The sequence below is a fragment of the Ipomoea nil genome, unplaced genomic scaffold (genome assembly GCF_001879475.1).
Source record: "Ipomoea nil cultivar Tokyo-kokei standard unplaced genomic scaffold, Asagao_1.1 scaffold3321, whole genome shotgun sequence".
In the NCBI taxonomy this organism is placed as follows: Eukaryota; Viridiplantae; Streptophyta; class Magnoliopsida; order Solanales; family Convolvulaceae; genus Ipomoea; species Ipomoea nil.
Genome location: NW_017619749.1, coordinates 3,476,736 through 3,547,173, shown reverse-complemented (window position 1 = coordinate 3,547,173; position 70,438 = coordinate 3,476,736). Strand labels below are relative to the sequence as shown.

Below are 70,438 nucleotides of genomic sequence, written 5' to 3'. Positions count from 1 at the left end.
GTAGCTTTGTCGGGCCGGGATGTGAGGGGCCCTTGGGATTCAACTTTTTGGAAGAATGAGTAAAGATGTAACGGTGGTGGATCCACGCGGGGAGGGGGCAATGAGGACTGTAGCCTTTAATTAATATTCATTGTCTTAATACACATACATCAAGTCATAATTAATTAACCATGTATAACGTTCAAACGTATTATGAACGTTGTGCTATCACACTTCAAAAAAGAAATTGGTCGTTTATCATATTAAATTAGCTGTAATTAGTCAATAATGACATTTAATTTTGTTTTAAAAAATTAATAATGATATGTACTTGAAAAGACACGTGTCAATCTTAATAATATGATTTTTTTTAACAAATGTATAATTTGATAAAATTTAAGGAGTTTATAAAATATTTTCTTGCGTACTAATATCACTCTTAAATATCTATTATGATCATCAAAATATTTGAATACTATGTGTGAATTATTTGTTGATCTATACATTGATATACATATTTGATCAATAAGTACTCATGATCAAATATAATCCCGATTATCAATTATTAATTGTTATACTATTATATTTGTCAGAACTCTGAAAGGTATAGATAATAACGAACACAAATATATATTTCCTTGCATAGTAACTAATACCCTATATCGAAGAAGGATGCTGCTTTTGGTCAATAATTAATCAAGTAAGGGTCTAAACCTAACATAATGAAAATAAGTATTTAAACAATAAATTAACTAAGAGTTAACATTAGGAAATGATATTAGTAAAGAAAAATAGGATTTTAAAATTTTAAGAATTGAAAATTAATCAGGAGTAATAATTGGGAAATAAATAAATAAATATTGTTATTCTGAGCTAGCTAGCGTAGACCCACTCACAATGAGACATCATCGTTCCAACCGTGCAGTGGATAGATTGTCTTCACCAGACTTTTCAAACCCATAAACCGTCAAAAAAGTGATATATATATTAAGAAGCACGCGATGAACCTCACATGAAGTATCAAAGAAACTCCCATGCACGTCACCCTCGATCTCTTTATATTCAATTCCAGTCGCCCACCGCAACACCAAACAAACAAACACAAATGGAAATCACTAGACCCAGACCGCGGCCGCCTAAGGAGCTGATCTGCCGGAAACACCCCAACCACGGCCAGTCTCCGGGAGTTTGCTCCGTTTGCCTCATGGAAAAACTCTCTCAGCTCTACACAGCCAGCGTTTCAGGTAGCAACACCACCACCGGGGTAGCCTCTTCCTGCTCTTCTTCGTCTCTGTCTCCTCTCTCGTCTTCCTCCGAGGTTTCGTCGTGCTCGTCGCCGTCCCACCGCCGCGTTCAAGATATACGCGGCGACAAAAACAACGGTCTGATGATGAAGAGTAGGTCGGTGGCTTTCATAACAAGAAGGCGGCGAGTGGATCAAGACGACGGGAAGGGGAAAGCGGCCGGGTTCTGGTCAAAATTGCTCCGGCGGCGCAAGAACGACAGAGTAAATGAACGGCTTATGCATTCCAAGACTACGCGGGAGGGAGTTGCCGTGATTTGAGCTGAGATAGATTCATGTAAACCTCGGAGATCTCAAAATTATTCTTTTTATTTTCTGCTACTCCGTACGTTTTACTTTTATTCATTTAATTTTGTTGAGAAAGACCATAGCTTTATGTTGATTATTATTATTTTTGTTTATATAACCTTTAATTTTTCCATCAGATCTGTATGATATTCAGATCAGATGAGCGGGTTACGTTGTATTATAACGTAATAAGATCGAAATCTAAATCGGAATGAACTCGTCCGGTTCATATGTACTTATTAGCTTGAATAGCTTCTTTAATTTGTATATGAATATTATGGATTTTATGATAATGATCAATTCTTGTTAATTGCTTGTTGTGTTCATGTCGAATTGGATTGTGAAAGGAAAAAAAAAATTATGATTTTGTTATTTCTTATTCTTAAACTTTAAGTACGAAAATCATGGGTACCAATTCTGATTCTTTGGTTCAATTATTCCTAGATCTCACCTATGACATCGGACAGCAAATTCTTGATACTAGCTAGCTTATCATTGAGACTCATCATATCTGTAATATGCACATGATTTCTGTACTTGTTATTACAAGTTGAATTTGAAAGTACATACAAATGGAATGTGGAATGGTATCAATACTATTCATTAATATTAAGGTTAGGATAAATTAAAGATTCTTGGTTTCTATACTCAATAATTTATAATAGATGTTGAATAATTCAAAATCAAGCACTACAAAAAAAAAAAAAAAAAATTATTGTACTAATGGAATAAATCAATCAAATTAGTAAGTATTTAATTTACCAGCAAATTTTAGTTAGTACGTTGTTTTTGAGCATGCATTTAAGTGTTTTCTTGTAGTAAAATTATTATTTGACTCTATTGTGCATGTATATAGTAGGTGAATCAGGTGCAAACCTGAAAACTCTAAAATGCACCACTCAAAGTTGCGAAGTGTTTGCATTTTATGGTACTTACAAGTACAACTCATCAAAAATATAGTTCAAAAATGAAAATTCTAAAAGTGCATAACACAAACAATAAATGAGTAAATTATGATACTTAGAAATGCAGCTCAAAAGTAAACTTCAGAAAATATAAAACTATGCAATAATAAAACTCTATTTATGTAAAATATAACGAGTAATCAAAAGTGCAATACAAACCTTTTAAAAATACACAATATAATCGTTATAAGTGCACACACCGGCACTTTCACACATAGATGTGAGTTTTTATTTGATCTGTTACCTAGATATATAATTTAATTATTAATTTAGACTTTTGTATTATATTTAAGTTGAAACATAATACTTATTTATTTATTTATTTAGTATTAGAATTAGACATATCCGAAAGGTCAGGAGAAGTGACATGGAAATGGAATTGGTAACAACTTGCAGACCGAGGGGCCAGGATTCACGTTAGTGGTTTTATTTTGTATTATGGTTAAAAGATGTTTGTGATATTTGGTTGTACTTGTCATATTTTATTTTTATTAATTTGGAATTAAATTACTATTCTGTTGTCTTATTAAGCAACATTAAGGGCTATACATTGCATGCTATTTTTTATACGACGCAGTGTGTTGGATTAGTTAGGATTAGGCAATTAAAACATTTTTGTTTGGCATATAATATTCTTTTAATTTATCCAAATAGCAACAAGTAGTTGTAGCTAAGCTTAAATTGAAGGGCTGCTAGGCTGTTGTGGATCATACATTTATGCAATTTCACCTAAAGCAAATATATAAATGACCCTACAAATAAACCTATGGCCGGTCTAAGTAACTTTAATCATTAAGGCCATGTCCCATATAAATAATTAATAATTATTTTTATATATATAAGTGTTGGGACTACCTTATTTTAGAACGGAATTATTTACGTTTGAAGTGTGAATTGTTCCAATTATTTGACTATAATTCATCTTAGCAATTTTTTAAGAGTAATTGAATCGTTTTTTGAAATACAACCTACGTATGTTTTATTTCAAAATTTTGTTAGTTATCGATTTAGATCTCATTACCAACCATCATTAATTGGGTTACGTTGTTGTGGGCATCAAATTAGAGTTTGATTTAGTAGTAAAGCAAACTCCTTTAATTTTCTATAATTCCAATATATGTGGGTATAAATTGGACATTCCCTTCCATTATAAAATTGAAATAGTAGAAAGCTTTATAGGCTTATAGCCCAGCTACAGGCCATTTATTATGACCTATTGGCGGTAAGTGGAGCTTCCTTTCTTTTAGTATATAAGATTTTGAGTGGTTTAGGTGGTTAGTAATATTTGTATTGTTAAGTGAAAGGATGTGAATTTAATACTCTTTGATAACACTTAAAATTATACTATTTTACTCCATATCACTTTGTTTAAGCCGTTGGATCAAGACTTTTTCAATAAAATGAGCCTAAAGCTATGTCCTCATCAAACTATAGTTAGATGTCCTCGAAAGCGGTCATTTAATATTTCTTATAGAAAGATTTGAGGCAAAGTTTTCCATGACAGGTGGAATAGTACTAATTGTGTCCAACGGCTAAGTTTCCCAGCAACTTCTTGTAGAGGATAAAGTTCAAAAACATCGGCATGCAGAGACCCTAAACAAATTGAGCGCACAAATTAAAAGTTGTCTGACGTTTCACGCATCAATCAACGTGCAAACATTTGAAAAATGTTAGCCTAACAAAATTTAATTATAATTTCTTTTCGGTTGAATAATCAATAATGGTTCTTATTTTAAAGATTATTTAGGAATCACGTTTCAATGTGGAGCTTCACCATACTTACTGACCAACAAAATAATTTTAAAACGTTGCTGGTTGCGATAATTAAAGTTAAATATTTTAAACTTACTATTATATGGTCTAATGACATGAAGTGACTTTTCCAAATAGGAGGTCATGAGTTTAATTCGTGGTACTAAAAAAAAAAAGTTAAATATTTTGAAATTTATAATTATTTAATATCAAAATTTTAAATTGCGATATAGCCTCTAAAAAAATTGCGATATAGTTTTAATTAATTTTTGCAAGTTCAAAAAATGTCCGCTACCTATTAGCAGTTGCCTAAATTTCTGTTACGCCTCCATATGTTAAACCTTTTTGGACTTGCCGACTTGATATAATCAAGTTGCATCAAAGTTTATACAAATGCGTACACATGTATATAATTAAATGTTATTTTATATATAATTTTTTACAAATTAAATATAGTGAACTAGTGAAGTATTATAGTTCATTTTAATATTGGATTTGACATAAGCCTCTTCTAGTTTTTTTTTTTTTTTTTTTTTTTTTTTAAGAGATAAAAATTAAATGAAGAATGTTATTGAGGCATGGGAGCTGAGGGGAGGAGAGACTGGAGAGTTGAAACAACATTTGATCGATTGTCAAAGAAAACCATTACGCCTTTTCAACATTAAACGCTACAAGAGCACAAGCTAGCATTATACATTGCTTGTAGTCTTTGATTATTGAATTGAAATTACAAAAAGAAGAAAATTAAAATTCAAATAAACTAACAAGACGCATGCATGCATATATGCATCCTGCGTGCCTTATTATATTGCTTCCATATTCCATAATAACAGCTTTAGTTTGATTTATGGAACAGTAACACCTGCAAATCAAACCCATCAACACAACATTAATAAAAGAAAAATATATTTTTAAAAAATGAACCGCCTCAATCAAGTTTGTCAAACTGTTATCTTGGTAATAACCATAACTAGGGTTTCAATAAGTTCGGTTTATTAACCTTCTTAATTTGAACTGGACAGATATGGACTACTTAGACTTTTTTGTTACGGTGTAAAAAGAAATTGGTAATGATATTCAGTATAAATTAAAATTCCAAAAGAGAGGATGGAGTAGTGGACTTACTGCCACATTTGGTGCCATGATGAATAGCCAGCCCACAAGTCTGTGCAACATAAATCACCTTATTAACGTCAACCAAAAGCGCAGTAATAGGCGTAACATAGGAACATGCGCAGTCGATTGTTGTAGCTTTGACCGCTAGGCAACATGCCGCCGACGGCGCCGTTTGTGGAGTGCCCTTGGCTACGTAGCTAGCGCAGTTGTGGAGTGCCCTTGAATTTGTTGGTCGCAGGCGGCGTCGGCCATGGCACACTGCCGCTTGCCGCCGCATATAACTGCCAGCGCAGCCACCACCATCAGGATGGCTATTTTGTTCTTGTTAATCACCGCCATATCTCGATCTATCTCTGTCTCTAGCTAGGATCGGAGAAGCCTGCTGACATATTTATAGTCGGATTAACCATGATAATTAATGTCAATTATGATGTTATTAGTGGGATAGTACAGTTATCACTGGATTAAACTATATAGTATACGATATGATGAGTTGTCATTCACCGTGAAATTAGATCAGAGGATCTCTCCCTAATTTTCAATCCAATAATAATGAAGATCACGTGCTTATTTTTTTTCAGAGGTAGTAATTAGGGATTTAATGCATCTAAACGTACTTACAATGAATTAATTAGATCACGTGATCATGCTAATTGTGGTTTAATTTAGCTTCTAAAAGATTCATTTTAAAAGGGCGCAACATTATTGGAAGTAATTAAAGCTATGGAAATTTGGGCATTATGGCCTTATGGATCTTCCTCTAAAACATGAGACACTCGATTGTAGAATAGGATAGAGCTAGTTAGGGTGATAGATCACAGTTCTTTGTGGTCATAAAATCAATGTTGAGGAAGTGCGAGAGCATATTTGGAAACTGTTACAATTAAAGGTATCTTAAGGAGTGAACGAATCTATATCAATATATATATAAAAGTAAAATCCTCCTATGTAATTTTTCCGCTCAAACTTTTATAGTCAAATTAATGAAATGTTTTATTGGTCAAATTAATAAAACTTATTTGGTAAGCAAATGTAAAATGGAAATTTATAAAAGCTATTAATTGGTAATATTATGCAATACCAATATACCATTGTGAAATCCAATCAATATAAATTGAAAAAAGGAAATTGATATTATTAATTGATTGAAAATATAAAAGGATTCTAATGAAAAAAAGGAAACAGAAATTAGGCAAATTGATTGAAAATATAAAAAGAAATTAATTCTCACATTCTCTATCTCTACCTATAAATACAATGGATTAGTGACTAGAAAAATTATAACTCTTCTTTTTTGTACTGGGGTGAGTTCTGTATTGTGTCTTTCATTTTTCAATGGCATAATTCTTAATTTCTGTTCTTATTTCTTTTCTACATCTTTTGCAAATATTGCAGGATACAAATATAGAGACAATTGAAATGGTTCTGAGCAACTATTTACATGCATTAAGGAGAGGTGTGCCCACATTGTAGAAGGTACGTACAATAACTGGATAAACTATTATGATGTTAAGCATTGACAATTACAACGAATTTATAAATTTACATGTAATATGCATTATTATTATATAATAGTTGACACTACATTTATTTTTTTAAATTATTTCTCTTTTATTTTTTTCTATATTTATTTTAATAATAATATAATTGTCTAATTGTTGTAGCAGGAAGTCACAACGAAATTGTTGGTAGTCAACTTCATCCTACACTCATTTGGAATATAATCAATGTTGGAGTGCTCCGTGTTGTTCATCTTCCAGAGGCAAGAGGTTCTGAAACAATAAATTCTATAGAGTGTGTAGTCCATGATAAAGAGTTTTTTTTTTTTTTTTTTTTTTTTTTTTTTTTTGGTACTATGATCTTAATATTAATAGTTTGTATTTCAAAACTTTTAGTTTATGCATATGGTTGTTTTACAACATTTTCTTTTTACACTACAAATTCATGGTACTTTTCTACATATGCATATTTTTTGAAAGAATGTGATTCAAATAATGATGGATATGTTAATAGCTCTAAAGATTGTATAGTTATTCCAACATTTAACTTCACTTATAATTTTATATTTTGTTATTGTTATGTAATAGGCATTTCTCACTTCTCAATTAGATCGAATATGCTTCTGGTTTTGAGAATTTTGGGTAATATTTACATTAATTTACTACTACTCTGCACTATTCTTTGAAATTTTCGAAATAGAATCACACGGACTTTTATGAATCATTTACGAAATAGAATCAAATTTACGGATGTGGTTACATTTTTGCTAATTTTTTGTTAAGAGTTTTTCAATTTGTATAATTTAACAATTTAATCATTTTTAATTTATATATAACTTAATAAAGCTTATTCTGTAACCAAGTATTTTGTAATATTTACGGTGTGTATATATATATATATATATGTGTGTGTGTGCGCGTGTGTGGCCTCACGATCAAAATAAATTATAAAATAATTTATGTATAAAATTTTTCGCTCCTTATAATAAAATAATTCAATAAAGGTTTATATATAAGAAAATAACCAGTAATATTTACCTTTTAAGTATAATTTATCAATTTAATTACTTTTTATTTGATAAAGATTATTTTCTAACCAAACAATTGGTAATATTTACGATTTATTGAACCAACCTTCATATTTCCGGTCAAATGAGTACACAAGATGAAATATGTTCATTGCGCGAAATCATAATATTAATTGAGTTGCCAAATTGTATATTGCATAAGAATTATTCATACCATAATATGAATTGTAACCAATTTAATAAATCAAAATATTAACAAGTATGTATGGTAATATTATTTAATATGAACGTAATACCATAATCTATATAAAAGTAAAATTCTCTTACATCATTTTCACGTCCAAACTTGTGTACTAAATTAATTAAATATTTTATATTTTTCAGTCAAATAATTAATAAATCTTATTTGGTAAGCATATGTTTAATGTAAATTAATTAAAATATATTAATTGATAATATTGCATAATTATGGTATTGTAAATGTATTAATTGCTAATCAATTTATAGTAACGTGAATATTATGTATGAGAATAACATATGAAACACGGATTTGGAAAACGAAAGTGAAATTATGCAAATTGAAAAAGGAAACGTATATTATTAATGGACTGAAAATTATAAAAATCCCTAATTGACTGAATAGAAAAGGAAATGGAAAATGAAACTTATATTATTAATTTATAATTCTCACATTCTCTACCTATAAATACAATCCATTGGTGACAAAAAAAAAAATGGAGAGATGTTTTTTTTAAACCAGAAGTTTCAGTTGCTATGTTTTTTCGTATACAAATTTATAATTATAAATTTATATTAATAAATAATTATTAAGACAAGTATAATTTATTTTATATTATGGACACATTATTTTTAATAATTTTGATTTAATAATATTATACCTTAATTATAAAAATTATACCTAATAATCTTAGTATTAAATGTCATACAATAATTACCATAAACAATGTTTAATAATTGACAAATTCTATTAGGCGAAAAAAATTACTATTATAAAATCTTTTGTAATATGGACACATTATTTTTAATTATTTCGATTTAATAATATTATATATTATTTATAAAAATTCGAAGTAATACATTTAATACTATTGAATATTGATTGACTAAAAATTATCTTAATTATTAAGGTAATTAATAGATATTTATCTTTAAAAAATTCAAATAAATGAATTATACATAGTAGTATGGAATCAATTAGTAGGACAATTATATTATGTAATCTAATTAATAATTTACTTTTTAAAATTATATCCTCTTTTCAATAATTATATATATATACTTAATGTATAATATTATTGGCATAAAATAAATTATACTTACATTAATATATAATTAATTTTTAATATTAATGGTAATTATTCTAATAATTTTCTTTCCTTCTTTCGTGTAATTATTATGATAATTTTATGGTAATGTGTTTAAATATTGGAGGAGAACAAATATTAGAATTAATATAATTAATGAAATTATTATGGTAATTGTCACAATATTTATTAATTATAATTAATATAACTATTGAAACTAAGAAATATAAGATTTCTTTCCTAAAAATATTTGTGACAATTTCATTAAATTATAATTAATAAAATATGAAATATAATTAAAGAAATGAAAGTATAAAATTAACAAAACATGAATATTTATAATTTTACATACAATTATACACTATAATAATCCCTTTCAAAAAATACACTATAATAATCATACAACATTTAAATGCTACATTTTAAATTTCTAAATGTAATTTTTTAATTATAAATCTATCAATATAAATTATAATTATTGAAATTATAATATAGAACTTTTCTATATACATATTAATAAATATTATGTGTATATACAATGTATTATACAATCATATAAGGAAATGCGTTCGATTAGAGTTTAAATTTATTCATACAAAATTTAGAATTTACATTTTTTTTTATTAATTTCTAAGTACAATTCTCTTAGTATTCATATTTTTAGAATTATAATATATATGAAATACAATTAGGAATAAATAAATTTAATTATGTGAATTTTTCGATAAATTTATCTAAATATGTACGTGATTAGAGATTATATTAGCCATACAAAATTTAAATTTAAATTTTGTATGTTATGAAAATAGATACTTGACCAAATATATAAAAGTCCAACTATATTATTATATTGTACATTATAATATATTTTCATTGTTTTCTATTTTTAATTTTAAATTCATAAAATAAAAAAAAATCCGTGCAACGCACGGGTAAGACACAATCGTTATACCCTGCACCACAGCGCGCGCAGCACTGTGCGTCCCCCGCCTCCCAAAACGACGTTGTTTTGGGAGGCGCGAAAGGGGGTTGACGTGATTATGTGTATTTTTTTATATCATTATGTGTATTTATTTATACAATTATGTGTATTTTTTTTTATACAGTTAGGTATTGCATCAGGGCGCACAATGCAATGCGCGCCCTGGTGCATGATATAAATTGCCGGTAAAACACTATATTTTTAAAAATACAATTTGATAAATATCATAAATTAATTAGTACAATATCATTTCTGTTTATAATAATTAAAGAAAAAATAAAAAATTCAAATATGTGAACCAATAATTTCAAAATAAAATTAATACATAGTTACAAATAAATATAGCATTATTAGATGTACTTTAATTTTTATTTTTCTTAATGAAATGACTTTTCTTTATCAATTTTTTTATGGGAAACTAAGGGAGTGTGTGGCCCGCTGGAAAATATTTTTAAAATAAAAACACTTACTAATAAAAAATAATTTTAAAATATGTTTTAACACCTCATAACATGTGTAAATATTATATTTTTTAAAAATACAATTTAAAAAATATCATAAATTAATTAGTATAGTATCATTTTTGTTTATAATAATTAAAGAAAAAATAAATAATTTAAATATGTGAACCAATGATTTCAAAATGAAATTAATATACAGTTACAAATAAATATAGCATGATTATATTTAATTTAGTTAGTTTTAATTTCCTTAATGAAATGGCTTTTCTTTATCCATAGTGTTTGGATTGGTGAAGAATCTATAATCTATAATCTATAATATAATTAAAAACAAAATTCTATTTACTTGATTTCCCGCTCAAACAATAGTAAATAGTAAAGGTAAATTAAAAAATGAACAGAAATATTTCACAATAATTCTCTACATCATCATCAATTAAAAATGGAACAAAAATTAGGTAAATTGAAAAATAAATGAATATTAATAATTGACTGAAAATTAAAAATGAAAAAAGAAACAGAAATTAGGTTAATTGGAAAAGGAAATGAATATTAATAATTGACTGAAAATAAAAAATGATCCATAATTGACTAAAATTGAAAAGAAAATTGTCAGATTATTGCATTTTAATTTTTCACAATAATATTACATAGTAGAATAAATCAAATCACAATTATATCATAAATCTTTCACAATTTTAAGCAATGGAATAGAAATTAAAAATGGAACGGAAATATTTCAATAATAATATTCTACATCATCAAGTAAAAGTAAATAAAAAATGAAAAGGAAATATTTCAATAATAATATTCTACACCATCAATAGTAAATACATATTTTAAACAACAGTAAAGGTAAACTAAAAATGGAACGGAAATATTTAAATAAAAATATTCTACATCATCAATTAAAAATGGTTCGGATAGGTAAAAATATCACTGCATCTGATATTCTAATTGACTAATTGACTGAGAATAAAAAAGAATAATTGTCTAAAAATGAATATGATATTACTAATTGACTGAAATTATAAAAGGAAATTAATATTAATAATTGACTACAAATAAAAAATGATCCATAATTGAAATGAAAAAATAAATTGACAATTCATTGCATTTTCATTAAAAAATGGAATAGAAATTAAAAATTGGACGGAAATATTTCAATAATAATATTCTATATCATCAATAGTAAATGCATATTTTAAACAATAGTAAAAGTAAATTAAAAATACAAAGAAAATATTTCATTAAAAATATTCTACATCATCAATTAAAACTGGAACATAAATTAGGTAAAAATATCAATGCATCTAATATTCTAATTGACTAATTGACTAAAAATAAAAAAGAATAATTGGCTGAAAATGAATTTGATATTACTAATTGACTGAAAATATAAAAGGATTACTAATTGATTGAAATTCTACCATTATATATTTTTACCCGAGTCACCCATCCTTTTGGACTAAAGGTGTTAGCTCTAGACGAAGATAGACAAGATTGTGTTGTAACTACCAATGTTGTCTACAAAGAGGTTTCAATAGTATGTAAATACAATTTGTGATATTATGTTTGTTTAAATGGCAAAATTGCTATATATCTAGACAAAAAAATATATTTTCCATACAAATAAATTAGGATATCAATTCATTTTTATAAATGAGTTGCTAGAGAACGAGTACATTTGACTAATTTATAAAAGTACTGAACAATTATAAATAAAATCTCCAAAGTTACAACACTGCATGCGTACATCTACATATTAGCTACTAATTTGAGCAATTAATAACATAAAAACACATAAATGATCCAAACCATACTTTCAATTGCACTATATAATATTTGATGTTCTAATTTAAATAATTATATATCGATCCAAATATTCTTAATATATTACAACAAATCCATTCCGTGCATCGCACGGGCGCAAATACCAGTATATTATACAAGTAATTTTATTTACAAATTATATTGGGGAGAACTTATAGTAAGTAGTACAACATAACTAGATTATTTATCATGGTCAAGTTACTCATGTATTCTTTTGTTGGAATATGGGTTTTAGAACATTGAGTTGGAAAGCATGACACATGTTCAACATGTGCATTACAATCCATCAATGATAATAGTAAAAAAGGTTTATGATGTTAATCGACATTAGTGTCGATTGTATTGCGTGCAAATAAAAGTAATTTAAAGAATACTCTTAAGTTTGTACCAAGTAATATAGCGACCTATTTTGTGTATTAAAAAAAAACAAAAAAAAAAACTCTTTTGATTCACTTTTAGTTAGATTATATTATGCACAATCGAAATCGATGATGTAGCTAACAATACCTTTAAAACTGAAGCGGGCTTTTATATTGGCCCAAACAAAGAAATAAAAATAATGGTGCTTTACTTTGGGTGGGTAGCTTGAATAATGGTAAATTATTATGTTGACCATAATAAGTATATTTTTTATATATTAAAAATACATTATTCATACCAAGTGGCTTGTGGTTTATTGGTATTGAGTTGTTTTTTTAAGTGGGAGGTGAAAAGTTTGAGCCTTAATTAAGGCAAATAGTGTGTATATGTAAGGTATCTCCTTTCTTTAAAAAAAAAATACATTATTCATGTATTGAATATAAAATATTATATTTTAATAATGTATTTTTCTTAAATACAACGTATATTTTTTATACATTAAAAATATATTATTTATATATTGAATGCACATTATTTAATAATATAGTCTACATACCTGTATATAGATTGATGAATAATCAAGAATATTAAGCCTCCAAAAAAAAAATAAAAAAAGTACACACACAACTAACTTTTGGCTTTACTTGGATTTATGAAATTAAAGGTTTAAACATCATCATTAAAGTTGAACATGTCGCATTAGAGAAACTCACTTCAGCCAATAGAATTGCCATAGAATTCAGTGTATAATTTTTCAAATACAATGAGTGAGCTGTCAAAAAAAAAAAAAAACAGTTAGCATTTCCAATGACAAATATAATAACACAATCCATCTAAACTGTAATTTGTTGTACACCTTTTGGTAGAAACTACATGTGACCGAGGCTAATGATGTGGTGTTTTTTTATGAAATTTTTACCAAGTAAACTTAAGTCAGAGACAAACTGGTTTGATAACTATAAGATTTAAAATTTAATTTATTATGAAAATTATTTATTAATTTTTGTAATTTGAGTATGTCAATAATGGATAATTTAAATTAATTTATCTCATTATAATTTTTTGTCTAAAATTATAAGACGAGTTTATATAAGTGTTGACTTTAAAAAAACAAAAAAATCAAAGGTGACAAACAGATTTTTTGCCATTTCAATTCAAAACATGTCATTAAGTCGACCACCGACGGACTCGTTCTAAAGGCGATGGTCACGTGATTTGAACTTTTCAATTCAATGCCGTGAACTTGTTTATCTTCCTTTGTTTATTCAACTGACTTGCTTAAGTTCATTCAAAACATAAAAACAACAACAACAACAACAGTACAATAATACTAATAATAATTTTGTGTGCACCCAGGGTGCTCCATATCCAAAGTCAATGATCGAATTATTGACATTTGGATAAGGATGAATGCGTCCCTTCCACTCAATCATACCTCTAAATTAAAATTATTATTATTATTATTATTATTATTATTATTATTATTATTCCCAAATATTATTATTATTATTATTATTGTTGTTGTTGTTGGCGTCGTCGTCTTGTTATCCTGTGTTGAGTAATTAAAATGTGAAAGAACATAAGCACTTTATTATATTTAATTATTGCATTTTTTTAAAAGCAAAAATCAAAGTATATTAATGAGGTAAAATCACATCTTGAATACAAGTAAGGGGTTCAAGTTCCAAACTCTTGAGTCGGATCGGAAACCTACCTCCTTAACAAGAGAGTGAGCCGTAAAGCTCGCTAAGCGCTTAACATAACTAATATTAATATTATAGAAACTGCTAATGGAACTATAAAATTTGTGTTGAATATATGTTATGGGTTTAATTGTTGTATATTATTAATGAATTCAGAAATCTTGAGATATTTTGACTTAGCTCAGGGCATGAGCTAATCCAAAAGAACAAGTAAGCTTGAAAGAAGTTTGGTCAAGACATTGAAGCCCAATGGACAAAGAAAGCCATTTTTTGGTTGGTAGGGGCAGCAAAAATTGGACCACCCGAGTGTCCTAATTTGCTAAGAATAAATTTGAATAGAGTTGTGATTACATTATATATATGCTCATAGCATAATCTCTACATATATAATGTAACCAGTTAAGAATTACAAGTTTAATTATAGTACAATTAAAAGATAAAAGAGAACATTTCACTATTTTATAAATTAATGCCTCGTTTCCATAACTTACAAAATAACATAACTTTAAGAAATAACACTCCTGTTCCCAAAGCAACTTATAACATAATATCCATCCATGTGCAATTGTGCCATTCTTGATGCCAACATTACATCTGCCTTGTTCATAAAGTAAGTACTCGGATCCCTCGCTCATTGCCAAATTTTATACTCATACTAAAATTATCATTATCATCATGTTATTAATACATTTAAATACACATCGACTATATGACAATGATCTTGTAATTTAGTGGCGCGGAATTGCTTTCTCAAATTAGAGATCATGAATTTGAGTTCCAGTAGGATAGTATTAACTCTTTACACTTTAGTAGATTAATAAAATAGTATGAACAGATAATGCATTGTAACAAAGTCAATATATAATAATAAAAAATCTGAAATATCTAATAATAATATTAATTTGACCCTCAATCCTAGCTACATAATAGTATATTTATGTTGGTGACTAATAGAAAGGTATCCGGAGAAAATGAAATTTTAATTCAACCATAAAATTTGACATTGAATTTTTTATGTTGACATATATGACGAGGAAAATTAACATCCATTATATTACGTACATTGGGTTAAGTGCGCTCATGTGTAATTATTTGTAAATTGATGTACAGAAGAGTTAAATTGTATTAGAAAAATTTTGTGTGACGGAGTTGACTGATAGGATGTTAACAATAATCAACCATGTAATCTCGTGATACGAGAATCATGCTATATCCATTCGGCTATCTCATTTTTTTGGGATAAATACATTTTCATTTTAAATGCATGAATTATAAGTATACTACAAACGAACACATAATATACTAAAAAATAAACGTATATCAAAGCTACGTATTATTATGTATACCTTGGTGTACCGTATAAGCATTGCCTTAATTACTATCCATTGAAATAATACGTGATGACTTGCTCCCACACTATCGCTAGTAAGACTCGATTATTGATCTCTTATGAAAAATTTCACCTTTGCAACTAGTTAAGCTGCTCATACCGAACAACATTATGCCATTTCTAATTTCATGGCCTATATAACTTTTGCCCTTTTATTTATTTTTATTTTTGTTTTCATATTTATTTTCACTTGGTTTTTGGATATTTGTCTTACTCTCAACTCTGCACAGCTGGTCTTCCTTGTCAATTTGTCATTAGCTATTGTACTTTTTGGATCATTTTAACATCTCTATACTCTAATTCAACCCTTCCTCCTCTAATCACGTTGAGAACATAGATAACAACTTGAAGCCTATGTTTATTTTTAATAATGCTTTAGTAAACTATACAATAACACTATATTAATAAACAACTTTTCATATCATGCACTCACTTTAATACAGGTCAACTTTTTGTTTTAAACAATCAAATATATATAGAGAAGGAATGATCATATGAGAATACATGTCTAATTCATGAGTTGATACAATTAAGGAAAAATATACACTAATATTTTTGTAATTACAACAATACATATTTGGAAACGATTGATAATAATGTATGTGTACTTTTAGTTATTTGTAAATGCACTATCACATATTTTTAAATTATTCTTGTCATAATTATGAAAACGATTTTTTCCATTTCGCTTAATTTCCAGCATTTGATTAATACATATAGGCTGCATAGAATTATGTTTGCTTGTGAAATTTTCAACATAAATTTAATATTTTTGGCTCGCTTTATTAATAGATTATTATCAAATGAAATCATTTTTTAATTGTAAATGAATAATTAAAAGTAAAAATTGTTGCATCATTATTTTATACTTTAATTTATTCATCGTTAACAGGTGTGATGTCCTTGTTGAGGATGTTGAATCCTTGATCTCCACTATGTAACAATGACGATGGATGCCGGAAATATTGTACTATCTTCCTACAGTTTATTGGAAACGGTATCTGTAAGACATCATCTTCCACATCACATGATTCTAATCCTATCATTCTATATTTAAATTATTTAATTATATATGCCAAGCACTTTGTGCTTAGATGGCATATAGTGACGACCTCTCTAATATGGAATATTGAAGTTATATTATTTTATATAATATACATTCAATACACGAATAATGCACTTTTAGTATATTAAAAATATACTTTTTGTTATAATTTACACAATAATTTTCCGATTAATTTGCCAATTTGGTAATTTATTGACGACTGATTAAATTTGGATTCTTTGTTCGAGTAATTCCATTATTATTAAAAAAAAAAAAAAATCGCATTCTATGAATTTAGACACAAACAAGAACACGTCATCTGTTTTTTTTTTTTTTTTTTTTTTTTTTTTTTTTTAACACGTCATCTAACTACGTACTTAGGCCCTTATGAGTGTTAGGCGGCACCTTGATTCTTAATTCATCAACTATAAGGATTTGCTCGTCACAGTTAATTCACACTTAGTATTCCTAACCATTTATGTGCATTACATTAAAGTTTATATTTAAAATTAAAATATAATTTATAATTTTTAGCAGGTAAACAAATATATATTAATTGAATAAGTTATACATAACTAGAGTAATGTTAATAAGTTAATATCATCCTAAACTGTCAACATAAATGTCAAATTAATATTTTAGTCTTATTTATTTCTCTTTTGCAATGTTAATTAATAGTGTTATAATAGCACAATGTCATTTTTGCTTTAAGAGAGTTAACAAACAGAGCTTTTGGTAAACTAATTGTGTTCAATAAGTATTCTTTTATTAAGGTAAACTAACATAAATAAATAAATTATAATGCTCGTTTAATAACGAATACAACCTGATCATTTGTAGCTCGTTTGCTAAGAGCTCATGAACAAGCTCGTTTAATGTTCGTTTAATAATGTTTATGATTTTATGAACAAACTCGTTTAGTGTTCGTTTAATAATGTTCATTAACAAGCTCGTATAGTGTTCTTTTAATAATGTTCATGAACAATCTCGTTTAGTGTTCGTTTAATGTTCACAAACATACTTGTTCAGTGTTCGTTTCAGATTGTTTACAAACAAATTAAACTCATTAAGTACAATTTATTTTATTTTATTTAGTTTTAATATATTAATATATTACATTAGTACTTTAGTTTAGGCGTTAAACACACACACACACACACACACACACACACACACATATATATATATATATATATATATATATATATATATAATTTTACATATATTTTTTCATATTGTCATATCCTACTAGAGCAAACCCAGTTGATAATTCTTATTCACATTCAATTTAGGTTTTGGTTTTGCCTTGCCGTTTTGATAAATCCACGCAATTATCGCAAGCCCGCATTGTTTATCTGTCGCAAATCCACCTATAATGGTGCTTTGAGAATTAAGCACCCACAAAGTGCTGATTATGCACAGGTTGTGCTCATTCCGGAAGGAGCTTTGATAATTAGGACGAAAGGAGTAAATTTTTTTTTAAAAAAAAAAAATATTGTTCACGAATAAATTATGATCATGAACACATATAAGTATTTATTTATTTAGCGTTTATGAACATGTTCACAAACATTAACGAACACTAATAAATGCTTAACAAATCGTCACGAACATGATTTTCAAAATCTTAACAATCGAACACTAACACTCCAAAAATATTAACAAACGAATAATAACCACCTATATTCGTTCATGCTTGATTCGTTAATAGCCTTATTTTTGCCCAAATATCTATTAGCACACTAAATAGGAAAAAAAAATCAAGGATGTAAAAGAGTTTTAGATTATTTCAAAACTATAATTACAATACAATTAGCTACCCATAAAAAAAAATTTATCCAATAACAAGATTAAAAATAAATATCTTTAATTTAATCATAACAAATAATCACATAAAATAAAATTGATAAATAATAAGAAATAATTCATGAATAATATTGTTAAAGCAGTCAATTAATTATTAATTATTGGAGCAAAAAAAAAAAAGGAGATGATGAAGTCAAAGTAATAATAAAAATATAAAGGTTCTGTTTGGTAAAATAGTTAGCCTATCAATTAATATTAGCTTGTTTGATCGCTATTAGTTGTTTGACTCGGTTAGAGTATTTGATTAATTAAATTTATTATTATTATTATTATTTTTTTGTAATAGATTGTTATTTCAAAATACTAAAATTCAAATTAACTTTTTGAGCAAATCATTTTCTATGTAATCAGTTATCTCCTAACAACTAATTTACCAAATATATTTATACAATCTGACAATCTGCTATCAACTAGTCAAATCACTAATCACTAACCTAGTCAGCTAACAATTATATACCAAATACCCCATAATCAGATCAAAGAGAACTAGAGATCCATGCTTCATCGTGCTTCTATGAAACATGGACTACTCTATGTTGACGTACATCTAGAGTGATTAATACTAAAAAAAAAAAAAAGAGTAAATACCAGTGGACATCCTCCGACTTTGGTGGCACTGTCACTTTTAGTCCTCAACTTTTAAATCAACCATTCATAGTCCTTTTACTTTTTGTTTCTAGCCATTTATGGTCCTTCCGTTAAACTTGGCCATCTAATGCCACTTTTTAAAGGATAATTGAGTCCTTTCATAATTAATTCTAAAGGGAAAAATCATTGTTTGACTATTATGATGATGAAATTAAACATAGTAATTAATAAATTAATTATGAAAGGACTCAATTACCCTTTAGAAAAGGGCATTATATGACCAATTTTAACGAAAGGACCATAGATGGTTAAAAACAAAAAGTAAAAGGACTAGAAGTGGTTGATTTAAAAATTAAGGACTGAAAGTGGCAGTGCCACCAAAGTCAAAGGACGTTTGCTGGTATTTACTCAAAAAAAAAAATAACGGACTCAATTTTATAAAAGTTACAAGCATTAAATTTGTGCTCCGTAATATTTATAAAATTAATCTCGCTAATTTTGTCCCTATTTTTAATTTTAACCAATAAGGGTCCAGTTGGAAAGCAGGAAAATGACTTTTGGAAAATGACTTATTTTTCAGAAAACATTTTCCTTTTCGGTGTTTGGCTGCACAACGAAAAACTGTCTTTGTATATTTGGTTCATTTTTCAGAAAATGAATAGGAAAATGACCAGAATTGTATACTTCAATTATTTTTATTTCTTCACTATTTTTTACTTTTTATATTATTTGATAAGTTCATTTTTTTATTTTATTTTATGCTCTGTTGTGTTCTTCTCCCCTAAAATTTTATGCTCTGCTGTGTTCTTCCCTGCCTTGCAATTCAGAAAAACAGAGTAATTCAGTCAAAACAAATAAGCACATGAACCCAAAACACCCACCTCCATTTCTACAAAAATCAGAGGAATTGATTTCACAAATCAAAAAAATAGTGAGAGAAAAAAAATATCACAAACATCTCCCTAGTTCATTATTGGTTTCCTTCCGCAGCCGGAAACCAGCTGCGAGTGGTTTCCGACTGCGGAAACCAGATCTCTGGTTTGCGCATCGAAAATCAGTGATGAGGAAGCCTCTAAGCGGTGGAGCTTTTTTGGTGATGGATTTATTGCTGGAGTTTGTTTTTGTGTTGAGGAGGCTGAAGCTCGTGGCTTGGAGATTGCAGGTTCCGTGTACGTATGATGAAGATGGAAAATGACTTCCTAAAAAAAAAAAGGAAAGTCATTTTCCGGAAAAGTGGAGTGATTTTCTATTGACTTTGAGTTATTTTCCTTTGACTTCTCTTTTCCTAATCTAGCCAAACACCAGAAATTCAAAAATCATTTTCTAAGTTTCCAAAAACACCCTAAGTTTATTAAATCAAGAATTACGGAGTAGTATTTATCCATATAACCATATTTTTTATCCGTATAATCAGGGGAGTCGGGCTATACTTACAAAATTTAACCGCATGTAAATAGATAAAATATGACGGGGTAAACGCGATCAAAGGCGACCAATGACAGAAAACGCCACGCAGAGTTTTGACGCACCCGAATGCTAACAAAACGCACAGCTAAACATCGGCATAGCGTATCACAGCAAAGCAAGAATCGAATCAGCCGACCCCTCTTTCTCCCGCTCACGGGACTTATATATACACACAGAGAGATAAAAGGTGGGAATTCTTCTTGTTTTTTTGTTGCATTGTTTTCGGGGTTGGTTGGTTCTTGGTTTGTTTTTTTCTTAGAGGGAGGAAACAGTGTTGGTGGTGGTGACGGCGGCGGCGATGCAGAGAAGGAAGTGGAGGACGGTGTTGGCAGTGCGGCAACTGCTCAAGTTCGCCATAGGCGTAATAGCTCTCCTGGCTCTGCTTTCCGTACACGTTCAACTGATATTCCCTCCTTCCGCAGTCATCAAGTTGCCTGATAAGCTCCCTATGGTATCTCTCTCCCTTTCTTCAAGTGAACATTTCTAGCATATTTCTCCAATCTGTTTCTTGTTACGGATTGATCTCATCTTTTCCAAATTGCAGTTTTCTTGGCGTGTTCTTGTCATTTATAGTGATTCTGTATATGACTCTTTTGGTTTGGTTCTCGAAACTTATTGGTCATCGTGACGTTACTTTATTTTGTCTTCAAGTACATCTCGAAGAACATCGATGATCCTTTTAGTCGTTTCCCAAAAGAATTTTCGGAGTATTAATTATGGTGTATGAAAGTTGGTGTAATTCTTGAGTGAAAGTTTGAAGCTTTATTCTTCTTTAATCTTTACTGGGGAGGGATTAATTTTTATTTTTTTTAAATAAAAATTTGAAGTGTCAATTAAGATTTGGTTCTGATCTGGGTTGTTTTACTATTGCAGCCATATGAGCTCGGGTACCAACGACTGAGCAGAGAGGGAAACTGGATGCATGAACCTTCTCTCCCTGCTCGCAAGGTTTCATTCTTCTCAGATTGAAAGCTATTTTTGTTTTTCAGTTTCAATTGAAAGAATTATATGTATTTTCTGTTTGGAGTTTCTGGATTTCATTATCATAGATTTGCTTTTACTTGGTGTGTACTTGTAGGTATTGAACATTTTGGACAGTAATTGTTGATACCAAGTAGTTATGCATCTTTCATGTTTTCACTCCTTTAGATTTGACAGTTGGAAGGTGAAAGATGGAGTTCAGATGTGGACAAGTTATGGAAACCGCCGCCTAATAGAGACTATGTACCATGTGTTTCACCAACCTCGTTTTACACACGTAAGAAGCTTTCAGTTTGCCAGGCAAATATTTTCACAACTCCATTTTTTCCCCACTTAAAGATTTGATTTTTCCATTTGCTTATCCTTCATAGTGCAATTTGATATCCAGCTCCTACACAGTCTCGAGGCTACCTTCTGGTCCATGCAAATGGTGGACTTAATCAGATGAGGGCTGGGGTTTGTATTCTTTTCTCTGTGATTTATTTTGCATTAGAGTTATTCAATACAATTCCAAGATGAGATAGCTCGCATTTGTGGGTCAAATTCAAAATTTTTGTTGAAGTAGATAACGAGTTTTTGAAGTATCCATGAGTGGCTCATGAAGGAAACGCTATTTGTTGCTTGCAGATTTGTGATATGGTTGCTGTTGCTCGTATTATAAACGCTACTCTTGTGATGCCAGAGCTTGATAAACGCTCATTCTGGCAGGATTCTAGGTATATTGTGTGCCTTGAAAAAAACATTTCTATTCCGTTTCTTCTTGTTTTTCTTTGTTTTGCTTCTTATTATTGTTCCTTGTAGTTTGAGTCTATCTACCTGCATTTTACGTTCGTCTTTGAACACTTGTACATATTACATGCAGTAATTTCACCGATGTCTTTGATGGGGATCATTTTGTTAAGTCGTTGGCAGATGATATAACGGTTGTGAGCAAGCTACCTAAGGAATTGGCAACTGCAACTAGGGCAGTTAAGCATTTCAGAAGCTGGTCTGGTGTGGATTATTATGAGCAAGAGATAGCCAGCATGTGGGCAGACTATCAGGTCATTCGAGCAGCAAAGTCTGATTCACGATTGGCTAATAATAATCTGCCTCCCGATATCCAAAAACTGCGGTGCAGAGCTTGTTATCAAGCCCTCCGCTTTTCACCCCGAATAGAAGCAATGGGAAAGGTTATTATTTTTTTTTGAATTCAATCCTTATTTCTATCGAATGTATATTGTTGTTTTGTGATCATTTTTTTGACGGTCACTCTGCAGATTCTGGTTGATAGGATGAGATCCTACGGTCCATATATTGCATTGCATTTGCGATATGAGAAAGACATGCTTGCCTTCAGTGGATGCACGCATGATTTATCCCCACAAGAAGCCGAGGAGTTAAAGGACATCAGGTATATGATATTTAGGAACATAAGTTTACATTCATGGATGAATTGTTTTATTCATGTTTCTGATTTGCAGGGAGAACACTACCTGGTGGAAAGTGAAAGACATTGACCCTGTAGACCAGAGAGCCAAAGGCTATTGCCCCTTAACGCCAGAAGAGGTTGGGATGTTCCTTTCTGGTTTAGGATTCCCATCGAGCACTCCAATATACATCGCTGCTGGAGAGATTTATGGGGGTGAATCCCGCATGGCCAACCTATTCTCCCGCTATCCCCTAATCATGAGCAAGGTATAGCTATCTCCAATCCGATATTGCTTTTCTCTAAGGAATTATGAAAGGCATCTTTGGTCGAAAATTGTGTTGTTATCTTACAGGAAAAGTTAGCGTCTGCTAAGGAGCTGAAACCATTTATAAAACACGCGTCTCAGATGGCTGCACTTGACTATATCGTGTCAATTGAGAGCGACATATTTGTGCCTTCATACTCGGGAAACATGGCAAGAGCAGTTGAGGGTCACCGTCGGTTCCTAGGACACAGGAAGACAATCTCTCCTGATAGGTAACATCATTTAACCATTATTGCTGATATTGTCTATACTCACTCCATTACCAGAACTAACTTAAATACTAGTTTTCCCTTAACTTACTCAGGAAAGCTCTTGTTCGTCTTTTTGACAAAGTTCGGATGGGGAGAATGAAAGAAGGGAACAATCTGTCTAACCGCATTGTTGAAATCCACAAAAGACGGTATGCTATATTATATTATATATATGGGGATGGAAGATTTGTTATTCCATGAATCTTGAATTGCAGCAAATGTTGATCATATATATGTTCTTGTGTTGCTCGCTCAGGCAGGGGTCGCCCAGGAAGAGGAAGGGGCCTATATCAGGAACCAGGGGAATGGATAGGTTTCGCTCAGAAGAAGCATTTTATGTAAATCCTTTACCAGACTGTTTATGCCAGGAGTTTACACATACAAACCATTCTCAATAGATTCTTCATAGATCATCACATTTGTGCATAGAAATTAGAAATTCATTCTTTTATTTCTGGAGGGAAGGAAAAAATAGTTGGCACCAATGACATTTTGTTTTATTTTATTTTTGGGTGACGAAGAAAATCTGCAATTACTATTCGAGAGTGTGCACTGGATAAATTCCTCTTGTAACCTTAACTGACAAATGGTCAAAGAAGATAAATCAGTTTAGATTGTCCATAACTAACTGGCTGAAATTAAGAATGTCAACAAATCATTCCAATTAAAAGTCGAACTTCAAATTTGGTGGTTAAACAATGAAAAGTTAAAGACATGATAATGCTATTGTAATAGCATTAATGCATCAAATCTCATGAGAATACATCCATAGTTTAGAATGAGCTTTGAGCAAGTGACAAGTTAGACTGAAAAAATATTGATAAAAATTAAATTCACAATTCTTTTAGTACAATAATTATGTTCCACTTATTATATACAGATAACTACTAAGTAGTATGATTTTAACAAAGAAAAAGAAAGAAGATTGCGACTGGACCCCGCAGCAGCATCTCTATATTTTGATTGGATAGCAGTATAACACCATATCATGAACGCATTACCTCATTCACTATCTTCTCGACTTCTCTCCACAAATTTTCCAGAGAGAGAGAGAGAGAGATTGCAGAAGTAAAATGGGAGTGGTGTCCTTCGTCCCGACCATCCCATCTTTGGTTCTTCCTCCTTCTAAAACTACCCCCAGACACTCCATTGCACCTGTAAGTTTTAATTTCATTTCCATTAACAAGTATATAATACCATTAAGAAGATTGATGGTGGCGAATTTTGGATATGAATATGCTCATTGTTCAATGTTCATTTGCGTCTTTCAAACGGAATAAGGAATGAAATTTCCATATTGTAGAGTATGATTGAGAAGACTTTTGGAGTTTTGGTTACTTGGCAATTATTCTAATGGTGATAACGGAGTAATGTAATCAACAATGAAACTTTCAGGGCACAATCTGCTGTAAGCTCGACATCAGTGGTAGCCATGGGGATTCCATCCGTAGACGCGATTTTCTTCATTGCCTTGGTGCTACCGTAAGCTTGGTGAGACACTGACGCCCTATCTGCTGTTAATCTGTTTGTTTTGTGAATGTGCATAAACTCTTATGAGAAAATCATAACTGCAACTTAGTGAGAACTGAGAACCCTAGCTAAATGAGTCTGTTATATTGTATGAATGAGGCTTATGATAATGAGTTTCTGTCAGTTTTACTTCTATTTAGGATCTCATAGGAAGATCCAGTTCATTCATTGAAGTGGCTAATGCTGCTGATTTGATACAACGCAGACAGCGCTCAGAGTTTCAATGTAAGATTTTCATTAACAATTTTACGATGATTGGACTAGGTTTAACTTCTATGTATTCTCTTTTTTCACCGTTTATTTCCAACAGCAACTATCAAGGATATCCTCTTCACTGCTATAGAGGTAAATCTCGTTTAACATTGTGAACATGCAAGCCTACTTCTCCATTCCAATTCCAATATGTAGTGTAACATGTTCTCATTCTCTAGTGTATATGTTTCAGGGAAATCAGGAGCTCATCCCATCCTTGCTGACTCTGGCTCTTAATGATGCTTTTACTTATGATAAGGTTAGAGATTATCACTTCATATTTAATATGTAAAAGTGGTAAAAGTTGATCTAATTTAAAGGAAATTTGCAGCCTACAAAATCCGGAGGTCCCAATGGATCAATTCGCTTCAGGTACTTTTTAAAGTAATATTTATTAGGAGAAATCTTTTATTCCTCTTTGGACCAGAGTAAGAAACTGTGCGCATAAGATTTCTTTCATTTTAGGCTGAAGCAATGCACATATAATGCAAAAAGCTGGAGCAAACAATGATATGCATGATGAGGCTTTTTCAATTATGTTATCTGGACTCTGCTATAGTAAAAATATATTTAAGCCACAATTTTTACCTAATGGACACCATCATGCTTGAGATATAATGGATGGAGATCCTTTGATATATGAAACATTGTCCAAAATTATTAATCTGATATGGCTGTAGTGTTAAGTCATGAAATTTTTCTCTTGAAGAAGCTGTTTATGTCGCATAAACTCCATGTTCATACACTGCCTTCATTTTTTAATTCTTCTTTCCTGTCTGTGTTCTTCCTACATGAAGCTCAGAGATCAGCAGACCAGAAAATAAGGGGCTTTCCGCAGCTCTAAATTTGTTAGAGGAGGCAAAGAAGGACATTGATGCAAAGTCCAAGGGTGGGCCGATCTCATATGCAGATCTAATCCAATTTGGAGGTAAGACTTTGTTACATTTTGTGCCCTGAATTATATATTTTAACTGGACCAGTTTCTGTTAATAAATCCGAGACTGATAGTACCTTGAGAAGATCCACGGCTGCTGAATATAGTCAGAAAGCATGCAACGTAATCACATTTATATGTTCTGAGGATGGAAGGTTTCTAACTCATCAATATGAACTATGTTGTTGGATTTCCTGCTTCATGCACTTTTAAGACACTTTCTAACCCTCTGAATTACATCCTTTTAATTTGTTTTTCTTACTTTTGGTCTCTAAAAGAAAACCTTGTTGCATCAGCATCCATTCATTAGTTTCTCCAATTACATACTGAAATCAGGGAATCAGCTAATACAAAATAAGTACAAATTTGGCTCTGAGAATTTACAGCACTGGGATTATAACGCATTGTCAACTACTGAGACACCCTTCAATCTAAGGAATCAAAAATCCTTTTTCAGCAATTTATAACACAATAAGAAAGGAGTATCTTCAGATTTATGAGGACAAAACTAGTTTGACAAAACTACTGTGTAAAGTTTGTGACTTTGTTCTGTAATTTGGTGCAGCACAAAGTGCGGTTAAAAAAACCTTTCTTAATGCTGCAATTCGGAAATGCGGTGGGAATGCTGAGAAAGGGGCTCTTTTATACAGGGCATATGGCTCAACTGGACAGGTTAACATGAAGCCATTTCAAGCATTCTAGAAAGCCCAAGTTTCACTCCCATTGAAAGCTTGAGGCAAACTAAAAAGACGTATTTCCATCAATAAGCTTATTTTTCTATATGATTAATTGTATTTGAACAGCGTTCTGTTTATTTGGACAGTGGGGCCTGTTTGATAGGCAATTTGGAAGGTCTGATTCCACAGAACCTGACCCAGAGGGAAGGGTCCCTCAGTGGGGAATTGCTAGTATTCAGGAAATGAAAGATAAGTTCAAAACAGTTGGCTCTGGCTTTGGCCCCCGCCAGGTAAGTCAATGCATTCTTTACATTTGAATGTTTTTGGAATTGAAAATGGCGATATTACTGTTTTTAATAACTGACATTGCCGGTCATGTTTTGAATTTCTTGCCCAGCTAGCAGTAATGTCTGCATTCCTGGGGCCTGATCAGGTTGAAACTGAGGCAAAATTGGCTTCAGACCCAGAGGTCCTCCCATGGATTCAGAAGTACCAAAGGAGTCGAGAAACCGTATCCGAAACTGATTATGAGGCAAGTGTCACAACTTTTTTTTTTTTAATTGCATTTCTATAACAACTTATACTTCATAGATTCTGATTGTTCTTGACAAAAACAAAGGGATTGTTAAAAAGCTTATGGTGGGCTGTAAGAAGTTGCAGCATTGTATAGCTAACACAAAATTCTTCACCTGACAAAGACATATTGGTTTTCAGGTTGACTTGATTACTGCTCTTACAAAATTAAGTTCCCTGGGCCAAGAGATCAATTACGAGGCATATACATATCCTGTCAAAAAGATTGATGTGACCAAACTCAAATTGTAGTAAGTAGAGTGCATGAGGTTTTTTTGCTATCATGATATATGTTCAACTGCTGCAAATACTGCATAAGTTTTGCAAATGTTGTAGAGCAAGGAACTGCATCAGAGCACAGATTGAATTTATCGAAATGGCATTTTTTCATATTGTACTGTTCACATCTCGCAACGATCAGTTCATTCCGTTGAGACATCAAATTTCTTAAAAGTTCATGGGAAAACTTTTGTTCCTTTACCCTTTTGAAATTTAAAGTGGATTGTAGTAATCCAGGTTGGTCGGATTATTGACTTAGTAATCACAATGTTCTAAATTTGATTCCGTAGTTCATTGATATTTTTGATCTGAATCAGTCAACTATTAGTAATTTAGACTAACATGCATACTTTCAAATAGCAAAAAAAAAAAAAAAAAAAAAAAAAAGTACACTACTCAATAATTCGATATGAGCAAATACCAATTTTGGTCCCACGAGTATTAACAAAATGATAGTTTTAGTCAACATGTTTAATTTATACCAATTTTCATCTACGATTATTGTTTTAGTACTAATTTTTATTCACGACTATTATTTTAGTGTCAAAATTTATCACGCTGGTCGTCCCTTTATTTAAGACATGCCGAAATATGAAATTATTAAGGGTATTTTTAGCCTTTTTCAAATTATGAACCCAATTTGAACATGAATAAATGGATTTAAGTCCTAAGATGGATCTCAAATATTCTCAATTCACAGTTCTCCTCCCCAAATTAAAGTAGGATGAGGAGGAGACCTGCAAATTAATCTATTTTATTAATGCTCAAATTGGGACCTAAATTTGAAATGACGAAAATATTCTTAGAGATTTTAAATTCGGCATATTTTAAATGTACAATTAACTGTCGTGATGAATTTTGACACTAAAAAAATAATCATAAATGAAAATTGTTAAGAAATTAAATATATTAATTAAAATTGTCATTTTATTAATATTTATGGGACGAAAATTCAATACGAGAGAACCGTTACATTTGTATGAGTGTAGACCAAAAGCCTGTTAAAATTACGATTACCAAAATGGAAAGAATCGTGAATCGTATGATTGGTCAAACAAGACAGCCCATGGAATGTTGCATAGCAGTATAGCACTCCGTACATGTGAATCCAATTACTCATTAATCCTCGAGAAATCCTATCAGCCAATGAGAAAGCGAGTATAGAGACTCCAGGATCGAGATCCTTCAACAGTATTGTACCTCAGCCGTATACCATTATCTAAAGAAACACAAAAACTCTACTCTCAACCGTTGATTTGATAGTTTGATAGAAACACGGAAAAAGCTAAACTGGTCGAAAAATTTCCCCCAGATTTCACCTACCCCTAACGATATAAATATCCTATACCACCCACCCCACCCCCACCACACCACAAAAGCGAAAGCCGCCTTGTCATTCATTCTTCGCCGATAGATTCCATCTCTTCTAGTACTTGACCCAAGTTTCATCGCAGTGGTAATTTCTCTCTTCTTCTCTTAATAATTCCCATATTTCTTGTTTCTTCATTCGATTACTTTTTGTGTCAATTGTATCAGTAGTTTCTCAGTTGAGTTTCGGATATTTGAAAATTTCCTGCTAGGGTTTTGATTTGAGATTGGGATGTAAATGTTCTTTATTTTAATTAACGATTCTCAACTGGTGTTCGTTTCGAATTGGGAGGAAAACGAAGGAATTTGAGTAATTTGGTTGGGGAAATGGGATTTTCTAAAAGAAAATAATTGTTATATAAACCCTAGCTTCGTGGATTTATGGAGTCAATTCATGTGTATATACTTGTTGAGTTTTGGTTTTCTTATTTAAAATTTGTGCAATTCAGATGGCCCGTACCAAGCAAACTGCTCGCAAGTCAACCGGAGGCAAGGCTCCGAGGAAGCAACTTGCCACCAAGGTAAGGTTTCATTTTTCTCCGGCGTGAATTTTTTGCATGCCTGCCCTAATTTCAATTTCACTGAAAATTTTGTGTTAAATCTTTTACAGGCTGCCCGAAAGTCCGCCCCAACTACTGGGGGAGTGAAGAAGCCTCACCGATACAGGCCTGGAACCGTTGCTCTTCGTGAAATCCGCAAATACCAGAAGAGCACTGAGCTCCTTATCAGGAAGCTGCCATTCCAGAGGCTTGTCCGTGAAATTGCCCAGGATTTCAAGACTGATCTGCGTTTCCAGAGCCACGCTGTGTTGGCATTGCAGGAGGCGGCCGAGGCTTACCTTGTTGGGCTGTTTGAGGACACTAACCTGTGCGCCATTCATGCCAAGCGTGTCACCATCATGCCCAAGGACATTCAGCTCGCCAGGAGAATCAGAGGGGAGAGAGCTTAGATCTCTTTTATACTTTCCCTTAAAATGTAAAATTGTTTAGCTAGAAGCCTAGAAACAAATATTTTCTTGATTTATAGAAACCATGACTTTCTTGTTGCTTCAGTAATGCAAGTGCTTTATTTCCGATCCTGCGTTTGCGAAATCATTCTATCTTCTAATTGCTTCTTTTTATTCTTCGATGGTATTATGATTGATACTCCGTATATGTATGCATCAGTGAATCATGAATCATGATTTGTTCTTGTGGGGAGTTTATTACTAGTCTTTGCCCAATCAAACATTTAACAAAGCGATCAAGCATGTAAATTGAAAATTGTTTTGGTTTTTGATCTCTTCTGCAACTTCGCCTTAACCAGTTTGGTTGGCGTGAGTGGCCATGTACTCTCGTTCCTTAAAGAGAGAGGGCCAATATTTTGCTTCTTAATTGGACCAGGAACAAGAGGACAAACACTTTGCTCCTTAATTAGTCCAGTATAGACAGGATAAGCACTTTGCTCCTTAATCGTCTCTTAAAGAGAGAGAGCCAATACTTTGCTTCTTAATTGGCTCAGGAACGAGAGGACAAGCACTCTGCTCCTTTGCTTCTTAATTGGCCCAGGAACGAGAGGACAAGCACTCTGCTCCTTTGCTTCTTAATTGGCCCAGGAACGAGAGGACAAGCACTCTGCTCCTTAATTAGTCCAGGACCGATTGCTCCTTAATTAGACCGAGTATGATACAGACTAAAATGCTTGATTTACCATGTAAATAAAACTTTAAGAAGCGCATAAAGATAAATACCAAATGATTTAAGTATTTGTATTTAATTAATAAGCAGTTCATTCTCAATGACTGGAGAACCCCTTAAAACAAAAAACCATAACATGGGAAACAAAAACAAACTTCTTCTCCAAATTAAAACAATCAAGGAGAAGTGAAACGCTAATGTGAAGGAATCCACCCTCAGTGTTGTTCTTCTTCTTTCTTGGGGTTTTCCTTGATCTCATCAGTTCCATCATCCTATAACACAACCAAGGCATCAAATCTTTAGTATTCGACGACATTTCAAAGTAATGAATGTGTATTTGAGCAGGAAGAAAATTATTATTGGACTACCTACCTGCATATCAGATGTCCATAGAGTGAGATTGTCACGGAGAAGTTGCATGATCAAAGTGCTATCCTTGTATGACTCCTCTCCCAGGGTGTCCAACTCAGCAATTGCTTCATCAAAGGCCTATAGCATGGATGGAAAAGATATAAACAATCATCACAATATCAAACAAAACCATGCAAATAAAACCCAGAAATCCTTACCTGTTTTGCAAGATTACAAGCACGGTCAGGAGAGTTCAAAATCTCATAATAAAACACAGAGAAGTTAAGAGCCAGCCCGAGACGGATTGGGTGTGTAGGTGCAAGTTCAGCATTCGCAATGTCCTACAAACAATCAAACAAACTATTATAAGAAATTCTATTAGGTTATCAAAATTCAAATACCTGATAATGGTGGTATCAGGTAAGATGAAATACGATTTTATTTTTGAATTCTGTTTTGATAAAACAAATTCACTACATATTGATTGTTAAGACATGCAAAAGTAGGAACATTTAGATATACACTCATCCCCTTTTGGTATTGGCATTATATAGAGGCCGATATGAGATAATGGCCTTCCAATTCCAACTTCAAATAATATATCAAGTACTTTGAAACCAGAAAAGCCAGAGTAGATTGAAGTTCAGTAAAGAAAACATGAACTATCACCCCAGGGATTTGTTATGCCAAGCATATTATTGGAGACTTGGATCAAAATGCTTAACAAGTCAGCAACTTTTTAACAGGTACAAATCGCATGCCCAAAATCATTTGAAATCCGTAATTGTTACGATCTAATTCAAGAGCTTATTGGAGTCCATTTTACTATCAATAAAGATTTTATTGAAACATTCTACTTACAACATAACAATTGATGAGAAAAAAAATTCAAACTTTATACGCGTAATAAAGTAAAATCTTCAATGCATAGTGAATTGGTAACTTCAGATAAATGATGGGTGTATAAATATGTTAACAGAGATTTAACACGGCTACAGTATTCAGATCAATAAATCTTTGTAAATTGTAATTCCAAAATCAGCATATTGAGGAGGGCAAAAGAAGAAGGAAAGTAAAAAAACCTGAGCGGCTTTGTAGGCAGTGAGAGTGCTCTCGGCAGCCTCCTTACGCTCGGCGCTGGTCTTGAACTCAGCGAGGTAGCGGTGGTAGTCGCCCTTCATCTTGAGATAGAAGACCTTGGAGTCACCGGCGCCGGCGGAGGGGATGAGCTTTGTTTCCAGGAGCTTAAGGATGCCATCGCAGATCTTGGAGAGCTCATTCTCGATCTTGGATCTGTAGTCGCGGATAGCGTTGACGTGGTCCTCGTTTCCCCTGGACTCCTCCTTCTGCTCGATGGAGGAGATGATTCTCCAGGAAGCCCGGCGAGCACCTATGACGTTCTTGTAGGCAACGGAGAGGAGGTTGCGCTCCTCCACGGTGAGCTCCTCGGAATCTCCGAGGGAGGAAGACACCTTCTCCATGAACTCCACCATTTCCTCGTACCTCTCGGCCTGCTCCGCCAGCTTGGCCATGTACACGTTCTCTTCACGCGCCATCTTCTTCTTCTTCTTTTTGTGTAAGAATCACGGATCCCTCCCTCCCTGGGTGAAGAAACTAGAGAGATCTGGTATGAATGGAAGGAAATGCAAGCAAAGCTAATAAGTTATGTAGAGACCCAAAAAAAACTTAAAGAAATGAAGAGAGAGTAGAAGGGGGCCAGCGCCAGCGATGGTTTTCAGCTTTTTGATTTTTCAAACGAGAGGAGGAGAGACGTCTTCGGATACCATTTTCTAGGGGTTGATTTCTCTCGCTGATTCTCCACCCTTGGATTTCCGACATCTTCAATGTTACGACAACCTTTGATATTTTTGTATTTTTTTTTCAAGAAATACTTACTAGTTTATTTTTAGATTCTTTTTTGTGTGACCCAATTATAAGATAATCTAGTTAACCAATAATTAAAATAATAAGTCCAAAATTTCAATTCAAGATTTGTTTGGAAAAATCTCAATCAAGTTAATTAAACTATTGATTTTTTTTCTTTTAAAACAAATTATTGGCTTAATAATTACTAGATTTCAAATTTAACTTATAAAATGACTAATTAATATTTTTAGTTTAAAGATGACAATTACAAATAATTTAAGATTGTTTATCTCATTGTAATCTGTTATCGATTGGATTTACTTGTGTACATTCTTAGATAATTATTATGAATTTTTGTCGTGTCATTCAAAAAAAAAAAAAAAAAAGATTAGCTATTTAAAACATTGACTTGAGCAGGCCTAGTTAAAAAATCAGTAACTAATCTAGATTGGTTTGAATTTGACTATACATTTTGTATTCGTATTAATAGTTTGCTTACTAATTATTTAATTAAAAAATTGAAAGAATACGGGATTTCAACTGCTATCCCAAACGGAAGGAATATGGTTAGGGGCGTTAATCCAAAAGGCAGGGCGTTTCTGAGCCTAGTTTAACGCCAACCGTCCATAGTGGCGAGGGCGGAGGGGACGGTGGCAACTTGTTTCCTTTTTATATTCTTTCTTCTTTTTCTTTTAAAAATTATTACACATCATTAATTTGTTTTTTTATTTTTTATTTTTTGTCTTTTTGCTTATTGCTTTGTTCTTTGCATGTTGCTGTCGAGATGCGAGTTGTTAAAGTGTTAAACTATGGACCAGATCTACCTTGTAGGGTGGACTCTACTCTTAAATGATATATAAATTGTGTATTTTTAGTATTATAATTGTGAAACTTATAAAATATAAATTATGTTTCTAAATCAAAACACATAACAATTGTAAAAGAGAATTTATAAATACAATACATGGTCATCAAATCATAATATATATTAATATTGTGTGTTTGTTGTATACAAATCGTAATCTTTTAAACGGTAAATTATGAATATTTAGTATGTAAATTGTAAACATTTCAACAAAATAATTTGCGGTCGAGATGCTAGCCCAATAAAAAAGGATCCATCCAAAAGCCCACACCAAATGTCCCATAGGTCTTTGGGCCCAATGAAGTCCAAAACTGGGTCGTTTTAGTAAAAATGGGCTGGGCCAAATATTAGGGCCCAGAAAAGAGCGGGCATTCCGCTTACAGCGTGGCAGCTTTTTCTTCATTGCGAAGGCAAGAGGTGAAGTGATTTATCCAGTCCAGTTTTTGAGGTGGTGGTATGTGGGACCCATTGATGTCTGCCAAACAATTCCGGATTTGGATTCTCCAACTTCACACTGTTTTTGATACTCCGATCCTTCCGAATTGGGAACAGTGAAAAGAAAAAGAAAGGGAAGAGGGAAGGAAAGAGAGAAACCTCAGACAGACAGCACAAAATCAAGGTTGTCGCGTAGTGTGATAGGTGACACATTCATGCCTCGTTCTTCTAACCTTCCGCTTTATTCCACGTGTGTCTAATCACTTCCCACTCGCTCCGCGGTCTTCCCTAACGCAGTCTACTCCCCCCCGTTGAGTCGTTGCGCTGTTCTTTTCTGCTCCCAACCACACTGCCAAACCACTCCTCTTTGCTTTCGGTGCTTTCTGGATATCTCTCAAGCCCAGCTTGTTAAAGTTCCCATTAAGCATTTCATGGGATTGCAAAGAGTGGGGAAAAAACCAATAAAGATTTCATCTTTTTCTTGAAATTCCAATTTTATTTGTTGGTGTCATGGATGCCTATGAAATTGTGAAGGATTTGGGGTCGGGGAATTTTGGGGTTGCCAAGCTTGTGAGGGACAAGAGGACCAAAGACCTCTTTGCTGTTAAATTCATTGAAAGAGGGCAAAAGGTTTCTTTCCTTTTTTTTTTTCTCTCCCTATTTTTGAGTCCTTTTATTTCTCTATCTGGTTAGTTGTGTATTTCCTTTTCTGGTGTTGTAATAAATTACTGAGTATCATTTTCTTTGTGTTTTGTCTCCCTTATTTCTATGGGTTGCAGATTGATGAACACGTGGAAAGGGAAATCATGAATCACAGATCATTGAAGCATCCTAATATAGTCAGATTCAAGGAGGTAGCTCACCTGGCTACTTTAAACAGTTGAATTTTCTGTTTCTTCTCATTTATGGAGCATTAATTATATGTCTGATTCTTTTCAAGCAATTAAAATCCTCCCTCTATTGCTATTTGCTAATTTGGTGGTAAGAATTTTTATGTTGTCTAAGTCATCTGATGGTGTGCCATTAAGGCTTAGGTTGCTTTCATTTTAGAAGATTCTTGTTTTTTTCTTTGGAAACATGGTTTTGTCCTTATAAAGTAGGACATGGATGTTGATGCTCTGCATCATAAATAGAATGAAAAAGACACCCCTTAAAAGTATTGATAATAAGCTGAGTTTTTGTGTGGGAAATGAAGATATATAGTAGCATGGCCGTGGATCGAATAGAATGCAGTTTTAAGTTTTAACTCTGATGTCTGGTAGATACATGAATGGCATTGTGAGCTCATTCATTCATAGAGAGGCTACAATGGTTGAAATACTTAGAAGAAATTTCAAAGATAGTTAAGCGGCTATGAGGTTCCCTTTTTCCATATTGTTGCCTTGAGCTTTGCTATACTTGTTTTGGACTATGAGAACGGATCTGGATTCTTCCAGGTCTTGCTGACACCGACTCATCTGGCAATAGTTATGGAGTATGCTGCTGGAGGAGAGCTCTTTGAAAGGATATGTAGTGCTGGAAGGTTTAACGAAGATGAGGTATGTATGACATGATGAATATAGATATAGTTCATTCATATCTCTTATGCTTCAATCTGTATTATGTATACCCATCAATCTCAAAGATGAGCTAAAAGGTTACTGAGAATTGTACTTTTTATATGTATCTGTCCCCCTCTTGTCAAAACAGCTCGGCTTAGAGTTCTAGTGTGAAACTGAAATATGTCAGCTTGTTGCTATTCTATTTAGCTATGGCCGAGTATTTCTAAGTTCCATTATCGTGAAACTTATGTTCTTACTGTAAACATTATATAGCTTGGAAATCATTCAGCTGATTTACTTATTCCTGAAATGGTGGGGGTCCTCCAACTGGCTAATTTTAGTATTCTAGTATTTAGTGGACCAATTGCTTGATCTTTCTTCTTGTTTGGCTCAGGCGAGGTTCTTCTTTCAACAACTGATATCAGGCGTCTGCTATTGCCATTCGATGGTATAACATCAAAATGTAGTTTTATTTCCCCATTTCTTGTTTCTTGCTCATATTTATGTTTGCATTGCAGCAAATCTGCCATAGGGATCTCAAATTGGAAAACACATTACTAGATGGGAGTATAGCCCCGCGTGTCAAAATATGTGATTTTGGGTACTCTAAGGTTAGTAATTTTATTATCATATAAAACTTATGATTCAGCAAACCAAATCCTTTTAAACTTGTTTGCAGTCAGATGTGTTTCATTCTCAACCTAAATCAACTGTGGGAACACCCGCTTATGTTGCTCCCGAGGTCCTATCAAGGAAAGAATATGATGGGAAGGTGCTAACCTATCTCATATTTTCCCTCTCGTACTACAATTGGAATCATTTGTTGCATTAATGACATTTAATCGAGAAACCATTGAAATCTTTAGCTTGCAGATATCTGGTCTTGTGGTGTCACATTGTATGTGATGTTGGTTGGAGCCTATCCTTTTGAAGATCCAAGTGATCCAAAAAATTTCAGAAAGACCATTGTTGTGAGTAACTAACTCCCAATCTAAAAGAAAAAAGAAACACCCTTCTTGAGACGAGATGCAGACTATTACTTACTGCTTTCCTTCACCCTTTACAGAAAATACTCGGTGTCCAATACTCCATTCCTGATAATATTCGCATTTCTGTTGAGTGCCGGCATCTTCTGTCAAGAATTTTTGTGGCTAACCCTGAAGAGGTAAACTATTTTGATTCAAGAACCAACTCCATTTTAGATAATCTTTTGCTTTGTTATCTGCAATGGAACCTGTACCAATACTTTGATATACTGTTGAAGCTATTTACCTGTTTTTCAGAGAATAACCATTCCTGAAATAAGAAGGCACCCATGGTTTCTGAAGAACTTGCCTGTAGAACTGATGGATGGAGGGAGCTATCAGTGCATGGATGTAAATAATCCTTCCCAAAGCATGGAGGAAATATCGTCGATAATTCAGGAGGCAAGAACAGTGGTTCAGTTGCCCAGAACTCGAACGTATTCTTTTGGTGGGAGCATGGAACTTGACGATTTGGATGATGCTGATATTGAAGATATAGAAACAAGTGGTGACTTTGTGTCTGAGTTGTGATGGGAACCACAACTATAGACAAAAAAAAACAACAAATCTTTTAACAGAGGTGTTGTCCCAAGATTTTCTCAGTGGTTAACTTGCTTGTTGTGTAACATTTGTGTTTATAATGTGAAAAAACAGTTGTCTATATGTGAGCAAGTTATAATTTTGTCCATGGTACACCATATACTCATACTCAAATACATCGCTAGCATATCAAATATTCTCAAGGCTCGTAATTGTTCCTTTACTTATTAAAAATAAAGATTTGTGATCATAGTTGCCATACATATTGACAAAAATGTGTGCCATGTCAACGTACAAGTAAATGTTAAAAGGAGTTAACAAAAATAATGAAGAGTGTATATACCCCAAGGCTAAATGGGAAAGATGGCTGGCTAATAGGAGCCCTTGTAACTGTTGAGATCTCCCCATACAGTTTCCTCCACTTCTTCCCATGATTTTGCTTTCCTAAGTTCCTTCCAGATGCTGAAAATAGCTCCCAAAACATTTTCATCATGCAGAATACAGTAGCACCTGTATGGACATAAAAAAACTCAGACAGAATTAATCAATCTGTCTAGTATAACTTGATCCCAAAACGGATTTAGAAGAGTTGATATGATAGATTAATGAAACGTAGGATCTGACTAAATGCCAACTTACATAGCTTGATAAGACAGTCGTGCACATTTGCTGTTATCTGCTGCTACTCCATTCAGTTTTTGTCGCCCTAATAATGGGAGTTTATAGCTTTCAAGAAAATGCTTCAATAAACGTGAATCTCCTCTGAACATATCCAGATATATTGGAATCAGATCTAAGAGGGGGTCACCTGTCAAAAGTAACTGGGTCAAATAAAATTGTAGCAAGTAGCAACCTGTAAATGAATACGACTAAAATTTAAAATTTATGCTGTATTCTTTTGAGTATCTTAAATAGCTCAGTGAGTGCTGCAAATTGCAGGTGGACATCAAAGCAATTGAAGCTAAGAATCAGATCAAAATGCATTTACCTTCAAATGTTATAACTAATTGGTTATTTGTGACGGGAATTCATTTTCAAAATATAAATATGAGAGTCCATATCAGATTTATTTGGTGTTGCAAGCAACTGGATAAATATTTTATGATTTAGTTTCTTTTTGTAAATACAATTATTTAAGAAAATCTATTGCCACTAGGAAAATTGGTTTCATATCTCCAACAGGATAAAAAAGAGAGAGTTCAGTGAAAAAAAAAAAAAAAAAAAAAAAAAAAAAAAAAAAAAAAAAACCAACATAGCAAAGTAAAATTACTTAAGAAGAAATTAAGTTAGAACTCACCTATAGACAAATTGCTGAAGTCAAGTATGTGGTTTGCAAACCATGAACTTTTCTGCTCACTGTGATCACTGTTAGTCGAGTTACTATTCTCTGCTGAGCAAGAGTTAAGGCAAGATAGTTCCATGTGGATATTGTCATCCATTATATCTGAGTGTATCCAGGTGCAAGACTTGTCAACTCCCACGGTATCCTTAATAAGGGTAAAATCAACAATCAATGTGTATATTGTGAGAATAAGAGTGAAAATTTTGGAGCTCCCATTCTTGTTCGATGGAGAAAGATCCAAAAGAATACTGGTATATTAAGAGAACCCCAAAACCAACCTCAGACACAAAAAGGAGCTTTGCTAGGTTGTCAGGTAAGTATTCGCTGACTTTCTCAATCAGAGCAACAGGAATTGGATCACCCCTGCAAATTGGGGGGAAAAGATTTAGACAAGCCCAATATTTCTCAAACTTTAAGGAATTCCAGGTGGTACATGATAACAGGAGAAACTGAAATATTGTTTAATTTGCATTCCTGACAGCTTATGGTAGCTGGTGAGGTCATTTGCAACACTGAGAATAAAGATTAATAAGGCTTAACGTGCTACAGAAGTACATGGACATGTTAATTAGCCTTGGGAATTTAAAAAAAAAAAAAAAATCAATTGTAGCAAATAAGGCATACCATTTCATCAAGCGGTTGGAAACATCTTCCTTCTTCTTGTTCAGTGTTTTTATGAACAAATCCCACTCCACTGGAATACTATCATTCCCAAGAAGCCCTACACAACCATTAGACTGGGGAAGCACTGTTTCCTCGTCACTTCCTAAGAATGCTGAAAAATTCAAAGATGGATATGGCACAAGATGAAGATTCCTCAGTTGTTCTCCCAGGAAGGAGGCCAAGCTCAGAGTCTCTTCCCACGACAGAGTTTCTCTTCTGCAAATAAACCCAAAAAAATAAAATAAAATAAAACAGCTGCAAGAATGCTTCTGATGAAAATATCAATGAAATCAGTAACACCAGAGTATTGTGCTTGTAAGTTAAAATGATGTCCCACTTACAGATCTGCAAATATTTTTCCTCTGCATCTTCGAGTCACAACATATGGCCATACTTTCAAATTGTTACTAGTCTCCAGTTCATGTGGAGACATTCCTGCCTTTTTATATTCAAATTGTCCTTTGCTCCATACGCCATATGGATAATCCCCCAGTCGATGTTTACCAAGAAGTGGAACAGAGTTAGAAATCACCTCAGGAACGTCTTTTCCATCCCAAGGCACAATTCTACACAATCCATTTTCAATATAGAGAATCCCACTGGCCAAAACATCAGGAATATGCTCTTTCAAAGGGGAGTTAACTTTCTTAAGAGTACTGTAAAACTCGAGCTGAAAATGTGTAAACATGAGCATAAGAATACAGTAAAAATAAAAGGGCATAAAAGAAAGTGGACAATGAAGATACCTCAGTCCCTAAAGAATGAAGTGAAGCTTCTAACCCTCCTTCAACCAATATCTTTATCACATTGTTGGAAACAAGATAAACCTGTCATAAAGTAGAACTTAAGAATCCAAAGATCAAAGTATATCTTTTCCACCCCCCACCCACCCCCCCCCCCCCCCCAAAAAAATAATAATAATAATTTAAAAAAATGGTTTAGATATATAAACACATGTGATATAAATTATGCACAATACACACATGCACTTGAACTATCCATCTTTGCTTATTGTCAAAGCTCACAAGATCCTCAAAACCTTCAAATTTCCACATAACCAACAAACTACTCCATTAAAAGTACTAAGCTAAATACACATGCATATATATCAGTTAAAGAATGAAAGTTATGTTCTTGCCCAAATACTTACAGGATTGCTCCCTGTCCCAACAGGCAGCCTCTCATCTTCTGTAGGTAACGGTAACTCATGATAGGCACAAATTTCCTCCATACATTCAAACCATCTGCTACAATTCAAAGCAATGCAGGCTCCCTGGGCCAATTCAGATTAAAAAATGGCTAGGAGTCAGACATATAGTTTAAAAAGATAAATAGAATTCAAACCAATTCCGCCCATGATTATAGCTGAATTTCCTTATGCGATTTATTTTATATATTAGGTGGACAAGCCAAGGAATTCAAAGCCTCAAATCTAGGCACGGAGAAGCGGTGAATAAGAATAGGTTATACCTTCCAAATTAGGTCCCTAAGTACTGGTCTTCTATGCCAAAGCCGTGACAACCATTCCCTCATTTCTCGTTGCCCAATACAGTTACTTAAGCTCCATAAAGAATTGTAGTGATCCCTTTCTTTATCCAAGAACATGGCTAGGAAGTTTATATCATAAGAAAATTCCAGATTGCTAGTGTCATTAAATTCAGGATCACCGTTTCTAGCAGTTACACAGTCTGAATCCTCGATGTGTTGGGGAACTTTAGTCCTCTTCTCTTTTCTAGTCAAGTCTGAGTTGCTAAAATTATTTTCCACACTCTGTATATTCATTCTAACATCCTCAATGACACCTTCATCCAAGGCAAGCAATCCAGCACGGCAGACCCCTTTGTGTGTGTAACCAGGAGCCATATCCAGGCATACAAATTCAAAATTTTTTGAATTCACAAAATTCTGTGTAACAGCAATAGTGGTCTCCAAATTTAACACACAATGCCACCATCCACTTGGTACAAATATTGTTTCTCCAGGGTTTTGTGTACATTCTATTGGCTTGTCCTCATCAGCAAGAAGGGGATAAAAGTCCAGCCACCACTGAAGGAACACGAGAAGAATATATTTAATTAAGAAAAAGCAATCATATATATATATATATATATATATATATATATATATATATATATATATATATATTTATTTATTTATTTATTTATTTATGTATTACCTGCAAAGATGATGGAGTGTCAATATTGACATCACCATCTTCTTCATTCACATGCACAGTCACTCCTGCAGGTACCCTTCCAGGAGGATACAATGCCCACCTGTTTAAAGCAAAGATATTACTTACCACTATTGGACTGCTCACATATGTAAAGCTTGCTAAGTATAAATTGTTCAAAAGGCTTTCAAAGGCAAATGGCCTATTTCACCTGCTTGTCAAATGCATATAGATTATAGGCTACATTTTCTCCAACCTATAAGCAGTCCTACAATCACACTGTTCTTTTCTTTTCTGGGTACTCCAATTTAGACCATTAATTATGTGATCTAATGTATTACTTATACTTTGAACAAAACAGAAGAAGAAGAAGAAGAAGAAGATCACCTGCTTGTCAAATGCATATAGATTATACGCTACATTTTCTCCAACCTATAAGCAGTCCTATACACACACATTATCCCTATGTGCATGGATTAACTTCTCTTTTGATTACTCCGTATTAAAAAGGTAGTAAAGCTTAAGTGTTGGTTTCATCATTTTGCAAATTAAAAAGTGTGTTCTAGTTTACTACAGAGTATATATTGAAATTTACCTGAAACTCATGCAATGGTCCTTTTAATAGGTCTTCAATAATAGTCAACTGTTTTCATAATTGATTATTACTGTAATAGTTCAATATTTTTAGTAAAAATCAATGATATTAATAATTTTGAAAGGATGAAAAGACTCATTTGTTGATTTATAGATTACATGTTGCATAGACTGAAATCAATGTAGTATATAGTACGTAGTACTAGTTATGACTTATGAGATGTTGCTTTATTACTAATACATGTTTTGCCACTCAGTAAAAGTTCCTGCCACCACCGCTTTATTAGGGTAAGAAAATGCATGAACTATAGAGGTTTGTAATCCTCAAGTTACCATTTACCTTTTACGCCCACATAGGAGAGTATTCCATGCACTAGTAAGACCAGGATCAACATGCCAAGATGCACCAGACCTCTCTGGTCCAACAATCAGCCATCTATAAGGGGGGCGTTGTTCCCTATCCAATACATCAAAAAAGTCTTCTTGGAAAAGGTGTGGAACACTATAATCCTCAAGTAGTCCAGGAGCAACTTCCCCAAACTGTATAAATCATGAATCTCATTAGTACAAGTGGCAGGATAAACTGCATGAGATGAATACTAATGCAATGAAGGTACCTTCTCATCAAAAATATATAGAGGATCCTCGTCATGCTGAAGTTGCATGTAAGACACATAGTCTTTAAGTGTCATAGTTATTTTCCGAGGACTCCTTTGAGATATTTTAAATGTCGTATCTCCATACTTCAATACTAATTGCTCTGTTGTCCATGTATTACTAGCAGGCCAAGAATCAGCTAATCCAGCAATCAAAACCTGTTTTGAAGTGTTAGTGCTTTGGTGGTAATCCATGTGAGCATTAAAGCATATACAGCACTATAACTATCATGACTTGTCTAATCAAGTGAAGAGTATCCACATCAAACAAGATGATAGAGTAAATGACTCATTATCCCCATCTCTTTATATCAGTTTGCTAGGGCAAGTTAAAAGAAAATCAAGAAACAAATGAGGTGAGAATGGCTGGAATGATTCCATCAACATAATAATTGCTCCATTGGTTCCATTTTATATGTATGGTTCATTTGACGAGGATTGGCTCTACTTATTTCCAAGTCCAATTTTTATACCAACCAATTTAATGTTTGCAAATAAAATTTATTTAGAAAATATTTTTAAAAAATTTATTGATACAAAAAAGCTCAATTTTAAAATTGAAAGAAAATGACAGGATAAAAAAGGGGGAAAGAAGAATTGGTGTGACCTACAAAGAGTAAGAATGACAAATAAAATGGGACAAGACTCAAGAGTACTAATTATGGAGTATTAGTTAATTGAAAGGAGGATGCATCGATTCTTAACTACATATTAGTGCACATTTTTCACTTTAATCAGTCACAAAACACCATACCGGTTTTTGTCCGTCATACTTATCATGAAACTCTTCCAAAGAGAGGTTTTTAGACCTTTCCACATTTCCATTATCAAAAGCAAAACCATTCAGTGCAGTATAGCACCGGTATAGTCTCCTATACAGAAAGAGAGAATTGAATCCTGCAACAGACAGACTCCAATCAAAGTTGGCAGAAGAAGGAACTGACAGAATTGCTAAAGGAACCCACTAAACCCTAAATTAAACTTCCATTACCATCAAAGCGCAGTGGTTTCTGGCAGAGTATATCACTTTCAATTGGCAGGTCCATCCTACACAAGAAATAAATAAATAAAATTTTATTTATAAGAAGATCTGAGAGAAGCGAGATACAGCATAGCAAATTTTCAGAGTGTTTTCAGAACCATACTGATGCAATGCTGTTTTCTTCCAGGAACCTTTGTACTGCAGCGGATGCTGTAGATTGTTAAGACATAGGCTAATCCAGAGGGGCTCCTCATTGCAAAATATGTACAATACACTACAAAAGGAAGAAAAACACCCCAAAAATAAATAAATAAATAAATAAATAAAACATGAGGAATGGACAGGTGGCATTAACATTTTCCTTTAACCTAAAATCTAAATGGCATTTGGCAGACAAGAATATGGAACTGGAGTTGAATGGTTGCAAGTAAAATTATTAGACTAAACTTTCTTGACCATGACCAAAGGCATCAATGATAACTTCTCAGGAATAGACAAGCACATTTAAAATGCTCAATTTGAGGACAGTACACCTCCAATTCCTGTCTTACTATATTATCATCCACTTCTTTGAAAAATATTTTCTCCTTGTACCTTTGCAATAGCAAATCTCAGTTTTTGTAAGCTGTATACCATCTTCCCTAACCTTTTTCCCCAACATCTCAACTACAATGTGAAGAAGGATAATGTGGATACTCTACTGTCAAGAATCTCCAGCACAATGTGTAGATCATATAGTGTTTGCAAGTCCAAACATTTCTTTTTCATAAGCCCTTGCACAATGACGCAGGCATATTAATGTATAAATGGAAAGGCCAACAGCCGATCCAGCAAATATGACACAGAAGCAGTTATTAATTCATTGCCATTGGTATTATCAGTTCCTCTATCAATTGCTATCAATTCTTTTCCCTATCAAATGAGACCGAACCTGACCGGCAACTTGATCCAGATATATGTCCACAAACAATTAACAGTGAGAGAAGCTCCAATGTATTTGGAATTAATTTTTACCCTGTAGTATACTGGAGTTTCAATAGATTCTAATATAAGGATATTCCAAAATAAGCTATTCTACTTGCAAACAATTCGTATCGAATTAACTCAACAGCGGCCCAGAAAATATACAAAGATTATAACTTTAGACCCTTTGAATTCAAGTGTCATATCCATCAGCAAAATCCACATACAAAGAAGTTATGTATCTAAAATGTTAACGGACTAAATAAGAAACAAGAAAAGGCAATCAATGAAATAGTGAGAAAGTACACATGTTCACCAATTCAAATAAAAACACATTCTTTAACAAACACAGCTTCATAATAGAGGCCGAGCTATTTGATAAAACAATAAGATAAGTTCAACCTAGTAGCAGAAAACGCAAGCTAAAGTAATTGTGATAATCGGTTGGAATTATAGTGGAGACCTGCTAACACAAGCAACGCGAGCTACGTCTCGAGGAGATAGATAAGTCAGAATGGCGCAGAGGATTTCATCAGGAAGAATTCGCAGGTCTCCTAGAGCGGAGAATCGCCGATCTAGAGGTGTTGCCTCAATAGGCCACGGTTGTGATTGAGAGCTCTCTTCCACCTCCATCTTTTAATGCTTTAAGATGAAACCAGTAACCGGAGAATTGAAATTAATAGTCTTCGGATTTTGGCTTTTGTATAGCATTTGAAATGCGAATGGCGTAAAATTTAGGCAGCACGGCGGCGCGTGAGAATTGCTTTTAATTTCTTGAGCGCGGCAATAACGTGTGCGAAAGACACGAACGCGCCATATCTACGACCTTTGCGGAATTTTTATTTTTTTATTTTTTCTGGCTATCTCGTTTACTTTTAGGTCGCGACGCTGTATTCGTTCTTTTAGATTTTTTTTTTTTAAACAATTCTTTTAGATTTTATATTCACCATTTGAAGTTTAAAAATATACCTTATTCAAAGCAAGTATTTATCACTAATATTCACTTTAATATTAATAATTTATTTTATAAATAATAAATTTAATAGAACAAGACTGCTTAGGGCATTTTCAATAAATAGATTTTTTTTTGTACAAGAATTAAGAAGTTATGTAGGATAGAGATGAGGGAGAGAAAGAAAAAGAAAATAAGAAGAAAATAAATAAAGTAAAAATAATGACAATTGCAGAAAACAAGAAACAAAAAAGAATGACTATTATTGCGCTGACAGCATCTGTGTGGTGTGGTCCAAAATAAAGAAAGAGATGAGGTCCTCATTTATGACAAAATCTCCATTCTTACAGGAGGAACTCTCCCCTTTCTCTCTTCTGCCTTACTATTTTTCTTTAAAACTTATGCACAAATCCCTTATTGGGGTTGCACTTAGAAACATGATGAACAGTTTAATTTGTCTCAAAATGTATTAGTACTAAATCGTTTGGGCTAGTAGTGATTGATTAGGGTGTGTCAACCAAGGTGGTTGAGTAGTGATTAGTAGAGGCACTAAATCATCCACATGATCATACTACCAAATCGACAAATCTATGTGGTAATTAGTTAGAACGCAAATAATTGTAAATAGTTGATTAAAACAAAGTCAACAAAATGTAATGGAGTGAGAAGATGTGCACACAAGGATGAAATGAAAACAAAACTTAAATCTAGTCTCAACTGGAAAAATATATTGTTATTATAAATATAAAGGTAAAATAAACATTGAGTACTGAAAGTACATTATTTGAATACTGAATATACATTATTTTGTATACTATCAAATAATATATATTCAAAAAATTTGTTAAGTTTTACAGTTTAAAATTAGTTTAGCGTAAGCTGAAAAACTTGATGTATATAATAAAAGCTGGGCCACACTTTGGCCCATATTAAGTTGATATGGGTTTAAAGCTTAAATAAACCACTGGGCCCGGGTGGTAATGGTATTAATCTATATCATAATAACATTTTCCTTCATATTTTCACTCACCTTAACACATTCATCTCTATAGAAACAGCAGAGACATGTATTTGCGCAAGCAAAATTTTCTTTATTCATTCATAGTCACATAGGAAGCGAAATGCCGGAACTCTCATACAACATATTCTTGCAGTATGCACAATAGCTCACAACATAATCTAGACATGGTGTCATCAAACCTAAGCGCGTATTAATACAACCAACCATAGTTTAAGGAAAACGAAAGGGGACAAAAACAAAAGACAGCAACCTCAAACACCCTCTCTACAGTCCTGATGTGCTTCCAATTCTCCTCTTTCTCAAGCGCTCCGCAATGATGAATGCAAGCTCGAGGGACTGAGAGGCGTTCAGCCTAGGGTCACAGTGGGTGTGGTAGCGGGAACCCAGATCGTCAAAAGTCACAGTTCGTGATCCACCAATGCACTCTGTCACGTTTTGGCCCGTCATCTCTAAGTGCACACCTCCTGGGTGGCTTCCTTCTTGCTCATGCACATCGAAGAACGCTCTCACTTCAGCCTGTTGCAAAGTGGTGTATAACGTTAGGGAATTCTTTGATGAATTCTCAAAACATTTTCTTTTAAAATGAAATATAGAAGACTAAATGTCTCTGTCGTATGAACTATTTAGTCATTCATTCTTGATTAAATTTTCAAAACATTTCCATGCATCTTCTAGGAAAAACCCAGCAAAAGTTGGTGGCGGAAAAAAACCAGAAAACAGTGCACCTACCAACCAATGTGGTCCCACTATGTAAACGCAACCACCTCCCAACTACCATTGCAATGCAGAAAACGATGTGTTCTCTGGCCTTGCATTTTCCACTTCAACTTTTACGAATGTCCTGTCTAGTTCACTTTATTGGCCTTGTTCTTGTCAAGGGACATGATGGCACTACCTATTCTACCATCACTTGTGGCTTGTTGAGTTAGCAGCCCCACACCATAGAACGAAAAACTAAATTATCAACTTATCAAATAATTCATTTAGCCCCGTAAGTGGAACCCTCTATGCAATACATCTCCATAATTATTGATGCAATTGTCCATTCCCATTGCTTTCAGAGAATTATAGAGTGCTAATAAGTACTATTTTGAGCCTTATGACCCCTATCAACCCAAAAAATTAGTTGTGCCTAAAGATAGTAATTTAAAGAGAATTGTAGGAGTAAATAAGAGGAAAACCCCTCTTTTTCAAGAAGCAATATGCTGTGCAAGACAAGATCACTATCACCTAGTTCATTTGTTTTTCTCTTTTATCCCACTAGAGCATATAGAAGGCATCGTTATTGGATATCATTCAAAGTCTGAGGAATTAGAAATAGGAATGCCAATACTTACCCTGATAGAATCAAAGGGTCGAGTCTTAAGACCGCAGGGAGCTTTAATAGTGTTTCCATGCATAGGATCAGAAACCCAAGTCACAATTTGCCCGGCTCTTCGGACTGCCCTGATTAAATGAGGAAGCTTAACCCTCATGTTTTCTGCTCCCATTCTTGTAATTACTGTGATCCTCCCAGGTTTGTTCTGAGGGTTCAAAATCTCAATGAGCTTGACTAGCTCATCCGGATTCATCTTATCACTCACCTATAGTATAAGGCATTCATTCGATTAGCATTCCAATTCAAAGACCTTTTATGAAACCACATATTCATTCAAAGCTCAAAGAAGCCACTAGATAGTAGATAATAGTAATCACCTTAATCCCGAGAGGGTTAGCAATTCCCCTCAAGAACTCAACATGGGCACCATCTAGCTGCCTGGTACGCTCCCCAGCCCAAACGAAATGGGCAGAGCAGTCATAGTACAGTCCAGATGTTGAATCCAGTCTGGTAAGTGACTGCTCATATGGCAAATGCAAGCACTCGTGAGATGTCCAAAAATCAGTGGTTTTCATGATGGGATGATCCACTGTAAGACCAGCAGCAGACATAAACCCAAGGGCCTCATCAACTCTATGAGCCAGTTCACGATACCTGAAAAGCCAAGAAAAAACAACAACCCAGTGATTATGAATTCTATTACTTAGGTTTAGACCACCTAGAAATGAACAAATATCAACCTAGTCTTCAGACAAACTCAGCATCAAAATCTAGAGTTAGACTAAATCCTAAAAAGAGTACTACCAAGAGGGGTCGTGCATCAAAGACCTTTTACAATCTCAAGATATATTATCAGAACGAACAAATTCATGGTCGTTAAGAGACTAAGAGTTTGTTGTTTTTGTACGGTCTTTGCTAAAGTAATGGTCACATACAAACAACTTAAAGTCTACTAAGGCCAAACAATAGAGTTTGAAGAAAAAGTAGAGTTTATTGCTTTCATTTTTTTAATGCTTCCCCTCTTCCTTTGGTTTATTTACAAGTGATATACTAATATATGGTGCACCAAATACAGTATGATAAGGCAGAAATACACTAATACATTCCTTATAAGAGTAAATTAGGATAGCAGAATATACCTATCGCCCTCGCTTTGCTCTGTGAAATCCAAGTTCCATTGAGTGACCCTCTGCATAGCTGCATACCCTCCAGTGGCAAAAGCCCTCAACAGATTCAGAGTAGCTGCAGATTGGCAGTATGCTCTGATCAGCCTCTGAGGGTCTGGGGTTCTTGACTTTGCATCAAATGCATCTCCATTTACGTTGTCTCCCCTGTAACTTGGCAACTTTACACCATCCTTCTCCTCGAATGAGTCTGATCTTGGCTTTGCAAACTGCCCAGCCATTCTTCCCACCTATATATAACAATTTTCCAGTTGATTGTTTATATATCATAAATTCCATTTACAGAACACAAGAATAGGACAAGACAGACTATAATTGTTTAAAAAATTAGCAAAGATGGAATTTTGAATTCGTTGTCAAGGGTTTCTGACCTTTACAACAGGCACTTGACCGCCGAACATGAGAACGGCGCCCATTTGGAGGAGGATCCGGAAAGTGTCCCTAATGTTATTGGCATTGAACTCCTTGAAACTCTCGGCGCAATCCCCGCCTTGGAGAAGGAAGGCCCGACCCATTGCGGCCTCCCCGAGTTTCTCCTCAAGGCTGCGTGCCTCTCCGGCGAAAACGATCGGGGGGAAAGACTCGATGGTCTTGAGGACCGATTCGAGCTCCACCTGATCCGGGTACTCGGGGAGCTGCAGCGCCTTCTTGGATTTCCAGCTGTCCACGGCCCATTTCGTCTTACCCGCGTCGGGTTTCGAAACGGTGGTAGTGGCCGTGGCGGCTGAGGAGGCGGCTGCGGCGGCGGGCGGGGCGGGCTTAGAAGAAGACTTGTCAGACACAATGGGGGATTTGGAAGAGTCGGCAGATTGGATGGCTGAAATTGGCTTCACAGATCTGACGCTCTTGGTGGAGAAAACATGGGTGTGGGAAGACAAACTAGGTTGTTGAGTTGGAACAAAGGTTTTGTTTCCGAGGAGAGAGTTGGCACCGCTTGCAGTTAGAGCCATTTTTCAAGAACGAGGATGTCTGTAACGCTCTGCAGACAATGAGTGGCACCTGAGAGAGGTAGAGGGGAAAAGCAGAGGGTTTTATAAGCGCAGGGTTGCAATGGTGGGTGGAGGAGGAAGAAGAAGGGGGAGGTAAGGGTGGGGCCAGGGGTGATGATGGTGGTAGTTGAGGGGGACATTCTGGTAATTTCGGTATTGGGACTAGTACAAGTCAAACATGGTTTGGTTCCCACAATCCCACCTACTTAATTTGGAGCTTACAAGTTTCACTCATTTTTGTTACAACTAATCAATTAATACAAATTGAAAATTTATACTTATTTTTTTGCCAAAAAAGTCTGCCACTTGCCATGTTATATGCTGCATTTCTTGTAAGGATTATTACCTTGCTTCACAAATGTTTCATAAAGAATTATTTGAATAAATCATATTATAACTCTTTAACACGTATTGTTTTAAAAATTACCTTAAAAAGTACAGTGTGGAGTTTTGTGCGTGATGTTGTTGTTGTCTAGTTGGTAGGTTTTATGAAGAACATTATTGAAGTGTGTGGTGTTGGTTTTATGAAGAACATTATTGGAGTGTGTGGTTCTGTGTATTGTTCTCTATTTATTGTCTTTGTTAGAAGGTGAATGTGTTTATTCAGATCTCACTCTCACATGGTATCAGAGCCATTACTTTAGCGATAATTTGTTTTCCTCCCCTAATCCTTTATCGTTCTCTCATATAGCTGTCACAACTCAAACAAATGTTATTCAAATCTAGGTCTCAACTCACTTACCAATTAAACTCACAACCTCTAATTTCCTCATTTGAAAAAAACAAGTAGAGTCTACGCTCACAGGACTAGACCTCGTACTGTCGAGGTTGAAGTTAATATCCCATGCTCTATGAGTTACAACTTGTAGGATCATATAGTCAAAGAAATATTTTTGGTGGAGTTTGATTCAAAACAAGTTATTTTGTGGTCGACGAAAAACGGCAACATGCCTTAATGAAATTAGTAAATCTTTAAAATGTCATTTTGAAACACTATTTTGATAATAAAATATAACTATACCCTTGTTCAGGTATTTCTTCTTCTTCTTCTTCTTCTTCTTTTTTTTTTTTTTTTTTTTTTTTTTGTTAAGCTCTTTTGTTAGTAGGATGGGGATGTAAAAGTGCTTGAAGCCCCACCCCATTATCTATTGTCAATTATGATGGATGGAATATCCATCCCTCACACCAAACAAGTTAAGGTGGTGGTGAGCAGTGAGCTAGTTGTGTTTGCTAAAGTGTTATCTTCCTACTTAAAAAAAAAAAAAAAAAAAAAAAAAAAAAAAAAAAAAAAAAAAAAAAAGCAAACAATTATGCAAATTATTCGCTCCATGTTACAATTTTACCCCTGCAACATAATTTATAGAAATGCCAAACACAGAGCGCAGCCCCAACGATGAGTTGACGACACCTACCAAACTACCATCTCCCTCCGCTCGTGCCTCTCGCAGCTATCTAAGATTTATTATTATTATTTTAAATATTCATGATTCTTGTAATAATACTCATTCTTCCAAAAGGCTGAACTCCTCTCACTGTCGCTGGTGAGACTCAATCCCTAGTCATTCATTCAAAGTTTCACCTTTGTGACCAGTTGAGCTGTCCATGCAGATTTGTAATAATACTCATGATTCATCAAAGTAAATCCAACAGGGTAATTCAAGTGACAAATGAGTTCTTTTTATTTGAGATAACCCGGATTTGACGATTCCATTTGGGATTAGTCGGGTAGATTTGGACAGAGAAAGACTCGAACCACCTCGTGATTTTCACCTTGTGCTCTGATGGCATGTAGTGACCTCTCCCATATGGGAGGTCATGGGATCGAACCTGAGGCGTTGTTGACTCTTTGTTTGATATTACAATGTAATAGAGTCATTAGCATTCAATATATATATATATATATATATATATATATATTTATAAATTATGTTTTATATTTATATAGCAATATTATGTTATTCATAATTACTAATAATATAAAAATAATAATTATAGCAATAAATTATTCTCCAATTTCTTTTTATTTTTCCAGTAAATAAATACGATGAATCATGCAAAATACAAGCCCCGCCTAACAATAATTATTACATGGAAAACTAGCACGTGATTATTTTATGTCAATTTCCAAACAATGTAATCGCATGTACATTCGCACATTACTTGGGATATTCCCATTTCTAATAATTTCTCCCAACAATTCTTCAAAAAAAAAAAAAAAAAAAAAAAAAAGTCTTCCAACAATGGACATGTGACAAAAAGCAAGGCTTTTTTATTTTATTGTTTTGTCACCTGTGAGAAGTGGCCAATGATTTTATAAGCTATCATATCACTTTGAAATTTCTGGCGTTAAAACACTTTGCTATTTCATCTAGTTATATATATATATATATATATATATATATATATATATTAAATACATTTGTGTTTGATAGCATCAATAAATTAACGGTTTTTATTTATATGACATATGATATTCTCATTAATAATTTTTTTAAAAAAATGGCTTTAAAGTTGATTTTTTAGTTTGTCTAATACATAATTGTCAAGAAAGTTATAAAATAAAAAAATAAAAAAAAAAACTTTAGCCAACTTTTGAGCATTTATTAAAAGAGTAATACTATACATCCATCATAAAATTACACTTATAATTTCCACACTGGTGTGACATTATCTTTTTTTTTTTTTGATAAATTGATGTGACATTATCTAATTGATTCATTTAGTATTTGATTAAAAGGATATGAGTTCAACTAATTCATAATACCCAATAAATATAAGTCATATATAATGAGGAAAAAAATACTAGAAAAAACTTAATAATGGAAAATATCATTTTCCTTATTAAAATATCATGTATCAATCTTTCAAGAAATAGTTTTTAATAAGTTATTTCGATTTTATCGTTATATATTCTTTGTATAAATGACATTTTTTTCCATAATACGTTAGTGGTTTTATTTTTATTTTTTTAGACCCAATATCATAAATGAAAATGATATTACAATAGCAAAAGATAATCTATGGTTGAAATTGTATGACAACTACCAAACACAATTTGACATTTCGAGAAATGGTACACAAGTTTGATATAAGTGAAGAAATGACGAGGATATTTATTATTAGTATCAAAATCTGACATTATTAACTTATCATATAAATTCATAATAAAATAAATAACAAAAGTAAAACTTATCGCCACACAAATTTAAATTTAAACATTCAAATAAATTTTTAATAGAAATTATATGTGAATAAAAATACAAACTCAACAAGGCTAATTCTGTCATTAAGGCAACGTTGGCCAGAATTCATTCATAATCTTGAAATTTTTTTTTTGAATATTTCTAATCAGGATTACATACAAGTTTTAAGGTCAAATTAAGAAAATAATATAATGCTTCTTCATCACTTCATATTGACCAAACCCCTTGTGTGTAGTAGGTGAGGTCGTGAGGATATATTATTGTATTTTATCCTTCCATTTTCTTTGTGATTAAGAGAGTGTGTAAGATGTGGTCTAATAATTAATGGGAATATTATAAGGAAAAGAAATTAAATAGATCACTATTTGAATTGGTGTGTAGTAATGTCAGCCAAACACATGTTATATAATCTTGACAGCATGTGAATATCTTCCTCTAATCTTGATTATTTGTCGTGTTTGGATGTATCAGATCTAATATCCAAAAAAGTTTAAAACATTTATTTATTTATTATTTTTCTATAACCCGACTTCATCATATTATATGTTGGATTCTATTAACATTCTTCCAAAAGGCTGAACCCCAACCTTAAGGGTCCCCACACCCCGACCCGACAGAGCATTTATGTGAACACTTTGTATACAACAAAATTTTACCAGCTGATTAGTCAAAACCCCCAAATGCTTTCTCAGGTTCTTAATTCATGATTGGCGAAAGCCCCAAATAACTTTTCATGTTATGTATCTAGTGGAATTCGACCCTACCATGTCACTATAAGCAAGACTAAACGTTGATTGGTCGATCACTTGAGCTATTCTAACGGGGCTAAATATTTAATTTACTCATATAAATCATATTTGTACTCACCACTTTTGTTTGCATTTCAATAACTTAATTAGGTCAATTAGTAAGCACTTTGTTACCCTTGTAAAGTGTGTTTTTCCTTTTAAATAAGAGTCAAACTCTACAAACATATTTCAAACTAAATCCAAATTAATATATTAAAAATAAATTTTTAATTTTCTTTTGAGAACATTAAAACTTAAAAAAAAAAATTACTATAATTATACGTAATCGGAGTTGAAATATGAAGAATGAGATTTGTTGTTACGTTATTAATTTTATATTTTCACTTCTAAATATTTTTAAAAATAAATGAAAAGTTCCACATACAATGAATGTGACAAAAATACAAGGGCATTCCCAAACTTTCCCATTCACCTACCCCAATAATTAAGTTCTTTAAGCCATGACCACCATGACTTATAATTATTATTGTTAAATATTTTAAGCTATGGCAACCGGGACCATTGCGAAGTGGCCGTGATCAATCTAGCCTTTCTGGTCAGACCAAGAATCGTGGCCATCAAAGAAAATTGGTCCCGGCATTATTTTTAGGGGCGTTTGATTTAGGTTATATAAGATAATCAAGATTATATTTACTTGGTAATATAAGATTTTTATGTTTGGTTCTGGTTATGTAATTTTTACATGGAATGTCAGATAAGCTTCGTATTAAGTTTTTAGCCATTGGAAGAGAATGTGAGATACCCTCCTATTTCTTAGGTAATCTCACATTCCCTTATCTTATTATTAATGTTGGGCTTTTGACGTTTTAATCAATTTATCTTATTACCGTTGTCTTATTTATATATCTTAGTTTTAAACCAAACACATAAATCTAACATTCCCAGTAATTTAACATTCTCAACAATCTAACATTCTGTGAACCCCAAACGCCCCTTAATGTCTATAGTTATTTTGCCTTCTTTTGTGTCCCTCATTTGGGTCAAAGGAAGATGTGTCAAAGAAATTGTGAGATATCCTTAATTAATAAGAAATGAGAAAGTGTTTGCTACATTAGTATTTATAAATAATTTAATTTTAAATTGTAAATTTATTTTGTGTCTGTTTGCTACATTACTAAAAAGACCATATGTAATGGGTTCAACAAAAAAAATGTTAGCAAGAAACAAAGTTATAACTATCTTATACGAAAGTTATGTTTCACCTACTTATCCACATTTTTCGAGACTAATTTAGCTTATTCTTCAATACGGGTCTAAGTGGGGTCGCAAAATGTCTATAATTTTTAAAAATGAAAAGTAATAAGTCACTTTTGCAGGCAACTCCAATTAGCCACAAGATTTTATGTTTGACTTCATGTACGTAGGAGATGTTTATTGGTCTTCTTGGTTTGAGTCGGTCAGTTATAGACAACCTAACTTGATTTATTTCTTTGTAAATATTTGCCGACTATATATATAGTCACATTACATGATTTACCCATAACGTACTTTCGTATAACGACTACAAATTTTCTCCTAAATTAAAATAATAAGTCACTTTTAGTTTCTATTTAAGAGTTTATATAATTGAATTGAAGTTGGGTAAAAGTTTTGATTTTATATTAGGACCACATATGGGTTGGTTATAAAGAATGTCTCACTTATGGAAATACTATTATGGCCTTGTGTTGGCAATTACTGAATAACGGTTAGTAAATTGTGTCAGCGGATTATGTCAATAATTTTGACCGACAAATCATATTAGCGATTTGTAAAGATAAATTTGTTAAAGTTAGTTATTTACTATTTGCAGTTAACAAGTAAAAAACATAAGAAAGACATTCATAATAAAAAAAATAATAAAAAAAATATTATTATTATCAATTTTACTATGAAATACTAAAATAAAATAAATATGATGTGGGATAATAATAATAATAATAATAATAATAATAATAATAATAATAATAATAATAATAATAATAATAACAAAAGTATGTGGGATAATTTCGAACCCCAAATCAAAGGCGTAATAAGAATGAAGGGGCGGTAAATTTCTATAAAAGGGAGCTCAACACCCATACACTTTCACCCCTTGCCCATCCCATATCAAATGAGCAAGGGTGCGCTCCTTAAATCTACAGAGTTTGTTTTTTTTTTTTTTTTTTTTTTTTTTTACTTTTTTCAAAAAAAATATTAAGTGGAGAGTGTTCTGGAGAAGGATTTAAAGCATCGTTTGGGACTTCAATAGTTTGGAGCAAATCGTTGTTCTAATCCGTTGATTTACCAAACGAAGTTTTTGATATTTTGACTTGATAAAATCGTTGAAAATGACGGATCTGTCATTTATCAAACAATGCCGATATTTATGGAGTTAAAATTATTATTTTTATTAGTAAAATATACAATATATGTTAAGAAAGTGAAATGCTCAGTTTTACTCAAAATTGAGAATTGACTAAAATTCTTCCAAAAGGACAATATCTACTATAGTAATAAGATCTACTATCTACTATACTAATAAGAACCCAAGAGAGTTAGGCCTATAATGGGTAGAAAAAATGGTGGTCACAGATTTTAATCAAATGAATGGCTCAAATTGATTAAAAGATTGATCAGATTTAAATTTTACACTAAAATTTTCTAAAATACCCACACACCGTTACTAATTTCGTTAAAATTTTAAGAATAGCCGTTAGTTCACTGTTAACTTACTCATTGATTTCAATAAAAAAAAGTCTTAGGTTCGAACCTCATCCCAATCAAAGTTGGCATAATTAGTACTCTATTTTACTCTTATTAAATTATCTAAATAATAATTTAGTAGTTACAACAAAAAATAATACATACGCATTTCTTTAATTTAGAATTATGTGTCCTCAATGCCTTTATTCAAAAAAAAAAAATTATTCATTATCAATAAATTAAATAAGAGAAATAATTTTATTAGTTATATTGTCTTTATTTTTTTTCAATATAAAAATTCTTTATATTCAAATTTATTAATTGGTTATATTCGCTACATTGTCCTTACAATGTCTTTATTCAGTGAAAAAAAAATTATTAATTATCAATAAATTAATTAAAAGAAATATTTTCATTAGTTATATTGTCTTTATTTTTTTCAAATGTACAAATTGTTACATTCAAATTCATCAATTGATTATATTCACTACATTATCTATTATCTTTTTTGTGCACTATTTTTCTAATTAAATATCAAAGTTATAATACAAAATAATGCTATATATTTATTTACCAAGTATTTTATCAATACCATGAAAAAATTAAAAAAATATAATTAATAAAGCCAACCATATTAACTACTTGAGAGATTTTGTGACAAAGAGAGTATTCAAATCACACAACAAATTGAAGTGAGAACTACCTCGCAATGTCCTTGTTTGACAATCAGCAGTTAGCGATTAGCGTTAGCGGATTTGACTAGCGAATTTATTTAATTATTAACATTGGGTAGAAAAAATGACCGCCAAATTATTAAATCAAATGAATGGTTCATATTGTTCAGGTTTTAATTTTTTTCTTTTAACATTTTCTAATTTATCCTTAATTATATGATTATCCATTTAACTTTTCCGTTAATTCACCTTTAGTCTAATTCTAATATTAAAGTCTAATATAGAATTATAACTACACCATTAATCTAATTCTAATATTAAAGTCTTAATAGAACTTAACCACAAATTAATCCTAATGTCGGAATCTCCTCAAACAATATTAGTATATATTTAATATTTTATGCCCTAATTTTTATTTGTTCTCCCTTATGTCCCGTATTTGGTTTCAACTATACCTATACAATTATTTTATTGACAATTATAATCAATATTGACTATATTATCTTGCATTTGTAAACTTAGAATTACCTATTTAACTCGCACGGGCTTAGCTCAATGGTTTAATGGGTAGTATTTGGGAGAAGAGACCAAGGTTTGAACCTTGGCGGCGGCAGTGCGAGAATTATGTCCAAAATGGGCAGATTCCTTGTGCTTATCAGCATTTGGCCCTGTCTGCTGAACCATTGAGTCACCGTAATTTACAACTTCCCACAATGCTCTGTCGGGTCGGAGTGTGGGGGGCCCTTGGGGTTGGGGACTCAACCTTTGGGAGAAGAATTACCTATTTAAATACGCAAATTCAACCTTCAATTATCTATGCATGAACAATTTCAATATAATCCTGCCTTAATATACTTTAAAGTACTTATTTAACAAAAAAGCATTGGGCATTATCCCAATCCCGCAATGCGCGTAAAAAACTAGTAAACAATATAAATAAGAACGTTTGGTAGTTTTGACTCAAATTACTATTATTTCCGTGATTTAATATTCTTTAATTATTATTATTATTTTGCATGACTAATGATATGAACCTAACAACACCAACCATTACATCCAATATCAAAATGCTTAAACCACAACCATCCTAAGGGCATCATTAATAGTGAGAATTTTGGTATAATTTTTTGAGATGTGATTAGAAAAGAGAAATGAGTGAAAATGAAAAAGAAAAATAAAAAACTGCAAAACCCTGCAACCCCCCCCCACCCCTGCAAAACCCCTAAATTAACCGGACCAACCCACCCCTCTTTCCTATCTCCTTCATATATCTAATTTTTTTATTAATTCTTGTGTAAAACCCCTTGTTAGTGATGCTCTAATCCTCATGAGTTCGAAGTTGCCTGACGTGTATCTCTCGAGGCACTCCACCCAACTCTTAAATAGCTTGCAAGTAAAGTATATGGGCAAACAACCAAAGAGGACCCCTAGATATGTTTGAGGGATGATGTAACCTTAATTTATTATTATTATTATTATTATTATTATTATTATTATTATTATTATTATTATTATTATTATTATTATTTTGAAAACATGTACCCTTAATTTTTAAAATAGCTAAAAGTCCATAACAATGTCTATAATTTTGTTATTTATAAATCTATTTTGGTACAAACAAATAAATTGTTAAATTAAAAAAGAATTTATTTGTGAGAATATTTATTTACCATCTTACGGAGGAACTCTTAACTTGATCCGTGTCATAATCATCCTTTTGAAGTGGATTCCACCTAAAATCTTTACATCTTTACCCTAATCAAATAGAGAGAAAGATTTATCATCATCTATCACAAGTAATTCTTTGAGTTTGTAAAGTTGAGCAGTCTAGGTTCGTGTCAATTTAAGATAATAAATATTAAGAAAAATATAGCTGAATATTAACAAAAAAAAATATATACAATACTTTATATTTTGACAAAATTGAATTAATTTCTTCAAGTTCCTCAAATAACACACACACATATATATGTAAGAGATCAAGTGCATTTGAGGCTTCCCGTGCGGTTGTGCGGGTGGACGCACGTTAAGCATTAATCTGACGCACTTAAAGTACACAACACACGCACATTAAGCACACAAACAAAACACCTTCAGAACAAAACCTCACGCATGTTAAGCACAAGCCTCACGCATGTTAAGTACAAATCTCATGCATGTTAAGCACAAGCCTCACGCATGTTAAGCACAAAAACACACGCACCTTAAGTTTTAAAAACAACTCACATTAAGTACACACTCATGCACATTAAATACAAAACTCACGCACTTTAAGCACACGACTCACGCACATTAAGCATAAAACTCACACACATTAAACATAAAACTCATGCACTTTAAAATTTCAACAACAACTCACATTAAGTACACACTCACACACATTAAGCACAAAACTCACGCGCATTACGCACAAGACTCACACACATTAAGTACAAAACTCACGCACATTACGCACAAGACTCACGCACATTAAGTACAAAACTCGCGCACATTAATCACCCGCACAACCGCACGGGAAACTCTTAAATGCACCTGAACATATATATATATATATATATATATATATATGTGTGTGTGTGTGTGTGTGTGTGTGTGTGTGTGTGTGTGTGTGTGTGTGTGTGTGTGTGTGTGGGGGGAAGGGTTCAAGTGTAGATATGGCTTCCTGTGCGATTGTGTGGTTAACTTAAAAAGACGCACTTTAAGAATACAAATCACGCACCTAAATGTTTAAAATGGCGCACCTTAAGTTTCAACAACTGATGCACCTTAAGCATGCAAATCACGCACCTTAAGAATGAAAACCACGCACCTAAAGCTTTAAGTCGACGCACCTTAAGCACACAAAACACACACTTTAAGAAGGAAAACCACGCACCTAAAGCTAGCAACCACACAACCGCACATGAGAAGGCCGACTGCATGCAAAAACAATTACATATATATATATATATATATATATATATATATATATATATATACACACACACACACACATACATACATATAGTATTCGTCATTATTGCATGAAATTGTAGAATTCTCAAAATTATGTTGAGAAAATGCACAAATTAAACATACATGAGTGTCATTTTGTTGGTAGAGAATATTCAGTGGACCATATAATATTTAGGACTTGTGTACAACCTTGGAACACATAGGCATGCACCTTATGACTAATGTCATATAATAACATGTGTATGTATGAGTAGCATTATTTTTATAGATTCTGAACCTTATGTAGTTTGGACAGCAGATTCTATAACTATGAAAGGCTCAAAACTAAAGTATGCAAAATCATGGCAGAATAGACCCAACAAGGTCAGTCGTTGGCCCCAAATGAAAGGATGACTTTGTCATCTACCGTAAAATTCATGATTTTTTATATTATATAAATATGAACTGTTATTCAGCGTCTCTTTCCTTTCGTATTCCTTTTTTTTTTTGAGAATACCTTTCGTATAGTATTCCTTAATTATCTTTCTTACGTGTTTTTGTGAAGATTTAAATTTTTTTCTTACCGACAGCCATCAACACTCACTTGCATAGCTCTTATTGACTAAAAAAGCTCTTATTTCTAGCGTTAGTTCCTCTTTTAACCTTCAAGTTTGATTGGGTAAAAATTAGGGATTAAATTGAACAACTTTAGTAGTTGATAGTTAAAGTGGTAAAATTCTAATAGTCGATAGAGCAAATCAGGTATTAACTTATCTTTTGCTTATCAGTTCACTCACGAGAATTGTTCATTAATAAGTAAAATTTTATGATTAATTACCCTGTTTTTAAAGTTGAAAATCAGTTTTCACCTCAAGATATTCAAAGCTATTAAAGACTACATTATATGCAAGAGAGAATAAAACGTAACCATGTGAAGTAGATGATGCAAGATGAGAAGGGAGTTGAATAGAGGCACATAAGGCAATGATCTGTTGTTACATCAACCGGCCGGGCACAGTGACCAATAATTATGTTAACAACGTTGGAAGGAAACAAAGGACTTGTCGGTCGGTCACAGTTTGCACGTTTTTTTATTTCAGATCCAGAGGTGAAAGTGTGAAACTGTGAAAGATATACACATTATAATAATTTACTATATAAAGCCATAAAAGTTAGAGAAGACGACATAGCAGGCCAATACAAAGATCGAAGATGAGTTTTTATTTTTTGGGGGCCGGGGAATATTTGTACATGCAGTTGTGTATATATGCTGGAAAAGCTTTGTAGCGCTGTAGCCTGTAGGACTTGTCTTCTCGCACGTGCTGTCAAGCTTCAAACTTTGGTGATTTGAGATGAACCTTTACTTTGGACCAACGTCATTGTTTTGGGTCTTAACACTGCCTATTGGGCATTGTTGCGGACTTGGCTCGTCACACTCAGGCCCAAGTAGCCTTTTTTTTTTCCTCAACTTTGTTCGCCAGGGGCAAATTATATCGTGCACCAGGGTGCACTGCGTCCTAGCCCAAAACGATGATGTTAAGTCTTTAAAAAAAATTATGTTTCAAATGTATAAAATTTTATACCTAAAAACATAAAATTTTTATAACTGAAAATCTCCATGTTTCGAAAGTATAAACTTATATAATAGAAAACACAGAATTTTATAACTGAAAATTCTCATGTGAATGTACAGAATTATATAATAGAAAACACAGAATTTTATACTTGAAAACACATAATTTTTTTTAAATGATAAAAATTCACTGTTTCGAATGTACAAAATTTTATAATTGAAAACACAGAATTTTATAATTGAATACACATACATTTTTATCACGTTAATTCTCCACACAACTTAACAAAACGACGCCGTTTTGAGAGGCGCGGTACGCACATTGTTATATGCGCCCTGGTGCATGGTATAACGATTGTAACCTTGGCAGTCAAGAATAGGGCTGACAGGATGTTTTTTTATTCCCCTGGCTGCTACATATTAGTCCATAATGACTAGTTGGGTGCTGTGTGTTCGCGTCTCGTCCCTAAAACGGCGCAGGCTAAACATATTTTTTGTTTCCTCAGCTTAGGGTCTTTCCCCCTTTTCTGTATTCCAAAAAAAAAAAAAAAAAAAAAAAAAAAAAAAAAAAAAAACGGAACTATGGAGACAGGGGCGGATTCAGCATAGGGGTAGCTGTTCCCTCCCCCACCCCTACCCTCATCCCTATATTACCCTTGTATGTGTATATATATATAGCTACCCCCTCCCCCACCCCTACCCTCATCCCTATATTACCCTTTTATATATATATATATATATATATATATATATATATATAACAGGTTTCAAGTATTAGTACAATAAAACACAAAAATGTCAACAAGTGTTGGTTTGGTTTAGCTGGCTAGGTGTTTGTTTGATTTTTGGTAAGGTTGAAGGTTTGAATCTTGTAGTGCTTAAATAATTTTTATGACTTTTTATTATTATTAATAGTTAGGCTATTGCTTCAACACAATTTCATATATATATATATATATATATATATATATATATATAAAATGAGATGTGTACTTTATAATTTATTTTCTATTATAATTATTTAAAAAACTATCTTTTTTTGTTGTAATGTTCTACCCCACTGACAAAAGTCCTGGCTCCTGAGTTGATTTCCATGATTCTCATGCTATACTCTTTTTCGTAGCAATATTAGCTAATAAAGTTGACATCTTTGTTTGTTTGTTTTTTTCTTTTTTTCCTTCTCTAAAAATATGCTTGATGCTTGCACACTCGAAATTGGACAACTCCCTATATGGCAAGCTTCTAACATGTTGAAACTATGTACCACCATGCTCCCTATATGCAAGCTTCTGACATGTTGAAACTATGTATCACCATGTTAGGTGTGGCGACTCTTGGATAATAGAATTTTACTTTTTGTGAAATTTCATAATAGATATGTCTCCATCATGCTTGATAGAATAATCATTTCACAGTTTTTCATTCATGATAGGTTCAACCAAAAAATGGAAGTTAGTCACATAAAAATCGCGAATGTTAGTTTTTACCAAATTAATTTAATATGTATTTAGTATTATTTTAGTTTGCATTTATCCTAAATTATTTTTAACAAAAGGGAATGCAACAACAATGGACATATGAAAGAATGAAGTACATTTTCATTAATAAATTCTGAATTTCTAAATAAGAATGAATGAATCAAAGAATATGTAAAGATGACAATATCCTATGTGTTTGTGTGTGTGTGTTTGCGCGGTAAACAAACACGACATTAGACCAGCGTAGAACAGGACGAGGTTGAAGGATCAAACAGGGCTGGGAGCAAGTACTTCCTCCCATTTGCGCCATGCGCATTATAGCTAGCACCACTAGTAGGGTCCACCAACAGATTGCCAGCATATCCAGGGAAGGCCCCACTTCCGTAAACCCCGGTGCAAGCCGAAGCAGCCTCCAACGGCGCGTCCGCCGGGCCCTGGTAGAACCCGTTTCCAAATGGGTTCGTCACGGTCCCAGCCATGAGGCTCGCTAAGTTAATAACCATACCGTCCAGGCCCACATCGTTATTGGGCGCCACCAAGGGCTGGGCCTGCGGGCCATAAATGGGCTGGTGGAAGGGCCACGCGCATTTTCCCGGGCACGCGGTCTCCGAGTTGCCAACCCAGATGTAGGCAAATTTGTAATTCTTTCCCTTTGCAGGGGTAATCTTGGAACTCAACGCAGAGCCGTGGGTCCCGCATCTGGTAGTGCAAAATCTTTCGACGACAACATCGGAAGCCGTGAGTACAACGTTAATGGCGTTTTGCTGATCGCCCTTGGCTGCCAGCTCTTGAATCTGGTGATCTTTCAGTGATTTTCCCAGAGAATATTTCTCGTCCAAGATCTGAGTACCTAGCGAGAGGACGAGCGGGGAAGCTTTCTTGGACTTGAGCGCGCCGTAGTATTTCTCGGTGGCCTTCCACCACGTCGCGACGGAGGGTTGACCCGCGGCGGCGGGCTTAGAGGTGGTGGAAGACAATGAGGTGATGAAATCGGAAACGATGGCGCGTTGGGAAGGCTTGAATTTGCCATACCAAATGAGGTTTACGGTGACCTTCCCGGTGAGAAGAGCGCCGTTGTGATATTGAAAGAGAAAAGACTGGTCCTGGGTTGACTCAGCGAGTTGCCTCGCAGCCAAGGAGTATTGAAACAATGAAGCGAAAATGGCTAATTGAACAAAAAGAAAACTGGGCTTAAGAAGAGAAGCCATTGTAACTTTGTTAGCTGAACAGAAGAGAAATTAAGTTGGAAGTGATGAGGAAAACTGAGAGTGGGGCAATGCTTATATAATGCAAAGAACACAGCATAGAGACGGAGAATCTACACATAGATTACAGCTAAGGGAGAGAGTGGTTTTAAGACAACTAAGAGACAGCCTGCGGGTAGAGAAAAAGGACAAAAACGTAGTGGAGTTTGGTCGTCACGATCTGGGAAAAGGTTAGAAACTGGAAAGGGATACAACTGGATGAGGTTGCTACAACTGTTTCTTTTTTTATTCGTTTTTAATTGCCTTTTTCTCTGTTTAAATTAATGGCGCCATGTTTGGGCATGTTTCTTGCTTCTTGTGAACACTACTTTTATTGTACTAAACAAGTTTGGTCATATGTCCTATCAACATAAAAGATGGGAACCACCAAACCAAAGTTGCTGGTTCCAGGAGGATTCTTTGGCAAAAGGGAAGGTTAGATTGATAAAACGCGTTCTTATGAATATAGGGGTCTGGAATACCGAATACATGACATTTTCCTTATACCTCCCAACTGTGAACTGTCGGATGTTTGACAAGTTATAAACCTGGGACTGCAATAAACGTGTCTTCAGGGCTATCCCAGATCAGTTAGTCAGACAATTCACTTGGATAATCATAAGGTTTTGAGTTTAATTTCTGATAAAATTGGACTAAAACCTTTTTGGTTTAAACGGACTAATTATATGAAACCTAGGTTCATATTTTGATTTACAAGACAGTTTGTATTTTTCTATAAGGTCAGACAGCACCCTTTCCATTTTGGCTTGTCCATTTTCGAGTATATTTAACGTACTACTTATGATCATATTTAGATTGATTAAACTTATAGTTACATCATATTATGATTTTATTAGGAAAAAAAGTATTTTTTTTTTCATTTTTATTATTTTATTTAAAACTTTTAATTTGAGATCTTATTCGAATATTAAAAAATGTTGGAATATTAGAGGAATATGTACAAAGTTCTGTTGTTCTCTTTGCTGCCATTATTCATGCTATTGCTTAGCTGGTGGAGGGAATTAAGGTGGCATTGCACGTTATAGGCCACAAAATTTATGTTTGTGACACATACCGAATACTTGGCATAATTGCAATACACAATACCAAAATTTCGAGATTATATTCTCTGGGTTTCATATCTAATAAGCTTATAATTAAATATATAATTATATTCCTTTCAAAAAAAAATATATAATTATTTAAAAGAATTTATAAGATTACAGCTGATTAATAAATACAGAGTAATAGATTTCACAATCAATTTAGATTATAACTGACAGGATAATAGGCCCGACCCGGATCACAAATGGGCATGGACTCTTGACTCAGCGTCACATGGGAACCCAACGAATAGAAACTCCAACGGTCAGGAATCCCAACAGGTGCCACCTTTACTGACATTGAAGACAACATTGAAGCCCCCATTGATGAGAGAGACTTAAAGACCAGGCTCCTCATTTATGTCCGTGTTGTTACCGTTGGGACTCTAAGTATAAATAGGGATCTCCTCAGCTAGCAAAGACACACTGTACTTTCTATACTGAGACAAAAGGCAATACAACTATTGTTACGTCTATTGTTACTTTGTCACATCATTTGTTATTCTAATATTATGACCGGTAACGTTATTACCGTCATTGGTGCTTTCATTGAGAGCCTGAGTCCAATACTCAAGCAGGCTATAACACTACTCTTTTTCTCTTTCAACAGCAAGCCTGAAAGAATGGCGTCCCGCAGCTCCCACGGTTCTCGCAACGTGAACAATGGCAATGTCTCAGGTGACCTCCGGGACCAACTCACCAACAATCGCGGAGGGGACCTCCGAGAACAGCACAACAACGGGAGGCCCGGGGACCTTCGAGACCAACTCAACAATGGAGGGGTAAACCAAGCCGTGAACGGGAGGCCCGGGGACCTTCGAGACCAACTCAACAATGGGGGGGTGAACCAAGCCGTGAACCTCCAGGCAACCGCCGATATCATTCAGCAAGCAGTGACGGCGGCGCTAAATCAGGTGGCGGTGGGACCGCAAGGCCAAGTTCCCACGCCGCGGCCCCAGCAAATAGGGGTAGAGGCCCAAAGAAGTGGACCGGCCAGACGACAACCAGGCCCTTCCCAATCTGCGCCAGAACGATTGGGACAGAGGGCGCCCGTGCGGCAAAGATTAGGATCACGGGCCGAGGGGTCCTCTACCAGAGGCCCTCGCCAACACGAGAACAGACAAGCCGAGAGATCACCCACAAAGGAGGTGGGCGAGTCTCGGGAGCCGACCCCACGCCGACACGTTGATGAGTCGGCCCTACGACGACACTTGGAGGAGCGACGCGTCGATGAGCCGGCTCTGCGTCGGCACTCGGCGGAGAAGCGACGCGCTGATGAGCGGGTCCCACACCGACACTTGGATGGACGGAACGTCGAGGAACCCGCTCCGCGTCGACACTCGGATAGACAGCACGTCGATGAACTAGCTCCACGCCGACACATGGAGGAGCGGCAGCCGGCCCCGCGTCGGCACCCTGACGAGTCGGCCCTGGTCGAGAAGCTGCAGAGAAGAATCGAGAAGTTAGCAAGAAGGGTGGAGGCACGGGAGCAGTCGCCGGAACCTGAGGTACGGATGGCAGCACCATTCTCCCCTAGCATCATGGACGTACCTTTGCCGAGGGACTTTAGGTTGCCCGCCATCAAGGAGTACACGGGGGCCACTGACCCACGTGTCCACATGACGAGGTACAAGGCTGCTGTGGTAATGATCGGGGCAGGGGACGCCATCATGTGCCGAGCGTTCTTGTCCACACTGGATGGAGCGGCCCAAGACTGGTTCAACACCATCCCAGATGGGTCGATCCAAAACTTTGGGGAGTTATCCAAGAGCTTCCTAACATACTTCTCCGGTAGCATACATCGCAAGAAACCCTTCTCTCACCTCTGTGTAGTGAAGCAAGATAGAGGCGAGAGCCTCAAAGACTTCCTGATCAAATGGAAAAAGGAAGTCAATAATGTCTACGACTTCGACTCCAAGGCGGCGATCCCGATATTTATCCATGCCTTAAGATCAGGGTATTTCCACAAGCAGCTGAACGCTCACCACCCCCGCTCTTACGAAGATCTGATGAGGACGGCTAGCCGCTATGCCGAAGCAGAGGACGTCGACAGGAAGAAGAAGGACGAAGAGGATGGTAGGAAAGATGGGAAGCCTGGGAAAGCTGGTCCGCCCAGCCAGGCACCACTCTCGAACCACCCGATCGCAGGGAAAGGCCGAGACCACGAACGGCCTCGCCTGGTCCCCTTGCGTAATTTGACTCCTCTTACCCATCCCGTCAGTGTCATTCTAAAGCAAGCTGAGGAGATGGGAATGGTAGAATTCCCCGAGGAGTGCATGAAGGTCTCCCCAAAGGCAGACCAAACAAAGTACTGCAGGTTTCATAGGCATGCCGGACACGATACGGATGAGTGTCACGTTTTGAAGAGACAAATAGAAGACCTCATCCAGCAGGGCTACTTCCGACATTTCGTCAAGCGACCCAAGCAGCAGCAACAGCCGCAACACAATCCACCAAAAAATGTCTGGAGGAATGAGGATGGCACCGAGCCGTCCACCTCAAACGCCAAAAAAAGAGACCACGACCAAATATCTGAGCAGAGTGATAGCGAGAAAGAAACCGAGGTGGCACCCAGACGACAAAAGAGGTACACCATACACTTTATCTATGGTGGACCTGCAGGGGGCGACACGCCCGCGGAAAGAAAGAAGTGGAGCCGGCGGCTATACGTGGGAGAAGTGGCGAGTCTTCCCAGAGAAAAGAAACAGAGACAGGAGGCCATCACCTTCTCTGATGATGACCTCCCAGAGGGCCCGTTACCCCATCGTAACGCCCTGGTAATTGAGATGGACGTCAATGATGTCATTATCCGCCGCATCTTAGTCGACACGGGAAGCTCAGTCAATGTGATGTATTACGATGTCTTCACCAAGTTAGGGATACTTAGGAACCAGCTCAAAGAAGTACGTACCCCACTCTCTGGATTTACGGGTGATTCAGTGGAGACGGAGGGGTCAGTGGTCTTACCAGTGGAGATAGGCACGAGCTCTAACATTCGCAAACTTGACTTGGAATTCATCGTGGTAAGACTCACTTGCGCGCACAACATCATATTAGGTAGACCGGCACTGGAGAACCTCAAGGCCATAGTGTCGGTGGAACACTTGTGTATGAAGTTCCCCACTCCGAGCGGGATAGGGGTTGTCAGAGGAGACCAGCGAGCGGCCCGCAGTTGTTACGTTAAAGCATGCAAAAAGATTGGCAGAAATGATCTATAAGTCCACACCATCTGTAAGGATGATCGTTCGGGTATGGAGCTAGGAACATTTGATTAAGTATTTTCCTTAATATTCTAGTAATCGTTTGGAACTGGTGTTTGGAAATCGCGGTCCGCCCGCTTTGCATTCTGAAATCTTTTGGAAAAATATCTCGTGCTTGTGGTCCGCCCATGTTGTTTCAAAAAAAAAAAAAAAAAAAAAAAAAAAAAAAAAATGGCTGAGGGCGCGCCTCAGCCAAGGCCGAGGCACACGCCTCGGCCTCCTGGTCGAGGCCGCGCCTCAGCCAAGTTGCCGAGGCGTGCTTGTGGTCCGCCCATGTTGTTTCAAAAAAAAAAAATGGCTGAGGGCGCGCCTCAGCCAAGGCCGAGGCACACGCCTCAGCCAAGTTGCCGAGGCGGCGCCTCGGCCAAGTGGCCGAGGCGGCGCCTTGGCCCAGTGGCCGAGTCCGCGCCTCGGCCACAGGCCGAGGCCGCGTCTCGGCCACAGGCTGAGGCCGCGCCTCGGCCACCTTAGCCCAGTGGCCGAGGTCACGCCTCGGCCCCGGAAAAAAAAAAAAAAACGATCGGACGAGGCTACGCCTCGGCCGCGATAAGCCGAAGCGCACGCCTCGGCCACGATCGGTCGAGGCGACGCCTCGGCCACAATCGGTCGAGGCGACGCCTCGGCCACGGTCGGTCGAGGCGACGCCTCGGCCACGGTCGGTCGAGGCGACGCCTCGGCCACGGTCGGTCGAGGCGACGCCTCGGCCACGGTCGGTCGAGGCGACGCCACGGCCACGAACGGTCGAGGCGACGCCTCGGCCACGGTCGGTCGAGGCGACGCCTCGGCCACGGTCGGTCGAGGCGACGCCTCGGCCACGGTCGGTCGAGGC

At 34.3% G+C, this 70,438-nt stretch overlaps 8 protein-coding genes across 9 annotated transcripts; 4 read left to right on the top strand and 4 right to left on the bottom strand.

Annotated features, from left to right (window-relative positions):
• The first annotated feature begins 21,044 nt into the window (after positions 1 to 21,044).
• Positions 21,045 to 24,423, top strand: LOC109170048 (uncharacterized protein At1g04910-like). The gene is made up of 11 exons (XM_019318985.1): positions 21,045 to 21,401; positions 21,824 to 21,898; positions 22,109 to 22,208; positions 22,320 to 22,387; positions 22,559 to 22,647; positions 22,794 to 23,103; positions 23,191 to 23,324; positions 23,395 to 23,608; positions 23,695 to 23,879; positions 23,972 to 24,067; positions 24,175 to 24,423. Exons 1-11 carry the CDS (start codon positions 21,249 to 21,251, stop codon positions 24,314 to 24,316), a joined length of 1,566 nt encoding a protein of 521 aa, XP_019174530.1. The 5' UTR covers positions 21,045 to 21,248; the 3' UTR covers positions 24,317 to 24,423.
• Positions 24,424 to 24,906: 483 nt separating this feature from the next.
• On the top strand, positions 24,907 to 28,364 carry LOC109170049 (thylakoid lumenal 29 kDa protein, chloroplastic). Its single transcript, XM_019318987.1, has 11 exons — positions 24,907 to 25,075; positions 25,314 to 25,409; positions 25,589 to 25,673; positions 25,759 to 25,793; positions 25,894 to 25,959; positions 26,032 to 26,072; positions 26,498 to 26,628; positions 27,200 to 27,306; positions 27,458 to 27,601; positions 27,709 to 27,843; positions 28,026 to 28,364. Exons 1-11 carry the CDS (start codon positions 24,992 to 24,994, stop codon positions 28,134 to 28,136), a joined length of 1,035 nt encoding a protein of 344 aa, XP_019174532.1. The 5' UTR covers positions 24,907 to 24,991; the 3' UTR covers positions 28,137 to 28,364.
• A 1,131-nt stretch (positions 28,365 to 29,495) lies between these two features.
• LOC109170052 (histone H3.3) lies at positions 29,496 to 30,608 on the top strand. The gene is made up of 3 exons (XM_019318990.1): positions 29,496 to 29,619; positions 29,981 to 30,052; positions 30,142 to 30,608. The coding sequence occupies exons 2-3, from the start codon at positions 29,981 to 29,983 to the stop codon at positions 30,478 to 30,480; spliced, it is 411 nt and encodes a 136-aa protein (XP_019174535.1). The 5' UTR covers positions 29,496 to 29,619; the 3' UTR covers positions 30,481 to 30,608.
• Positions 30,609 to 31,253: 645 nt separating this feature from the next.
• Positions 31,254 to 33,315, bottom strand: LOC109170051 (14-3-3-like protein C). Its single transcript, XM_019318989.1, has 4 exons — positions 32,641 to 33,315; positions 31,777 to 31,899; positions 31,580 to 31,696; positions 31,254 to 31,479 (listed from the first exon to the last, which is right to left on the bottom strand). The coding sequence occupies exons 1-4, from the start codon at positions 33,112 to 33,114 to the stop codon at positions 31,423 to 31,425; spliced, it is 771 nt and encodes a 256-aa protein (XP_019174534.1). The 5' UTR covers positions 33,115 to 33,315; the 3' UTR covers positions 31,254 to 31,422.
• Positions 33,316 to 34,752: 1,437 nt separating this feature from the next.
• Positions 34,753 to 37,996, top strand: LOC109170050 (serine/threonine-protein kinase SAPK2). The gene is made up of 9 exons (XM_019318988.1): positions 34,753 to 35,354; positions 35,504 to 35,578; positions 36,161 to 36,262; positions 36,660 to 36,713; positions 36,784 to 36,876; positions 36,945 to 37,037; positions 37,132 to 37,236; positions 37,332 to 37,430; positions 37,549 to 37,996. Exons 1-9 carry the CDS (start codon positions 35,235 to 35,237, stop codon positions 37,819 to 37,821), a joined length of 1,014 nt encoding a protein of 337 aa, XP_019174533.1. The 5' UTR covers positions 34,753 to 35,234; the 3' UTR covers positions 37,822 to 37,996.
• A 37-nt stretch (positions 37,997 to 38,033) lies between these two features.
• On the bottom strand, positions 38,034 to 46,093 carry LOC109170047 (F-box protein At1g78280). 2 transcript variants are annotated; one of them, XM_019318983.1, is made up of 16 exons: positions 45,667 to 46,093; positions 44,404 to 44,514; positions 44,250 to 44,305; positions 44,013 to 44,155; positions 43,220 to 43,417; positions 42,943 to 43,142; positions 42,012 to 42,111; positions 41,306 to 41,881; positions 40,986 to 41,108; positions 40,582 to 40,662; positions 40,177 to 40,505; positions 39,797 to 40,051; positions 39,451 to 39,535; positions 39,128 to 39,317; positions 38,470 to 38,638; positions 38,034 to 38,340 (listed from the first exon to the last, which is right to left on the bottom strand). In XM_019318983.1, exons 1-16 carry the CDS (start codon positions 45,834 to 45,836, stop codon positions 38,202 to 38,204), a joined length of 2,925 nt encoding a protein of 974 aa, XP_019174528.1. In that variant the 5' UTR covers positions 45,837 to 46,093; the 3' UTR covers positions 38,034 to 38,201. The 2 variants fall into 2 exon arrangements, with proteins under 2 accessions (XP_019174528.1, XP_019174529.1); XM_019318984.1 differs by having other exon boundaries at positions 44,835 to 46,092.
• Positions 46,094 to 47,225: 1,132 nt separating this feature from the next.
• Positions 47,226 to 50,715, bottom strand: LOC109170494 (phospho-2-dehydro-3-deoxyheptonate aldolase 1, chloroplastic-like). Its single transcript, XM_019319630.1, has 5 exons — positions 50,050 to 50,715; positions 49,634 to 49,908; positions 48,872 to 49,148; positions 48,514 to 48,759; positions 47,226 to 47,692 (listed from the first exon to the last, which is right to left on the bottom strand). The coding sequence occupies exons 1-5, from the start codon at positions 50,626 to 50,628 to the stop codon at positions 47,441 to 47,443; spliced, it is 1,629 nt and encodes a 542-aa protein (XP_019175175.1). The 5' UTR covers positions 50,629 to 50,715; the 3' UTR covers positions 47,226 to 47,440.
• Positions 50,716 to 64,100: 13,385 nt separating this feature from the next.
• Positions 64,101 to 65,264, bottom strand: LOC109170634 (protein EXORDIUM-like). Its single transcript, XM_019319833.1, has one exon. It carries the CDS (start codon positions 65,208 to 65,210, stop codon positions 64,236 to 64,238), a length of 975 nt encoding a protein of 324 aa, XP_019175378.1. The 5' UTR covers positions 65,211 to 65,264; the 3' UTR covers positions 64,101 to 64,235.
• Between the last annotated feature and the right edge of the window lie 5,174 nt (positions 65,265 to 70,438).

What these genes read in the sequence shown, in the direction of transcription:
- LOC109170634 (XM_019319833.1), bottom strand. Translation starts at nt 65,210, where the DNA reads ATGGCTTCTCTTCTTAAGCCCAGTTTTCTTTTTGTTCAATTAGCCATT.
- LOC109170049 (XM_019318987.1), top strand. Translation starts at nt 24,992, where the DNA reads ATGGGAGTGGTGTCCTTCGTCCCGACCATCCCATCTTTGGTTCTTCCT. An exon ending in CATATGGCTCAACTGGACAG is followed by an intron (nt 27,307 to 27,457) that starts GTTAACATGAAG and finishes TTATTTGGACAG; the next exon opens with TGGGGCCTGTTTGATAGGCA. An exon ending in TATCCGAAACTGATTATGAG is followed by an intron (nt 27,844 to 28,025) that starts GCAAGTGTCACA and finishes ATTGGTTTTCAG; the next exon opens with GTTGACTTGATTACTGCTCT.
- LOC109170494 (XM_019319630.1), bottom strand. Translation starts at nt 50,628, where the DNA reads ATGGCTCTAACTGCAAGCGGTGCCAACTCTCTCCTCGGAAACAAAACC. An exon ending in GAGCAAAGCGAGGGCGATAG is followed by an intron (nt 49,149 to 49,633) that starts GTATATTCTGCT and finishes TTGGCTTTTCAG; the next exon opens with GTATCGTGAACTGGCTCATA. An exon ending in CTAACCCTCTCGGGATTAAG is followed by an intron (nt 48,760 to 48,871) that starts GTGATTACTATT and finishes CTTATACTATAG; the next exon opens with GTGAGTGATAAGATGAATCC.
- LOC109170047 (XM_019318983.1), bottom strand. Translation starts at nt 45,836, where the DNA reads ATGGAGGTGGAAGAGAGCTCTCAATCACAACCGTGGCCTATTGAGGCA. An exon ending in TCCAACCGCTTGATGAAATG is followed by an intron (nt 39,536 to 39,796) that starts GTATGCCTTATT and finishes CCCAATTTGCAG; the next exon opens with GGGTGATCCAATTCCTGTTG. An exon ending in CGACTGTCTTATCAAGCTAT is followed by an intron (nt 38,341 to 38,469) that starts GTAAGTTGGCAT and finishes ATGTCCATACAG; the next exon opens with GTGCTACTGTATTCTGCATG.
- LOC109170050 (XM_019318988.1), top strand. Translation starts at nt 35,235, where the DNA reads ATGGATGCCTATGAAATTGTGAAGGATTTGGGGTCGGGGAATTTTGGG. An exon ending in TCATTGAAAGAGGGCAAAAG is followed by an intron (nt 35,355 to 35,503) that starts GTTTCTTTCCTT and finishes TATGGGTTGCAG; the next exon opens with ATTGATGAACACGTGGAAAG. An exon ending in TCTGCTATTGCCATTCGATG is followed by an intron (nt 36,714 to 36,783) that starts GTATAACATCAA and finishes TTTGCATTGCAG; the next exon opens with CAAATCTGCCATAGGGATCT.
- LOC109170051 (XM_019318989.1), bottom strand. Translation starts at nt 33,114, where the DNA reads ATGGCGCGTGAAGAGAACGTGTACATGGCCAAGCTGGCGGAGCAGGCC. An exon ending in CTGCCTACAAAGCCGCTCAG is followed by an intron (nt 31,900 to 32,640) that starts GTTTTTTTACTT and finishes GATTGTTTGTAG; the next exon opens with GACATTGCGAATGCTGAACT. An exon ending in CTTGTAATCTTGCAAAACAG is followed by an intron (nt 31,697 to 31,776) that starts GTAAGGATTTCT and finishes TCCATGCTATAG; the next exon opens with GCCTTTGATGAAGCAATTGC.
- LOC109170052 (XM_019318990.1), top strand. Translation starts at nt 29,981, where the DNA reads ATGGCCCGTACCAAGCAAACTGCTCGCAAGTCAACCGGAGGCAAGGCT. An exon ending in GGAAGCAACTTGCCACCAAG is followed by an intron (nt 30,053 to 30,141) that starts GTAAGGTTTCAT and finishes AATCTTTTACAG; the next exon opens with GCTGCCCGAAAGTCCGCCCC.
- LOC109170048 (XM_019318985.1), top strand. Translation starts at nt 21,249, where the DNA reads ATGCAGAGAAGGAAGTGGAGGACGGTGTTGGCAGTGCGGCAACTGCTC. An exon ending in TGCCTGATAAGCTCCCTATG is followed by an intron (nt 21,402 to 21,823) that starts GTATCTCTCTCC and finishes TTACTATTGCAG; the next exon opens with CCATATGAGCTCGGGTACCA. An exon ending in TCATTCTGGCAGGATTCTAG is followed by an intron (nt 22,648 to 22,793) that starts GTATATTGTGTG and finishes TATTACATGCAG; the next exon opens with TAATTTCACCGATGTCTTTG.